Here is a 66,327-nt window from a genome sequence, read left to right as displayed (position 1 = left end):
AAACCAGAAAGGCGTGTTCCACGCTGGCACCCAGGACAGCGTGATTGTGTCTGCAAAGTGACGCTCTGGCCCCGGCAGAGCTGTGAGGTGGAAGCTTTGGGTGAGAACAGTAGAAACCAAAAATATTTAGCTGGGACTATTTTATTGTGGTGGGGACAAGATTACAGTGTCTGCTGTGAGCGGGCTCCAGACACTGCTGTAAATCCAGATGAAAATTTCACAGCGTTTGCTGTTTCATTTTGCCCTATTTTATTTTGTGCATTTCCCTCATTCCTAAATTCTGCTTCATTCCTAATTTAGATGATAAATTTAGATCATCAGACCAAAGTCTTATTTTTACCAAAAGAAAACCTCTAAGCAACACGTTGGCAAAAAAATACTTGACCAAAAATTTTTATTTTACCAATTTCCCTATAGCAGTCTATAGCAGTCACTTTAAAATGCCTGTATCTAACTAGTTTTACTTCAAACTACCCACTTGCTTTTTCTTCTCTCCCTCTTTTTTTTTCCTATTTTTTTAAAATTGTTTTGTTTTTCTTTTTGTTCTTTGTTGTTGTTTTGGTTTTGCTTTTTTTGTTGTTTTTGTTTTGTGTTTGTTTTTTTTTTTGTTGTTTCCCTTCAGAGAAACTTCAGCAGGGAAAATGTGCATTGGCACCCCGTGAAGTTTCCATGCTTGGCTTTGAATCTGTCAGATTACATGAAGGAAAAAAAACACGTGAATTCTGCAGTTTAGTGACTTTGTAGTCTGGTGTCCTTGACTTGGGCAGAATACACCGGAGAACAGGAGCTTTTCTTCCTGGTCGTTCCTCCCTCTGCCCTGTGTTTTGTCCAGCTGGCCTCAGCCCATCGCTCGATGCCCGGCAGCCAAGTGGCTTCCTCCCCTTGGAATAACCTTCTTTCTTCTTTTTTATTGTCAACAACGACATGAAACAGTCTATCTCAGTTGCAGGAGATACTGAGATTATTATGTGGTGTTGAAACATTCTTTGCCAAGGACTTGCTGGTTACTTCTGAAACCACTTGTGGGTGGTGGCTGGGACAGCAGACTCGGCCTGTGGTTGAACTTGACCCTGCTGTGATGCCAAAGTGGGCACAGGGCTGCGCTCACAGCACGACCGGTGTGGGGTCGTGTACGGTGCGCAGCCCTGGTGCGAGGCACCTCTGCGTGGTGAGAAGGGCTTTCTGGTGGGTCCACACTGAGACAGCACCAGTTCAGCTCTTTGCTGCTTTGCCTGACTTGCGTGCAGAGAAAAACCTTGGCTTAACCTGGGCGAGACCTACCTTTGAGCGTTTGTAAGGGGGAAGTGCCTGGCTGCAGGTTGGTACATGCTGCTGGGAAATAACCTTGGACCTCAGCCAGCCCGGAGCAGGGAGGCGGCAAAGCTGCCCTTGGCGCCTCGGCTCCGATGGCGGGGGCAGGTGCTGGCGGGGTGGCCCTGCGGGCAGAGCCGCGGTGAGGCTCTCCCACAAGCTGTTGCTGTTCCTGCTCACGGCAGATGCGCATCCCACCTGCTCTGTGCTGTGCTGGAATATCAGCCGGTGCTGCCGCCTTGGCTCTGTTGCTTCAATCCACAATGGGTAATTTTTAATCCCTCTATTCAGAGAGTGTTTCGAGGAACAGGAGGAGTAAACATACGGCATATGCTCACCTCGGCTCCCAGGAGGTGTGGGGAGTGTATCCCAGCAGCTGCTGGGGTAATCCTTGTCCTTCTGTCCATGACCACATCTGAAAGGTGTGCTCAGAGTGCCTGGGCATCACCCCACAAGCAGGTGGGCTCCACTGACTGGGCACGGCTCGGGGGAAAAGTCTCTTCCTCCCCTCTGTGGCCCAACAGGTCATGGGCAATGGCATGTGCAGTGCAGAGGGACCGGAGGAGGGACTCCATCCTCTCCTGGGTCTCCTTCGGGCAAACCAGCTCCACAGCAGTGCTGGGGGCACCTCAAAAGCACAAGTTATCCCACAACAGTCGCCATGGGACAACTACGGGTGCCTTAGGGGTTTGGAAGTTGGTCAGATTAAAGGCTCGCCTTTCACTAAAGAGAGTTTATGGCGAGATCCAGGCTGGACGCAGCTGTGGCCTCAAAGTTCATGAGATATGTGCAGTGGTGGTGGGTGGGGGCAGGCTGCAGTGCTCAGCCACCGGTAACCTGCCTCCTGCATCCTGTACCACCGTATGTCTCCCTTGTCATCAAACCTTCAGCAGATCATGTCTTGACGTAGTGTCATTGTCCTGGCCCACATCTTGACCCTACCGCAGTCAACAGGAACAGTGCCAATGGAGCAGCATCTCCTCCCTTTGCTTTTTCCTTCTTACATCTCCTTCTTCCTGTCTTGATGTCACTCTCACTGTATTGCCTGCTCTGGGCACCATCTGGTGAATTTTGGTCTGTCTCATCTCACCAACTGTCGTTTGTCCTCGCTGTGGTGTAAACATGCTCACATTTTGCATCAAGGAACCTCTAAACCATTCACTTTGCAGACCAGCCGGCCAGTCGGAGAGGAGCCAAGCAGTTGGCACTCAATAAGCAACAAGCATTAATAAAAGCATTACAGTGAGGTTAGTGCCTCATTAAAGTAATGCTAACGAACCGTCTGCCTTCCAGAAGTATGAAATTTTAACTAACACTTCCTCCTTCTAAATTTATGTATAATTAAATCTTCCTAGGGAGGCAATATTCAGTTCTCCAGGCTGCTGCAGCATAAGCAAAGCCCAATTCAGAGGAGTTGCTCTGGAAACACACGTGGGATCCTCCCCCATCCCTGCAGGTTTGATCGGTGCAGGATGAAGGGTCAGGACCCCCTGGCCACTCTCCAGCTCTGAGCCACGTTGCCAGCCCTGGCCACAGCCAGCACACGGGGTTAGAGTGGCCAAAAGGAAGGGGGCTGGCATGGATCTGGCCCCGAGGTGCAGGCAGTGCCATTCATTCTGGCTTTTCTCTGCTTGCCAAAAGCAGCATGCAGTGGGCAGGCTTGGGCCACCGTGAGCCTGGAGAGATGCTAAAGTGAAAGGCTTGTGGCTGCTGTGCCCTTTGCCAGGCGTTTGAGAGGGAGAGGTCCCATGGCGGGGATGTAGGAGCTGCAGTGCCCAGCGGTCCGTGGTGCTTGCTTCTTTGTGAGCAGCATCCCAGCTTTACTGGGTGTGGATCACTGGGTTTGGGAGCTGGGGACTGGTGTATCTTGGCCGAGTCTCAGATGGGAAGCGGCAGGGATTTGTACCAGAGAGGTTTTGCCCTGGGCCATCCTCCAGCCCCCTCGAGCCCCTTAGGGCTACTCCAGGTGCTGCTCCTGGTTCCCAGGCTGCAGCAGCTCTGTGCCTGCTGCGGCTGACACCCACTGAGCCCCACGGCTCCATTGTAAAGCAAATTAATTCTCCCCTGCACTGGGAAATAGCCGTGCTCTTGGGAAGGTTTGGCAGCAGCAGTGAGGAAAGCAGCTGCTCCCAGAATCACAGGCCCTCTTTATTTCTTTTGCCTGGTCTTAGCTGCATGTGACGGGCACGTGAGTGATGGCGCTGATGGACACACAGCCACCAGGGCATCTCGCTGGCCAGAGAGCTGAAGCTGCTGTGTTACCTGTTCCTCTGTGAGGACATGTCTTCGCTCTGCTGGTCCTCCTCCTCCCACCTCCGTCAGGTTTCTATACTCATGTTTTCTTTGAAGCAAACTTAGAGGTTTCATTGTCAAAGGAGTGTGTTTGATGGATGAATTCCTCTCTTTTACCTTGCCTGACGGGGAAGGTACAGAGCAAACCTGGTATTTTCAATGTGTTTTAATGATAAACACCACTTTCTTGAACAGAAACAACGAATCCAAATGTTTTCTGCTACGCTTAGCAGCCCATTTGGATGGTGTGCCCAGGGGAGAGGATGCTGTGAGGATGAACTTGGTGTTACACCTCTGTCTCACCTAAAACCTGTTGGCAGAGACTGACTCAGAGCGGGACACAGCTGCTCAGGCTGCTCCTAAAGCTTGTGGGTCGGAGGCAGCAACACGGGTGCTCACTCGGCTCCTGGTGTGTGGCCGGGGGTTGGCAGGGTCTGGGGACAGCCACAGCCTGGGGGACTTCACGTCTCACTGCAAAGTTTCCTCTTCATTTCAGGCATTATGGCACAAATTTTCTTCTTGCAAAGCTCTGAGACAATTGCTGTCCTTGCTGCAGTGATATTAATGGGATGTCCGGGGGCCAAAGGTAAAACTAAAGTACATAAGTAAATGTTTGCAGGATCAGGACCTTATTCAGGCATAAATCAGGTAGCTCTGGCCAACAATAGAACTACCTAAGTATAAAATCCCATGTAAGCCAGTAAGATCAGCTCCAACCTGCTATGAATTTGCTTTTTGTTTCCATGCCAAGAATATATCACTTTTAACTGCTGCAATCAGGTCTGGTCCTTTTTATTTTTTTTTAAGTGTTTTTTGGGCACATTTATTTCCTGTCACCAGCAGATATGCACGGAGCCTGACCCTCCTTTTCTTGGGCATGCCCCAGCCTGCTTCGCCCACAATAAGTTGTCCCTATCAGAGGATATATTTTTTTCTTTCCTTGCCTTTTTGTTACTGCATCCAGTAAACAAAGGGGCAGCAGCAGCAATCCAAAACCGTTCTTTATATTTGCCTGGGAACAGAGTCAACTATTTGTTGGTCTTTTGTTGTTGTTGCCTTTTTTTCTTTTTCTTTTTTAACTGATGACTGCTTAAACGGCTACTGATACCTGTGGCGACGCGCATACTGGTGACACAGTATTTGTTACCAGATGGCACTGGGCAGTCACAGAGGCGCTGTGGCAAGGACAGGGAATTGCATGCAGGAGGGAACAGATCAAACAAAAAAGGTCCAAGGAACCCTCCTGTCCCTCCTGGAGAATGTGAAAATAGTCTGCAGGGTTTTCCTGGTCATTGTACGTGCCTCAGTTTCCCAGTTCTCAGTGCACTGTTTCAAAATGGTGCCCCAAGACGAGAAGCTGGGTGATGTTTGCTCTCGGTTGAGCCAGGAGGAGACCGGTTCTTGCAAATGAGGTTGGGCAAAATACCTGGAGAAGGAAGGCAGGGAGAGATGGTAGAGAGAGGACGAAGCTGGAGCCTGTTTCAGCTCGAGGACAAACTTCTGTTGGCAGTGAAGGCAGGTCCCAGATCGGTCTCCTCGTGGCAGACAGCAGGAGAAGTGTCTGGGATCCTCTTCCCATCCCTATCAGTCCTCCAACTACAGTCCATGGAAGGTGCTCCGAAAGCCTGGGCAGAGCCTCCCCTGGCCCATCACACCATGGCAGCAGCTGTGAGGACCAGGTGTGTGTTTTCCAAGTGACATTTAGGCTCTTCAGTCATTTTTGAAAATGGCCTGGAAGGTCCTAGATTATGTGCTGTAGAAAAACACTGCCTGTGACCTGCTTTAACTGAACATCCCGTATAGCGGGGTATTTTTATAGGCTCTGCCTTCCGTGTCTCATGTCTTGAAGCAGAAGAAAAATCCACCAGGTAACTGTAGCTGCTGTTCCCACCATTGTGTTTCCCTTGTGGCCTCACTGCCATAATCACAGCCTGGGTATGTCTGAAATGAGAGTTCTTCTCTAACAGCACAGAGGGGATGGCTGCCTGGCAGGGAAATCATGTCACCCTGAGCTGGCATCCTTCAGAAGCCATTATTGCAAAGAAAAATGAAGAAGTGCTGGGGGAAGCCAGGTGTGACTCGCAAACGGCCACGCTGGAGCGTTTTTCAGGTGTCTGCCCTCAGGACATCATGGAAGGGTCTGCCTATCTGCCCCATGGTGACGTCCCTGGCCAGGGATCCTGTGTGTCCAGCTCAGCTGCCAGCACTCCTGTCCCCATGCTGAGGGCACTGACATGGGCTGGGACACCCCGCTTCCATCAGAGCCATTTGTCCCCCCTGGTTGCTCAGGAGCAGGGGTGAGAGCTGCTCCCCTGCCTCCGCCAGCCATAATCACCATGCTGCAAAACAGACCCCCCCACAGTGAAACGTCCTTGGGAGCCATATGGCATCTCTGAGGCTTTGATCAAGTTGAACAAAACCCAAAGCAGCCCGGCAGGTTGGACTGCAAGCCGTGGCAAGCCTGGGGGATGCCTGTCCTATGCTGCTTGGGGCGTGCAGGCTGCCAGCCTGGGCATTAGCAAACCATCTTGGTGTCTCCTTGCAGTGCCTGGTGGAGGTGCTGGTGAGATCAGGGGGTCTGCATGTGCAGGAGGATAGTTTTGTGGTCAAGTGATACAAGTGGAGGGAACAGCTTGGGGATATGAAGTGTTTTGTTGTAAACCCAGGCCATAAAATGCACAGTTCAAACCTGTTGAGATGATGGTGATGGAGAAGGAGGTGATGGAAAAGGAGCCTCCTCCTGCAGGAGCCGCAGCGGTCACCCGGGGCCGAAGAGCAGAGAGATATTCATTTGTTATGCAAATGTCTGCTTGAGCCTGGCGTAGACAGTGGAAAGCTCTTGAATTATTTTAAGCAGAGGACAAAAGTTCTTTCCCTCCCCCTATCATCTTGGATCCGTGTAACAACAAAACAAAACAGAAACCTCTGTGTGAACCATCTGACAATGATCAGGACTCGCTTTCCTGGCAAGATTGGGGCGGCCAGGAGTACACAGGCCCAGGGAAACAGAACAATTAAGATAAAAAATTGTATTAGAAGCAGCCAGGCTTTATTTTCTCTCGATGACAGTATGAACTAATAATCCTCCAGCCTTATCTCTGTGATCACGCTGGGGACAGGCGAGCTGCAGGGTTGGTCAGGGTGATGGGCAGAGACGCTGCCCCGCTGCCCACTTGAGGCTGTGGCGCAGGCCAGGCTCTCCAGGTGAGGAGGGGAACCAGGGGGGCTATTTTGGATGCATGAAGCACTTGCAGGCCAAAAGTTCAAGCTGGCAGCCTGGTTGATGCAGAAAAGCCACCCGTGCGCAGCGATGAGCTTCCTGCACCGGCTGCAGCTGGGCTCTGCCGCCAGGGCACCCGCCATGCTTTGCATCAGCAGATGTGCATTGCACAGCTGCTAAGAAAATCCCTTCAGTATTTACATAGTGCTGGGGGGTGCTGAGGGGACAAAGCGGAGCCTTCCCCATGCTGTTCCCATGGGGAAAGCGGCCAAACCCTTGGTGTGTGCTCCTGGAGCAGCAGCTGTGCTCTGCCACAGCAAAAACCTGTTTTCCAGACAGATTGCACCTCTCTGGAGTGGTTTTTTCCCCTGAGCCAAGCTCTCCTCTGGCCTCAGCATCCCGTCAGTTTACATGGCATCCCTCACAGCTCGCCTTGTCCCCAGCTCAGCGCAGGGAGAGGAGGGAGGTCTGGACAAAGCCCCTCACCATCATCTGCGCCACGGGGTGAGACCAAGAAGGGGCACGACGTGACTGGAGAGAGCTCAGCAGCTTTTACTCGTCGTATCATGAACAAAAGAATTAGTATTGTGAATGGAAGAATAAGCATGGTGTGCCACAACAGCCCATCCTCGGAGCTGAACTGTGATAGAAGGTGACACTGGCACAAGCCTCTGCTGCAAACTCTCCACTGAAACTCTTCACTGCTTAAAAGCAGTTGCTCTCATGGGCATTTTAAAAAATGTTAGAAAAATCTGTGTGGGCATTACAATGTTTGTTTTCTCTGATGACTGTTTTAAATCTTGTTTTCCATTAAAAAAAAAAAATCAAGATAGATATGCATTGAAACTGTGCCTTTAAATGCGGCATGCTAGTAGACACACAAAACTAAACACAAAATTAAGGAGAGGTGGAGTATGTGCCTAAAACCTGTGAAAAGCTAAAGCCTTTTATGACACGTGCTTTGCAGCGTTGGTGCCCAGGGACCGAGGCCAGGGCTCCACACCGGCAGCTGGTGCCGGGGGGGTTAAAGAAGTTGGATCAGCCGGTGAGGAGGGAGCTGGGGCTGGAACTGGCCTTCCCAGGAGAGGATGCTGGCACCAGCTCCCTTGGTCGTCCCATGGCACCCAGCCCCCGCCAGCTGCCCGTACGCCCTGGCAGGGCACGGCTCACAGCTCCCCGGGAGAGGCCGAGGGGGATGTTTGGCTTTAATCCCCTGTTGGTTTCCAGCTTTGGAGAGGAGTCGTGCAGCGAGCTGCACCCTCCCCCAGCTTCTCGGCCCATCGCTGGGGCTCTCTGCTTTTGTTCCCTTGCCGGGGACTTGGCCAAGTGGCGTTCAGCCCGAGCCGAGGGAGAGATGGCCAAGAGTGCGCAGAGTTTCCCCCAGCAAGCCAGGAACGGGGGGCCCTGCAGCAGGAGTGGAGGCACCCCAAAAGCAGAGGCAGAGCCCTGCTCTGCAGCAAGTGTTTCAAAACACCAATGTCGTGCATGATGCTGTGTTACCCGAAGAGCGCAATGCTCAGGGACAGGAGCAGCTCTGCATGTGTCCTGCTCTGGTTTTTAGGAACCAAGCCTTCCCCTGGGGATGGTCATGCCCAAAGCTGGGGATGGAAGATGGGGAACGGCGGCGTGCGGGAAGAGCGGTGGCACAAACCCTGACGAATGTCATGCTGAGCTATTTTAAGACTTTTTTTTATCTTGCTGCCCTCTGACAAAAATGTGCTTTGGAGTAGAACTTATCATGTGCAGTTTAGCACATGGGGGGCTGGTGAGGGGGTGACTCAATTGATCCCCATGAGCCAGGGACGGGCGACACAGAGCAGGTGGAAGTGGTGGTGGTGGAAGCAGCAGCTGTGGGTGCTGCTGGTGCTGCCATGGGTACGTGCCATGGATTTGGGCACTAACTGGCATGGTCCTGACCCAGCCAGCCTGTCTGGCATCTCTCCAAGGGAGTAGATAAAAAACAGGTATCTGAGCCAAAATCCCAGCCCAGGTCTGAATCAGGGGAGCACCAGGGTTTGCTGGGCATCACCCAGCCCACGGGGCAGCCAAGGGCAGACCTGGGCTGCGACCTTTCCTACCTCCAGTTGCTAAACTTTGGATGGATCTAAACAGAGTGATTTGTCAGATGAAAGATGCTGTCTACTGTAGCCATCGTTCCCCGTGGTTATGGCCCAAGGAGCACAGGGCATCGTATGCAGACGCAGGCCAGGGTGCGTGTCCCATGGTTGCCACCACCACCAGGTCCTGCTGGCTCCCAGCAGAAGACAAGAGGGTGCCAGGTTGGAGTGAACACTGCAGGTGAACCCCCCCCGAAGTGAGACAACTCTGCAAACACTCAGACTGGCAGCACCACCCCCTCACTGCTGCCAGCCCGGGGTTCTTGTGAGTTATCACCCTGGCCCTCTTGGCTCCTGGAGCTGGCGATTAGGGAGCTGCCTGTTATCAGTTGCCAGCCCCGCACCCGGCCCCGCACCCACAGAGCTCCTCTTTCGGTCTTACTCACTGGAGAAATGAGTAAGCCTGTTTAACCGTCGCGCTGTGATGCTCTCGGGCTTGGGCTGCACTTGGCTGGGTTGGGTTGATCGGGTTTTTTTAAAGCATCTCAGCACAGAAACCTGTAGCAACCAGGACATGTTGCAGACACCTGTGGGAGCTGGGGCTGTGCAGATGCTGTGTGCTGGAGCTCAGTGCACCGCATGTACCGAGCCCCGTGTGTCTGATGGGGTTGGGAACAGGAAGAGTGTCTGTTTGTGTGTACTTGTGTGTGCGAGATGTGGATAGGGAAATTCAGGGTTCTCACTGTGCCAACAACCTGACAGCACCTCCCTTGCACAGAGACCCCCACACCTGCCCCCAAACCTGTGCACAAAGCTCTTGGTCCAGTCTCAGAACCTGGATGCAACTCCCGTGTGTGTCCATCCCACTGTCCATCTGTCCGAGCAGGTCTCAGCCCCTCCAGCCTCCTCCCCACACCACACTGGGATGTTCTGCACAGCGACCATTTCTGGCAGTTTAAACAGCAGCTACAAGAAAATATTCATGCGCTCTTCAGCTTTAGTAGGCACATGATCCGGACAGTGCCAATGGTGTAAACATTTGGACTCAATTTATCATTTTTCCTGCAGGCTCTGTCTCAGCCGTGTGGCTGCAGAGCCGGGGCTGGAGCTGGGGCTGCCCCCCTGCCCGTGGGGAGAGGGGCTGGGGCAGGTGGCTGGCAATGCCAAGCCAGGGCAGCCTGGCAGCATTTACCCAACCCAATGGGATATTTTTTAATATATATATATATATATTTTTCCATTCAAGCCTGTGCAGAACTGCTGGCAAGACTGAATCTTTCATCCAGATTGCAGCTGCCCAAAATATCTGTATCCTGGACTGAGCAGACTGAGGCTGAAGAAATGTTTGTGATCAGCTGATTGAAGAGCACATATGAGAATGCAAAAAGACAGACAGAGGCAAAGTGTCTGAGCATGTATGGCAGCAGTGGATTAGAGGATGGGGGTCACCACCGGGCCCTGCTCAGCCCAGGGCTCCCTCCAGCGGGAGCCAAAGATGCCCCTGGATCATGTATGCCCGTCTCCCATTCACAGCTCTCACTTTAGCATGTGATTTTTTTTAAACCTTTTCCCAGCTTCCTGACATGTGAGCAAAGTCCAGGAGATGGTTTTTGACCAGCTCACACTCATCCCAGCAACACCACAGCCCAGCTTAAGGGCTGCGTCCTGCCCAGCCCCGCAGCAAACCCTTCCCACCGGCTGCATCTGCACCAGCAACGCCTGCATCTTACTGGGGCAAAGACAGCATTTCCAGCCCGAAGGAACCTGGCAACCTGGTCCCAGATTTGGCCCACAGGCTGGGGACTCGGCTGGGGTGGCAGTAAGTGGTGGGGCACCTGCAAAGCCGGGGTCAGCCCTTGGGGTGCTTTAGGGCTCCGCAAATGGGGAGCCTGGAAAAGGAAGCAGGAGCTATGATTTATATATAAACCACTATGATTTACATGTCAAAAAATACAGGAAAAAGCCACAGCACAAAGCGAGCATGGATAATACAGCCTAAAGCGTCTGATCCTACCTTCTCTACCTACTCCTACCTCCATTACATTGGTTATATTATTCTCATTTGAATCAAGGCATCCATATGTATTGTTTCTCCCCTCTCTCTCATTGATTGATAGAAAATGTGTTTGTTCACACATACATGTTTCTAAACAGATTTATATATTATATAAATAAAGTATGAATGTTTTTATACATACAAATTCGTTGGAAAAAAGGAAACAAAATTGGTTTACCTTACTAAAAGGGCATGAAATAAAGAGTAACATACGCTGCTGAAAAAGGATCGCATGCAGTTTTTGGAGGGTTTTTCTCTCCCTGAGGGCTCATTCTACTGTGTTTATGTCTAAAACCTGCTACTTTTAAAGTCAGCTCACAGAAAGCTAATGGTGTGGTTTATTTAGTTCATTTCACTTTCATTTTGCAAAGCTCCGGCTTTGCTCCGTGTGTTAGCATGTAAGCAGCGCATGGAAACACAACCAGCTGAGGCTGCTGGAGAAAGCAAAGAGCTCTGGGTATCCGCATGTGCTTTGACCCCCTCCGTGTTTATCTAGAGGTGGAGATTAAATGGGAACCACTCAAGTGTGCTTAGTCTGATTTTAAAAGATCTTTTGAGTGCTAAACATGTAATAAGATGCTTAGTGCTATTTTCAAACCAAGATGTATTCCTGGCTGATTTACAAAAGGCCACGCTCTCCAGCTTTAGGTGGGTAAATGCTTTTAAAAATCAGCTCCTGGGACTTTGGGGCTCATCGATTCACTAGGACTTAATGATGAGGCTGCCCGAGCCACTTCCCAAAGCGGGAACTGAGCTCCTCACTCACATCAGTCCTTCAGATTATTTCACCTTATGCTGCCTTATCTCATTTCTATTTAAGTCTGAGTATGGTGGCTCTTGAATGAAGACACCAAACATGCTTTAATAACGGGACACTAATACTAACAGGAATGCAGCAAACCCAGGGTTTGCTGCAGAGACTGCAGCTCAAAGTTGCCCATGAGGAGAAGGACAAAAAAACCACAAACATATAAGCACATGTATTTTTATATATAAATTATGCAGAGTGTTTCAAAAGGGTGACCCCAATTTCAGAGGTCCAGTGATTTCAAGTTGGGGCCACCTTTTTTAAATACCTTGTATATGTGTCTTTAAATATACCTGGATACAATTATATATTCAAATTATATTAAAGTTTATATATATATATATCCACAAATAAATAAATATACTTATGCGCATACATTTAGGGCTCTTTAGAGAAAAGTATGTAAGCCCAGTGCTCATGGGCAGTGCTGTCCGAGTCCCCCTGCTGACAAATGCCCCAGCCCTCCAAGCATGGGCACACAGTTAATAAATCTGAGCCTTTAATTGCTCTCTCACACAGTGCGGCCTTATCCGAGCCATTGTCCCTCTCACTGTGTCTCATCACAACAATGTGTTTCCAGGTTTGTGCTGCTGGTGTCAGCAAAAGGATAAAACTGACGTATCTGGGTTTGATTTTTTTTAGGTACAAATCCCCCCAATAACACGTTCCTATTTGTGTGGTTCCCACATGATGTGTCTGACATGGCGAGGCGACTCTGCCTGGGTGGGGGATTTACAAACCCTCTCCTTGTATCATCTCATGGAAGGTACCATTGCTTTGGTTATGTACTTAAAACTATGGAAAAATTATTGGGGGACAAAACAAACAAACAAAAAAACCAAATGCACAAAACCAAAACCGAGCAAAACCAACCAACCAACCAACCAAACCCCTAAAAAATTAAAAAAAAACAAAAACAAAAACGAAACAACCCACCAAACGACAGGAAAATCCCACATCAATCTCATTGCTAAATCCATCAATAAAGGCAGAGGGGGCTGCTGGTGCTGGGACCACTGGGGCAGGAGAAGCCCTGATCATCATCACAGCTGGTTGTTATTCAGGTCACAAGAAGAACTGGTGTCTCGGGTATCCAAGGGAGATTTATGTATTTATTCCCCCACCCTCTGCTATAATTTCTGGAAGTTTTCCGCCGCCCCGGGCAGTGCGGGGCCGCAGCCGTATCAGCAGCCGCGGGTCTATCGGGCTGAGCAGAAGCTTTTCCAGGAACTATCTAGTGAAACACATGACGGTGCCCCGGCCGAAGGGCGATACGTGACAGGCATTCACCGGGCTCCCGGCGAGTCAGTTGACTTTGTTATTCAAACTATTTTAGTGATGGGTTTTTTTTAATCCCAGGCTTAAGTTTTTCTTTCTTTCTTTTTTTTTGCTTTTTATTTTTTTTTGTCTCTCTGAACAAGGGAATCTCTACGCTGGCAGGATTCAGACAGGCACAGAGGAGGGAAAAAAACCAGTTTTCAGATGGGGGGGTGGGAAGAAAAAAAAAAAAGGATGCTGTTAGCATTCCCTGTATACAAAGGGGTTAAAAACATTTTGCTGTGAACTTTATTTTAAAGGGTAAGCGCCGACAGCAGCCCAGTTACTATGCAAATAAATCCTGCGCTCGGCATTTCCCTCTCAGCCGTAAAGTTTTGGTGCTGGGGCTCATTAGCACCGGGAGCCAGGCTGGGGGGGCTGGCAGTGTCCTGGGCCCCCCCGTGTCCCCAGCCATTCCCCCTGGGGACAGCCACTGGTTGGGGGTGCCACTGCAGAGCCCCAGATGGGCACTCGTGCGATTCCCCGGGTGTCTCGGCCAGATAATGTGGGTTGGTGGGGGTGAGCACCGCAGGGTTCAATGCCCACCCGTCCCTCGTCAGGGTTTGGGTGGCTGCTGGCAGCAGAGGCCTCGGCTGTACCTCTGTGACAGGGACACCCCAAAGAGAGTTAGTACCTGGAAAGGGCAGAAATCGCACCCCAGCCATCCCCTGGTGGGGAGGGCCAAAAGCTCACCCTGACAGCCCCGATGTGATGGTTTCCTATGGAAAAAAAAAAAGATATTTGCGATGCAAATGACTGGGCATGTGGGCACAGCTGCTGGGAGTTGGCGTGGGCTGATCATGGCCACAGTGATGTCCCCAAGACAAAGTCCAGATCCCATGGCTGCTTCCACCCTGCCAAAACCATCCAGCCCTCGCTGTTCCTCCCTGCATCCCTGTGCCTGCATGTTGCTGCACCAAAGCTCCTATAATGGCACCGCGACTCCAAAACTTGTGCCCACCCCGGGCTCCCGTCTGCCCACAGCAGAGCTGAGCTGCCTGGGGCGAGCCCAGAACAACGTGAGCCACACGGTAAAAGAGGATGCTGCATCAAGCAATGCATGCCAACAAAAATTATATATATATGTATTGCAAGGTGATTTAAGCACTTGTCCTGTGCTACCTTGAGCAGCCAGGAGCCACAGAGCCACTGCCTCTCATCCACACCCCATTCCTTGTGCCCTGTGTAACTCCTGTCCCTCTGTCACTGGGGGCTCATCCCCCTTTTGCAACCAAGCGCCGGGTTGAGGAAGCACTTGGGCTCCTTTTTGGGGGGCACAGGCTCCCCTCACCCCCTGCCATGGCAACCCCACTTCCACCTGGGAAGCTGGAAGGCAGATTTCATTATTATCCTGCCCAGCCACAATTTCACAGTTGAGTTTCCGCACACAGGAAGGCAGCAGGTTGGGCTGTTGTTTTGATGTGGTTGTTTCTCAAAATGAGCCCGGAGCCAAAGCGAGCAGGATCCAGGAACGGCATCCGACGGCGGCGGGCGAAGGCGGCGTGCTGCTGCTCAGGGCAGCCTCGATGCTGGCGGGTTTGGCCACCTTTCAGGAAATTACAGTCAGCTAAATGGGAAATCATCACTCTCTTCTCTTGAAAATGCACTGGGCACTTTTTTTTTTCCTAATGACAAATTAATCTTCAGAGGCCTTGGTCTTCCTATTGACCTGGGGAGACGCAAGCGCCCCGTGAAGACAAAAGGCGACGATCAGCAGTGCTGGAACCAAGCGGGAACAACGGGGACCGCAACACGGCTCCTGGCACCCTCACCCACCTCCGAAATCCTCTCCTCCTTCCTCCTCAGAAAGACTCATGGCAGGGAGAAAGAAGAATTGCTGAATAATCTCTGGCCCCGATAGTACTTCAAAGGCAGTTTTCTGGGGCCAGGCTGTGCTCTTCGCCAGTGCCGTGCTGGATGCGGCACTCAGCTCTTACTCCTTTGGCAGCCCCACAGCCCTATCCAGAAACTAATTACTTAAAAAGGAAATAAACATCACCCACACAGTTCTAAGCAAAACCCAGGGCAGGACAAAAAGCCCCATCAGGATCTGCATTCTCACGCAATATGAGCAAAGGAGGAATGAGCTGTTTCCATTCATTGAGATAGGCTGTTTACTCTGAGGCCTACTGATGACATTAGAATTGCCCACTGTGTGTCTTTACATCCACCAGGGCAGTTGATCAGACATGGGGCTGAACTGTCTCTGCTTCTGTCTTACAGCACCATCTTCCCCCAGGAGGGCTTTAGACATCATCACCTTGTGAACAGCAACACACGTCGGTAACAAAGATGCAGGGACTTCCTGGCATCATTTCTGCTGTAACCTTCACAGAGATGAACTAGATAACTAGGACATCCAAATAGAATAATTGTATTTACTTTTAAAAGCTGATATTCACAGCTTGTAACGGTCAAAATCTGAAAACCAGATTTCTAAAGAAAGTTGGCAAGGGAAAGCGCAACAGGGCTGAGTAACCCAAAGGAGGCTGAGGGGTGCGAGCAGCCTGGCAGAGCCTCAGCGCTCCCCACAGCCGGACCACAGAGCCCTTAGCTGGGGCAGGGCTTGGGCAGACCACACGCTTTGGGATGGATTCAATTCAGGAAAAACAAACAAACAAAGAAACACCCCTCCCCCAAAAAAACAAACACCAAACAGACACACAAACCCAACCAAACAAAAAAACAACACAAAAAAAACCAACAACAAAAACTCCAACACCAACCAAAACAAACCCACACTAAAAAAACCCCAAAACTAAAACACAAAAGACACACACAAACCCCAAACAATAACAATAATAATAAAAGACAAAACCAAACAAACCCAAACATACAAAAAAAACCCCAAAACTCAAGTAAACTTATTTTAAGCAAATAACAGAAGGAAAGCAATATCCTGAAGATTCTGGAGTAAGACCTGATCTCAGCTGTCCCAGTTTCCAGCACTTTCCCTCTGCTCTGCGTGTCAGCAAGTGCCCGGTGCTGGGCACGAGCATTGGGGATCGCACAGCTCCAACGTGACACTGAGGTGCCAAGGTGACTTGGGAACACGCAGAGCGAGCAGCTGTGCGCAGGATGGGCTGCAAGGGATGGCGATGCCCGCATGATGCCCAGCGCCGGGTCAGGATGCGCTCACCAGGCTCCCCAGACCATGAGTTCCCAACCTGCCCGAGCACACTCATAGGCAAAGATCCAGCACAGCCACTTCACTAAATTCAAAAGTACTCCCTGATGGACTCCAGCCAAGCAAACATGGTACCATACGCTATCGAATAATTTTAAAAGTTAAAATAGTTTATTGCTGTTCTTTGTAGAAATGCACTTAACTTACATCATCTGTTCTCTTCCTTTATTTGGCTGTTGGATTATAGGCATAAAAAGGTTACATTTATCCATTTGTTCAATGACGTAACACCTTTTTCTGTCTCATGGTATTCTCCTAAGCTTTGCTGGCCAACAGCCCCAAATTTCTTTTACATAAATACTGTAAATGTCTCCATAGGTTGCAGCATTGTAACAAAAGATCTACCAAAGTAGACAAAATGTTCAGTATTCTTGGTTGGTTTTTTTGCATTTAAAAATATACCTAAATTTGAGATAATCTTAACAGAGTAACAATTACAATAAGAAAATAGTACAGTGCGTTGACTAAAGGAATATTCTGCTCTCCTTCAAGCCAATATTCCCTTTTGCATGTTGAAGTGATTCAGCAATTACTTAGGAACTTTTACCTACATACAATAATTTAGTAAAATGAGAATTAAACAAGGCAGATACTTACTACTATTCTTCTGTCTGCAATTCACAGCTCATGCGAACAAAATCGCAATAAATATTAAAAAATAGTTTTTCTTTTGTTTCTTTTTTTTTTCTGTAAGGCATCTCTGAGTATTACAAAGTTTTTGTACAACCAAAAAAATAAGATTGCTTTTTTTCCACGTTCTTCGAGTACCTCTGTACCTCAACAGTAATTAAGGAGGTTGCAAGGTTTGCTGAGGAGGGGAGGACTGATGGGGTAGGACCAGAAAGACGACCAGAGGTGATGGAAGCAGACCGTAATGTGTGCAAGAATCTGTACGTTTTCCTGTGAAACATTTCAGTCACTTTTAGGACATCTTCAAGACAATACCTGTCCAGATTGGGAAAAAAAAAAAGCTAAACAAAACAAAACAAAAAACTTACCAGAAGTCCATTTTCATGAGCACAGTCAGACTGCAAAGGTTTGGGTTCGCCCTTAACACTATAAATAGCTTAGGTATTGATATGCACCTATGTAAAGGGAGTAAAGGAGCAGGGTGATTTTGTTGTTGTTGTTGTTTTGTTTCTTTTATTGTTCTGGGGTTTTTGTTGCTGTCGCTTTTGCTGTCCTAGCTGTATCCTTCCACGGTCAGAGATTGTCCTCGGTGCTGCGGGCAGGGCCCTCACTGCATGCGGTCGGGCTGCAGCTGCTGGGGCTGGTACTGCACGAAGGCGGCGGCGGGGGCCGCGGGAGTGCTGGCGGTGATGGGGGGCTGCACTGCACCCGTGTAGCCGTACCCCACAAACCCGGCGGCAGGGGAGGCAGCGTAGGGGTACTGGTCGTAGGCAGCGGTGGTGTACTGGGAATAGGCTTGGCTGGCGGCGGTGTAGTCAATGTAGGGAGAGGTGATGGACTGCACGGGGGTGGGGATCACCACGCTGGGCTGGATGATAGCTTGGGGGTAAACATAGTGAGGCGTGAGCCTGTGGAGGCAAAGGGAGAGAGTCAGCAAGGGGCTGGGCTTCCTGCAGCCTGCGTGTCCCCCTCCTTCCCCCCCAAATTCAGGTGCGCCAGCCACGGGAACGGTGCTGCCCAGTAGTGCTGCCCTCCAGGAAGGGGTGCTGCTCGGGTGGGGGGAATGGAAATCAAACCGCCTCTAGACCCCAAGGGTGGAAACAGTGCAAGGTGAAGCACGGACTGCAAGAACAGACACACACCCTGGTCTCCATGTCTTGTATCACCCACTGTCCAGGCTGCTGGTCCCCAAAATAACCTCCCTGGATGGCTGCGACACAGCTCCTGCCTGTCTGTCTCTCCACATCTCCCAAGCCTGCATGTGCCCTGTTTGTCCCTGCCCATCCCTGCTGCACCCCACATGCTCCAGGTCCATGCTGCACCCCTCCCAAACTCTGGTGGAGGCTCCTGAGGATCCACAGCCCCCACAGGGCAACCCCCAGCACCAGAGACACCATGTTGCTCCTCCGCTCATCCCACCAGGCACAACCACTGCCCTCAGGCACACACCAAGGCCTTCCAGCTTGCCAGCTGTTATCAGTTACTACACACTTAAGCTGGTGTTTCCATAACACTGGATGTTTAGGCCAATGCTACAGCTTGTTTGCTGTAAAACACAATATATTAATTCTGGTTTTCTTCCCATGAGTAACACCCCTCAGCAGTGACCATGCAGTGATGCTACTGTGCCCACAAGATTTCACACACAGGCTCTGCTGGGCCCCAGAATTTCCTCTGCCCTTTCCACGCAGGTCCTAAAGCGTCACAGGTCCTAAAGCACTGCTTTTCACCAGCCAGTTTGCCCCTGCCCTGGGGTAGCCATGTGCCCAGAGGAATTTAACACCACCACAGTCAATTGAAGTCCATAGGCTGAAAGATTCTGGAGATTATTAATGCAGGATTGTCCATTCATTTGCTAGAAACTGCTCGTGAGAAGGAAAAAAAAGCAGCAAAATGAAAGGGCTGTACTTTCCAAAGGGCACACAACAAAAACTGTGCAAACCTGAAGGTTTAGATGCATCCACACAAGCCACCACGGGCACTTGCACATGCAACTGCAGAGTACAAACGGTATCTGCTTCCACAGCCCTCGGCAGCAGAGAGCTCCATTGTGCACAGGCTTGACAGATCTGGGGCTTGTTTAAGAAATATGGGTGTGCAGATGTCACCAGCAAACAGGACGTGACCACTGAAAGATCAGAGCCACGTGCACCAAAAAGCACACACCGTGGCAAAGGTCCCTTTGGCTGGCTGCTCGCTGAATCACGTAAGGCAATGGCACAAACCAAAAGCCACCCTCCAGAGATCTCGTTCCACCCTGCCTCTAAACCCAGCTCATCCTGGCAAGCAAAAAATCCAAGGTAAAACTCTGTGAAGAGCTTATGCAGATTCACATATTTTGGGGATTTTTGTGTGGATGTGTGTGACAGCACATTTTCAAACACGACCACTTTTAAAAGCCTCCCACAGGCTTTCCACAAGACACAGGCTTGTACATGCCTGAACTGCTCTCTAAAGCCAAGCTCAGCTGCTTGGGCAGAGGATATCTTGCCCACTTGCCTGTCTGATCCCAGGGTTGGAAACCCCAGCAGACCCGGCTCCCCAGCAGCAAGACCCAGTGCTCTCGTACTTCATGGGGACTCGCACCCAGGGACTGGAAACTTCTGCTGGATGGGTTACTCGATGTCCTCTTTTCACCTGAGTGTCTGTCCCAGGTCTCAGCCACAACCTACAACATCCTGGGGTCCATGTGGGGCTGTTTCCCCCTATCCAGCAGTTATGGGGCTGTTCCCATTTGCTTTCCAACAAGCACTGCATGGTTTAACCCACACTTCAGGCAGAAGAAAGGCTTCCCACAAACAAGCACTCATCTGAACAGAGTTTTCTCTGGTTTTCCCACTCTGGTTTTGCTTGAGACAATGTGCATGATGAGAGAATGACCTCTCTGCTCCCCACGCACAGCAACGCTGCCTCTCTACAATCAGGGTCCTCAGATATAGTGAGGCTGTCTCAGAAGAGCAGCACTGGGGAGAAGGATGGATGGTGAAGAGCAGCATCTCAGCCTTTGATTAAGTTCAAGACCATCTCCAGAGGCCAGGGCCATCCCCAGCATAGTGCAGAGAGAGAGACCTCACAGCCCTTTGGTCCATAAATGCTCCCTTATCCAATGTCACCCCACGACTAACAAGAATGAGATGAGGCAGCAGAAATTCACTGAATCACTTTTAGTTTAGCTCTGATCAAAACTGAGGCCAGCAGGGCTGAATCAGAGCTGGAGCTTATGTGCCAGTTCAGACCAAGAGCACTTAATGTCGCACAGTCACTTCAGCCGCCTCTTCCAAGGAGCTGGGCCCAATCCCGACCCGGAGGTTCCTCACACTTGATCACTGGGGTTTGTTTTCTTTTAAATAATGCAGAGGTGCGATACGGCTCTCTTGGCCTGCCAGGGGCTGGGGGAAGGCTCTGCAGAGTCACCCCTCAGCATTGGCCCATGCAACCCTTGGGGGTGAGATGAACAGACCCCACACACACCTCTTGCTCTATCACCCCATAAATCGGCAGCTGGGACAGCAGCCTGCATCCCAGACTGGTGATGGATGCTCCGGCTGCCTGTTGCTTCTCCCTACATGTCTCACACTTCTGGGCTTCCTCCTACTCCAGGGCTTGATAAAGTTAAAACCACCCCAGAAACACACACACATAAAAAGCACAATCCTTACACTCAAGACTCACTAAAAAACACCCACCAGCAGGATGGTCCTAGAGCCTCTGAGCAATCCAGCCTGAGCAGCTCCGCAGGTCACCCCCGGTGTCCCCTGCTGCCACCCAACTGCTTGTTGGAGCCGGCACACCCCATGCAGGGGATGTGGCCGCGTGTGGGGACACACAAGCAAGTACACGCTCCCAACTTGTCCCTGAGAAACTCCACACATCAGCTTTGCTGTCCTGTACATGGCTTCTCCATCGCGGCTCCCTTGGCATGCTCCAGAGAGACAGCATCTGCGACAACCAGCACTACCTTTGGGGTTTTGTGTGTGTGTGGTGTTTTTTTGGTTTTGTTTTCTTTTTTTCTCTCCTCAGCAAGGAAAAATTCTGGCTTTTCAATGCTACTGTTTGAATAAAAAGCACTGTTAGCTGGGAAGACAAAAAGTGCTCCTGTACTTTGTTTCCAGAAATGCATCCCAGCTCAATGCATACACAAGCACACATCGCACACCAGAGTTTACTGCACTGGAAAAAAAATCACACTCAGCAACTCCAGAATCTGCTTCTATGTAGAATGGAAGGTTCTTTTGATCTGCAGGTTTTTAACAATTTAGCTAGAAATTTCAATCAAGATATTATGCAGTTTGGACTTCTGAATTAGGTGTACCAGCTGCAAACAAAACACAAAACCAGTGCAGTATGATGAAGTTCTCTGCTGGCTATGTTCAGCATCTACAGGTCTTAAAATACTTCCCTCTCTGGTTTTTTCCCCTCTTTTGGAGCTCTTTTTCTAGAAATTAGCAAACTCTCATCTGAATTTCTACAGAATGAGTCACATCTGTGTTTTAAGATGCTTCTCCCTTCCTCCCTGCAGTTTTCTTACATTCCACATGATGGGCCCTGCCAGCCAGAAGAGAACTTCATCTAGAATACACAACGTGATTATAAAACGTCAACCAAGTGATCAGCCATCGCCACCACACATCAAACTCATCCCGTGAACAGCAGACATACGAGATGCTTATGGCATTATGATTAATCGCGGGCAAAGGCCACAAAACGCAATGAGCACGGCCAAACCTAAGTCTAGAGCCGTCAGGAGGGACTCGGGAGGGCCGTTGGTGCAGGAGGGCAGCCAGGACCGCCACACTAGCCCACAGTCCTAACTACGTGGCGCGCTGCCACACTGCTCCGGCAGCCAAAATGGAAAGACACAGAACAAAAGAGATGGTTACAGAGCCACCAGCAGAGGAGCCGCAGGCTCCGCTTCTGCTTTTGCCGTATAAAACATGAAGGACAGAACAAAAGCAGCTCCTTTTCCGTGCAGTCCTGGGTGGAGATGTTCAAATGCATCGGGTGAGGCTTGTGGTCACCAGGAGGTGTTGCCTGCTGAAAGAGCGGACTTTTTAAAACCTGCCATCACCTGTTTCTCCCCATCGCATCAGCAGGGTTGTGGGCAGCCGGGAAGATGGGACAGTCAGATGTCCATGTGTCTCGTATCCCCTCCCAAACAGCAAGGGAGAGGAGCAGGCTGAGGGGGCCCTTTCCTTCATCAGTGGCTCTATCTGCAGACCTCATCTCAGAGGCATTTTAAATATTTCATTATTTTAGGTCAGGTTTACAGCTGTAATGTGTTTTAGCTGCACTTTCTCAGCTGTCCCCCACCCTGCAGGACTTCCTACACATGAGCAGCTCCTGCAAGCTGCACAGGTCCAGGAGAGCAGAAGGGCAGCAGCTCCCAACCTCCTTGAGCTCTGCCAGCCATGCCGGTAGCTGCTTTTGCTGCTTCTGGAGAGGTGGGAGACAACTGCAACCCTCTGTCAAGAGGGACACGGCATCACACAAACACTTGGGAAACAAGGAGGGGCACAGGGCTCTTGGCAGCCTTGCAGAGATCAGCACACAAATGCCACTGCCACGACCAGCCTTTTATTCCTTGGAGAATAAAAGAAACAGAGCCCTTTGTGTCTGCCAGCGAAGGCACAAATTCTGGCATTTGACCCCAGGAATTTGGCCTCCATTTCCACTAGAGTTGACCCATTAGCTGCTACAGAGACACTCACGGTGCCACAACACGTGATGGCCCATGGCACTGGGCTTCAGTTGGTAGGAGGTACTGCAGAACGAGGTAGGTATAGCCACAACAAGATAAAAACCACCGCTGGTGAAATAACACCTCGGGTGACAGATTTGGAGATGTGTTCTAAGTGGGTTCATTGAGGACAAGGATTCTTGCTCCCGGAGGAGATCACCAGCCATTTGGTGCAGCTCAGGACATCCACTGTGCCCTGACCACTCCACCGTCCACCAGCAGTTACTGACACGGGCTGGGCTTCAATCACTGACATGACAAACCGCTCAGTCCTGAAACATCCCTGCTAAAGCTGATTTAAGTGTGCATTGAAATGTCAATGGCTTCTGCCTCACCAGCCAGCTCCAAGTAAAATAAGGATGAACTCTGCAGCTCCATGATCTGGTATTTATCCCCACTGACACAAACACAAAATAGCAAGCCAGTCAACCCAATTTCTGCTCATTTTGTAACTAACTTGCCTTGGCCCTCTGGGAAGATCTACAGAGCAGCCTGTGCAAACAGGTACAAGACTGCGTTTCCTGCACCCCTGTTGGGACCAGACATCACCACATTGGTGGCAATCACCAAGGAACAACCTGCTGCAACACTGTCCCAGCCTGGAATTGGTACCCGAGAAAAAAGCGAGTATATTAAAGAATTCAGTGATAACATCTGCTGGTTGCTGAGCCTATCAAAACCATTGTTTGAGAAATACAAATGCCAACGTAGAGTATGAGATGAATTTCTGATTTCAATCTACTTTCATTTTGGTAGGAGAGAGAAAATTTAAGGAACAGGGGGTGCAGCAGTAGCTGAGAACCTACCACAGCCCAGCAATGTCCTCATTTTACAGTGTTAGTTCATCTTGATTTCATGATGCAACAAACTAATGGCCCATAGCAGAAAGTGGTGAATCCCACAAATACAAGTAAAAAGAAATGCCATCTATATCTTCCCCCATTGCTGGTGCAGAGATGTGGGGAAAAAAAAACTAAAAGAAATTTAAAAAAATACGTTGCAGACAAAAGATCTTCTTACAAAGATCTAATGATTTTCCTCAGCTTGACCAGAAATCGGAGATCAACATGCTGAGCTCACCAGGAGATTGCCAGGCTCAACAACTCACAGCTTTATTCTCTGCATCTTGCTTCCCCCACACCCAAGGGAAAGAGAAATAAAAAATCCCAAATAAAGGCATGTTGGACCAGACCAAAAATAGTTTTGGAGAAGCAGGCTGAAAAACACTCAGGTAGCAGGAGATAACATCTGCCTGAAATGAGAGCCATCTGGCACCAAGGAAAAAGCCACATGGAAGTTTATCCGCAACTAGTCAGCTACCCAGAGAGGGAAAAATCCTTCCACTTTCCAGTTATCAGCACAGCCAAACCAGATACGAACTGACAGAAGAACCAGAAAATAATTCCAAGTCCTTCAGCATCAGTGTGAGAAGCCCAGCAGGACGCTGGATTCATCCTGCCCACAGGAGGGAAAACAGAGGCTCTGCAAACCAACCCAGGCAGCCCCAGGCATTCTGCCTTTAACTGAGCTTTCCAACTCTCTTCTACAATTTGGAGAAAACCAAAGGTTCCAGAAACATCTCTGAAGTCTTCTCAAGTACCTGAGAAGCTTTGGCATAATATATATTAAATGAACTACTTTCAACTGGTTCCCTCTTTAACAGACTTTATTTCTCTACACATGATCCCTTTTGCTGACTTTTCATTAAAACCATCCACATATCTGATTTATTAAAAACTCTTTCTTGGATAGTTGAAGCGCTTTGGAGTAGAATGCTTTAGCTATGGAAGAAGCAATGAAACATCTACTTTTGATAAAAGAAAACCTACACTGATAAAACAATTTCTCAGCCAAGAAACAAATTCCGTTTTAAGACTTCCAGTGGCGTCTGCTGCCAGCTGTGCCTTTGTTGTTCCAGAGCATCCAAGACCTCTCTCCACACCTTCCAACAAGCCAGGATCCCACTTTGGGGATGGGATCCTGCCCCGGCACAGCTTTCCCAACCTCGGACGCTTTGTTTGGAGCAGAGCTCTGACACGGGAGAGCTGACATACTCAGAGCTGCTGATACGGAAATTGCAGGAGACAGCATGAACCTGTTTACAGGATTTAGAGAACAAGAAACAGGAGACTCAGCTTCAACTCTGAGGTCTACAACTTTTCATCTTTTGTGATCATAGCGTATATTTAGCCCTGGTATGTAGCTTGCTCCCATCTGTGGGGAACAGGCTCTTCACGTAAGTCATATTTAGAAGTGACCCCGTGTCCTTGCTACCAAATTATCAGCACAACTGTCTAGTTCCCTCGCTGGTGCCCTCTGCTCAGGCAGGCACGTCAGAGCTACATTTATCATTCAAATTACTGGGCATGTGTTTAATACTACAGAGCTAAGGACCAGTATGCCAACAGCTGCGCCAAGGAAAGATGAGATCAAGTACAAGCTGAACTGCTCTGAAAATTCAGACACGTGCATGAATCTGCCCCGTTGGGACTAAGTGGCACTGGTCAGATCAGGATAATTTCATGTCTGCCGCCCCCCAGCTCTTATGACAAGGGGAAAGGACTCAGGTCTCTGCCGCTAAGGCGGTTGCTCTTGTGCTGGTGAGGATGAAGAGCAAATCCAGTGAAGGCAATGGAATCATGCAGGGAAATCAACACAAGACATGTGTGGTAACAACAAAGCTGGAATGAGCCCAGCCTGGCTCCCCATCACACCCAGCCTGTGCCGGACAGCACCGGGACGGCACGTGGCACCTTTCACCGAACCCTGCAAAAGATCTAGAAGCGCCTCGAGCTTAGCACAACATTTATGTAGCCACATATAAGGTCAGTACATCAGACCATGCTCTCCTTTCGCATTGTTCTGCAGACCTATACTGGATGCAGGACATGAGCAAATTGTGCCTAAAACAGAAACAAATTGTATACCAAACCCTTGGGTCTGATACCAGCATTTGCCACCTTGAAGTAGATGTCTATGACAATTCACAAAGCTATCTGATCTGCTTATAAATATATGTCTAGTCTTAAAAAAAGGAGAAAAAGGAGCTCTTTCTGACTGGCCTCAGCAGCAGTAACCATGCCCAAGAACTAGCAGCTGAAGCCATTTGGAAAATGGATTTGAATGTTTCTTAGGAAATCCTCCCTGCAAAAGCTTTCATGTTACTGGCACATGGCAGACAACAGGTGCCGGGTCCATCCTCCCCACGGGAGCCGCCTGTGACCAGCAGAGCAGCCCGGAGTCCCCAGCGGGGACAGCTTTCTGTAAGTGGTGCAATAGGAACTCGGAGCATTGGGGATGCAGCAGCTGAGCAGAACAAGGCCAGTGTGTGCTGTTCTATAAGCACAACCACAGAAAAGAAAGTTTGTTTCCCTTTCTTTTTAACCCAATAGAGAAGTTTTAAGGATAAATAGCTGCGCAGGAGGGTGGGCTGATGCAAAGAGGGACTCTCTTCACTTCCTAACTGCAGCAGCATCAATACATGAAGTTGCAAACTCAAACAGATTTAACTCTTTACAGTGCTGCCCAAGACCAAATGTGGACCAGAGTCACCAAAATAAGCAACTACCCAGCGATAGGCAACAAAGTCTCCGGAGCAACGACATCCAATGTGCAGATATGGAAGAGAGCTGAATTCTGCTGCGAGAGACAGCTGTGTTTCCAAGAGCTCAGTCACTTACTCAGTCGCTGGTAGATCTCCCACACAGATAGCTCCTTCGCTGAGGCACAGCCTCAGGAATGCATCTGCCATCCGCTGCTCGTGTCCAGAGCAGCAAGCGCGGCCACGAAGGGGAGAAGCAGGGAATCCCCGTTCCCTGCACAGGCTCAAGCCTGCCTCGAGCTCTGGATCCCCAGAGGAGAGGACAGGACCACGAGAGGGGCACTAAGCAGCTCTGCCACATCACCATGTTCTCCTCGTCAAGTGCTCTACACCATGGCTTCCAAGGAGTTTCCTATGTTTCTCTGCAGTAAGAGGCAGCTCCATTTGTAAAGAGAGGGTCTCCCTACTTCTCTGATCGCGTAAGACAGCTCTGTGCTGGCTGGTGGTCGCAGGGACACGCTGTGGCATTGCCAGCTACCTCCAAGCAAAGCACAGTAAGCTCTGGGCTAAGCCCCCACCCAGGCCTAATGCTGCTTTCCTAAACTCAGAAGCCAGATCTCCGAGTCACCCTGACAAAGACACATCCTTTGCCTTGAAATACTGTTAGGAACTCCAGTTACGACAATCTAGAGACTACTTTTCCAAAGAGGATTTACTGCCGACTCCGTGCTGTCTGCTGCGCGAGTGTCTCCCCTGCCAGGGCAGCAGGAGGAAGGAGAGAGGCTCTTCATGGTTTCTCTTTCTGTTCCGCATACCCCAGGCAATATTTACAGCTGCATTTCAGCGCCTAGAGCTGGGGGGGAAGCCTTCAGTTTATAAATAATCCTCCCTGATGTTTGGGTAATTTTCATAGTTTCCATTCATTTCATGTTTCACCAAAACCTGCATTTTGCGGCTTGATAGCTGGAACGTGACTGGCTGGTTTTCTCTTATTGAACTGCCAAGCAGTCAATGGGTGGTTCATTCATTTCTTCCTTGCCCAGTCCAGCTTGCAAACCTAGTACCCCATGTCCCATAATCACCTATTGGAAACCACACACCAGCTCCTAGGCACGAACACTTCTCAGAGTCAGGAGCTGCAGGAGGGAGAACCAGGCGATGTCTTACACCATCGGAAAAGCAGATGAGCCACTGAGCTTCATTTGGGGAAGGTCAGGATCCACAGGACACAGTGCAAATGGACAACAGCAATTTGATGAAGCTTCCAAAGATCGACAGATCCCGATAAACTCCTCACCCATCTTCAAATCCCACAGAGGGTGAAGGAAATTGTGGGTTCAAGAGAATGCAAGAGTGGAGCCTGGCAGACTCTTAATTTTGCTGGTCTACTGACAAGACAAAGAGAGAACCGGCAGCCAAGCTCCGTTGCTTGACTGAGCACCTGATGCTTTGCTCAGAAGTCACAAAGCGGCTCCAATCGTGGTGCTAAGGTAACGGCTCCACATTTTGACAAACCCACATCTTCAGTGATTCTGCTCCAGCAATGACTGAACGCAACTAAATTCTTGTTTACTGATGCTTGCAAATAATGATATATAATCCCTCTCCTCCATCCCTCCAGTCTCCTGGTTCATGTCTCTTGGCAACTGATAATTTATCGTGCTCTCTGCTGCATGTGCTAACTGCAGCTCTGCTGGCTTAATGATGAAACCAACGCCTAAAAACTGGAACAGTGGCTGTCACAAGGAAGACGTAGTCAGTCGATCCCACACTCCTCTGTAAATGAAACTAAAAGCAAACTGTTTAAAAACTACGTTTTCCAGGGCTGCAGCTGCTGGCTAGAAACGGCACCCACAGGAGCAGCAGATGATCTGCAAGAGGAACAGGTGTGAGCTGCACCCCTGCCAACACGAGGCGTTTAACATCCTTCACCGTGTTGCTCTTTTCTGTTAGCACGCGTGGAAAAACTCCTAACAGGCTGGTTGGATCATCAACTTCTCTTGCGCACTCCTGTGCAATTTGGAAAGCCTCTGGGAAAGCTGCTGATGTCTTCTTGGGGGACTAAGAAAGCTATTGTAGCTCCCGTGCACAAGAGGTATTAAAAAGCAGCATCTTTACGTAGACTATCATGGCTCTTGCACCAAAAACCAAAAAGAGACTCTTCATTTCGTGACAGATGTTCTTTGAGTCTTCTCAACAGAGCCGGAACCTCTTACGAAAACTGGCGTGTTTGAACCGTACACAGCACACGTGTGCTGGGTGTGCACTATTGTGGCAACACAGCCTCTTACATCCATAAACTCACTGGAATGAGATTACCCAGGCAGTTGGCAACTGCAGCCATGAGGGCAGAGGAGGGAAAGTTTCTGTTTTGTTCTTAGCAGATTTTTTTTTTTATTCAAAATAAAAAAAATTCCCGAACACCCCCAAAAAAAATGGGCAGAGAGGAGGAGGGGGATGAAGTATTTCTGTTGACAAAGGCCAAAATCCCATCTATTTAGAGTCACACAAAACCCACAACACAGCAGTGCAAAGAAGCTTTAAAAAATGAACCTACTTTCTTAACGCTCTTAGAAAATAATAATAATAAAAACCCCCTATCAATATTCGCTTTCTGAAATGGTGTAAAAAAAGAACTGCATCAATCATTAAACAGTTAAATGAAGGCAGTATGACAGTCACTATTGTTCTCATGAAGCACACTTGTCTTTCGCCGAGCAGCTGCCAGATCCTATTAGATGTATAAAAAGAGGACTTTTCTAAGCGAGTAGGGATGGTATAAGCTATTGAAAACAGCAGACAAAAGCCCACTTTTGCAGACTATTCAAGCCTTGTATAACATCTGTCCAAAATCAATTTTTGACCTAATGTTACTTTCAATAAGTAACAGACTTTGTTTCCAATGCAATTTGTTTTCTAGGATAAAACTGTATCCTAAGCATTATTATGTGGGAAACGGCGCAGAGGAAGCAGATCGTATTTGAGAAACATGAGAACACAATTTGCTTAATTGTTTTGACACCTTAAGTACTATAATAGAGAAACTATTTTCCATTTATTTGAATGTTTGTGAATTCCTGATGCTGGCAAAGCAGCGAGAAATGCATTGCATTTATTATGACTCAGACTTACTGAGGATAAAGGAGAATCTTTGGGAATTACATGAAAGCTGACAAATGCACAAAACTTCTGAAATCTTCACCAGAAAGAAAGTATTCTGAGCATTAACAACAGCTGGTGAAACCGTCCACTCTTGACAGCTAAGGCTTTTTTCACACATTTTAAATGATGAGGGAGTTGATTCATGAATTTGATTTCAAACAGATTGTTAAGAAACGTTTTGACTTACCCAAAGGGTCTCTGAATGAAGGCTGGATGTAGCTGCTGCACACCTATGGTAAAACCTAAAAAAGCATTCAGAAAAAAAAGAAATATTAATGAATAGCATCCATTGTACCATTCAACTCATAATATACACACATAATTACCCCTCAGACCACACATACATGCATTTCATCTGCTATGCACGTGAATAAATTCAGTACCCCAGTTAGAAGCAATTTAATTTTAATATGCATATGTGACATGCACTAGGACCAGATGGGAATTCAGATTAAAGAACATTGTGAAAGTGCTGTTATTGAATAGACAATGCAGTACAATGCCTTATTATACACACTAGGTACTGTGGTCATTAAATGAAAAGGCAGATGATGAAATGGACGTTACCGTTAATACCGATGTAACAAACAGGATAACAAGAAAACAAATTAGTCATGGAAGAAAAGAGCTTTAACTCAGTTATTTGAACTTAGGTGCATAACACTAGTGTAACAGATACGAGTAAGAAGATACAGAAGAGAGGTAACTGGACTACAAGGTCCTCAGTCAACAATCAGAACTACGAGGGATAAGCACACATGGTCAGATCGGATGAATCCAGCCTGAGTAACCTGCTTCCTTGTCTTACAGTTTATTCTAATAGAGACAGGATCTCCTAGATGTCTCACCAGTTTGAATACTCCTTGGTTTTGCTCCCAAATATGCCAGGTTCACATTTGCTTTCCTGCCATCGATGATGGGGTTTGGGTCTTTGCATGCTCTTTCAGCTGCAGCTCTGTCTGCCATGGTCACCTGGAATTAAGCACAGCCTTGTTTGTAGCAACAGCACTTTGTAAACACTCCAGCAACAGGCACTAAGTGGAGTTTATTTATTCTTCTATTTTGAATCAGGAGCTAAACTCTGCTTCACGCAGTCTCACTTGCACAGCGAGATGGGAAGAGCTCCCGGGGACTTGATAGAAAAGAGGGCTCCCCCCTCGCCATGTCCCTCCGCTGGGCTTACGCCAGCTGTTCTCTCTTGCCTTTCCACCTCCTCCCCCGTGCTTTTTTAAGAAGTCGGTGGAGCCAGTCCCAGCTCGGGGCAGCGGCGATGCGGGGACCGCGGGCAGCACCGCGCCTCGCTGGAGCCCGCAAAGAAACGAGGCGGCAGGACTCGGGGAAGGAGCTGCTGAAATAAACGGCACAACCTCGGCCGGCACGGGGGATTTTCCTGCCGGTGCCCCGCACCCCGCCTTTGTCCTGGCAAACCCTCCCCGGCGGGACGGGCAGCAGCACCGAGCCGCTCCGCAGCGAGCACAGCCCCGTCACCGGGGGTTCACCGGCCCGGGGGCACCGCTGCCCCGGGGCAGCCCCACCGCCCGTCGGGAAGCGAAGTGAGGCTGGGGGGGCACACACACGGAGCGGCACTTACAAAGCCGTATCCCCGGGATTTGCCGGTCTGCCGGTCGGTGATCACCACCGCCTCCTCGATGTCCCCGAAGACCTCGAAGTACTTCCTGAGGGAGGAGTCGGTGGTGTGGTAGGGCAGCCCCCCGACGAAGATCTTGGTGAAGGTGGTGTCCTTCTGCACGGTGTGCATGGTGCCGGCATCCACCCCGCGCCGCGCAGGAGGGCGGCGGACCCGCGGGCGACGAGAAGAAAACGCTCCCCCGCTCCGAGCCGCCGAAGGGAGCGGAGCGGCGGCTGTGTCCCGGGGGCCTACAGCCGGCTCATGGCCGCGCTTTGTCCCGGGAGCGCGGGCGGCGCGGCGCCGCGCCCTCCCGCCGGTGCCGGTGAGTAGCGGCCGCCCGCCGCCGCCACCGCCTTTGTAGGGCCGCGCCCGCCCCGCCCCGCCCCACCGCCGCGCAGGGGCGCTCGGGGCGCGTAGTCCCGCACCCGGCGCGGCCCAGTCCGGGGGGGTCGGTGGTCGGTCCTCCTGCGGCGGCGGGCGCTGCCCTCGGCCCAGCAGCGGAGCCGCCTCCAGCCGTGGGCACCGGGACCCCCGCTGCGCCCTGCGGAGCTCCGCGGACCCCACGGACAGCCCCGCGGGATGAGCCCGGCCCCGGCTACAAGTCCCGGCGGCTCCCGGGGAGCAGCTACAAACTCCGCGGGCACGGGGGGAGCGAGTGTGGGAAGGCGAGGGGACGGTCCCGCAGGAGCCCGCCACAGAAAACCGCCTCGAAAGAGGGTTTTTTCAGCCCCTCCTTCCTTCTTCTCAATTGCACAATAATCTCAACTGCAAGTGTTTAATCCCTGGCAGGTTGGGACTTGGGGACAAAGCCGTGGAGCAGTTTGCTGGCCTTTGTGGCACGGTGGGTGGCAAAGGCACGTTAGGAAGCCAAGGCAAGAAGAAGGGATGGCCCTGAACCAAGTCAACAAGGAGGAAGAACCAGGGGTTTAAACGCTAAAGAGAGGTTTAGAGGTATCTTTCTTAAATAGATTCCCAAGCTTCCTGCATCCCCACTGCGCATGTGGACAATACCTATCTGTGTAGCCCGCTTCTGTGGTACACGGATGCGTTATTCCCATTTCCACTGGTGGTCAGCAACAGGATTCCTCTCCACAGTTCTCCTTTTGCATTTTGTTCCCTCTCAGGATGGGCAGCTCATACAAGGGAAACTGTGAAATGCCACTGTCTTTGGTGTCCTACAGTTTTCAGCTCTGACCTGGGAAAGCTGGGATTTAAAGCTGGGAGGATAGTTACGGTGTCTCAGCCCCATATTCAATTCACATAACCCTCCGTTCATAACTGTAGGAGAACAAAAGCTGAAAAGCTACTTGGTGCCTCAAAATCCACCCTTGCAGAACACTCCATCAGTGGAGTGCTTGCAGTGCTTTTATTCCACTCCCCAACATGGGTTGGAGCTTCATATGTGGGAGGGGGGGTCCTAGAAAACATTTTTCATTCAGTTTCCATCACCCAGAAATTCATCAGCCAGAACCACAAGAGCTGCCCCTGTGCCTTATGTTTATCTTGCCTCTACAGGGTTATCGTTTGGCAGAGCAACAAAGAAGATTTTTTTGCCACATGATAAATGCAGAGGTAACATTTTAGCAAAAAGAAGCCAGTGAAGTTCTAAATCACCATCTAACTTTGGCTTCTATACAGCAGGTTCAAACTCTATGGGCATTTTTCTTTTACAGAGCCCACAGAGAAAAGCCAGTTATTTCAAGAGAAAGGAATGCGTTAATGTCTGCACCGCATAGTTATTCATTAATATTTTTCTTGCACTGCTTCCATAGTTCTAAACACCCTATGCTTCATAAACAAAAGAGAAAGAAAATGTAAAAAAAATAAAGACAAGGAAAACCATTAAGCTTTTCATTCTGAAAGCACCAGACTTCAAGACTAGGACATATTTCCACTGATTACTGTGGTAGAAAGATGGAGCTGGGCCAGCAGCACCCAACACCACTGCAACATTAACAGCAAAAGGGAGAATACTCGGAGCCTTTGTGTTCCACATAGTGATGTGTGTACATGCAGCCACCAGCTGTCCCTGGTCCATCCCTACAGGAAGCCCAGAACACACCTTTGAGGTAAAAATACAGCCAGAGGCCAGGGCCTCTCCACCACCGAGTCATCCCCCTCCTGTCTGCACGGCTTCCACCACAAACTGCGCAGCAGCCGCTTCCCCGGCCGCCCGAGCTAATGACAACCCAGTTGGCATCCAGTCACTGTCGTTTTACAGAGCTTCATTCTGCTCCAAACGATGGCAAAGATTCAAATCATGCAAATAGACTCGCGCTTCTCTGTGAGGAAGGCAAAGCTCCCAGAGTTCTCAAAAGCTACCAGAAGTATCTCCGTTCTCTATGCTTACGCTGGTCAGGGGGATGAAAAACATCACATACTTGTTTCCCCTCCAAACATGAGCCCCACACCTCTCAGAAGAGGAATCCCGGCTCCTCTTCTTGCCTAGAGGCAGGAACGTGAGTTCTTTCACAGGCAGAATAGAAGAGGAAAGAAACTGGGGCTAAACCTCTCACACTGCCGGCATGGACGGGGGGAACGGGCATTTGTTTTGTCGCACCCTGGAAAGCAGGAGGGGAAATGAAATCTCCTGTCTCATGGTACAACCCTTACTGTTGTACCTTGCTGTTACTTGCTGTTACTTGCTGTTCCCACAAACACAGCGGGAAAGAGAAGAGAGTAAGGGTAACGTTATGTGACTCTATCATTTTTTGGTTTTCGTTTTTCCCCTCTTTCTTGGGATGAGCAGTCATCCTCCCTGAAACACCAGCCATTAGATCAAAACTGCAGGAGCTTGGCAGAGCGAGTTTGCTGACACCTTCCTGTGCTTTTACTACAAGAAGAGTACCTGAGAAGTGTATGTTTCGAGTTTCTCTGGTCAAAGAGAGCTCCTGCAGTGACAGGCATATCTCTAAGTATGGTGCTGCCTTGGGGAGTGCTGCACAATGCTTTGCACACATCTGAGAACAGACTGCCAGCAAAAAGGGGGACACAGATCTGATACCCACCATTGTAGGACTGCATTTAGTTTCTTTGTATTTCTTAAGAAATAAAACTACCCTGGTCAGTCAACGAGGATGGGAGAAAAGTCATCTTTAGCTGCAGTGTACAACCATCTACACTCTTAATGTATTGGATTTGTATTGCAAATCCAGAGCATCCTATTCTCATATAGACTGGGAAAATTAATTTTATGGTAATTCAACATAGTTAAGAGAACTCACATATTGATTTGTTCCTTGATGCTTATGAAAAACGGATACCCAGAGGCTCCTTCTGGTGGACTTCAGCAAAATTATCCAAGCTGTGAAACGGAGCAGCTGCAGATCACCAAACCAAGTGTCCTGAGCTCCATCCTGGGCTCCACTGCAAATCTTAGAGAAGGTGTCACAGCAAGACCAGCCAGGTACAGAACCGTGTCAAAATGGTCCCTCTCTAAAGGAAGCAAAACAAATTATGGCAGAGGGAGTTGTACCTCTGGGGGCACAAGAGCAGGACAGAGAGAAAAGGAAAGGGTATCAGATTCCTTGCAGGGAGAAGCTAGCCCTGTTCCCTGCCCTCTGCAAAGCCACCAAGTCTTTTCTGTTCTTGTCCCTCCCTGTCAGTGAAGCTCTGTGGTGCTGTCCTTATGCACATGCCTGAACATTTACCTTTCTTCCCCTGGTGTCTTTGGGAGAATTATCCTCAAGACATCACCAGTCTGATCTGAAAGCCATTGAAGAACCTCCCTCACTTGTTATGAAACTGATGGGCTTTATTTTTAAAATGGAGCAGGGCTACTGTGGAGCTCTGACCTTTTTCTGTTTCTGCTGCTGCTTAGCCAAGACTTCATCGCTGCAGGGCAGTGCCCTTGGGCCTGTCATGTACCCGCTTGCTGGTTACTGCAACAACAGGAGATGAAACGTCCCTCTTAGAAGCTCAGCAGTTAAATAAGTTAGCTGGAGAGCAAGGGACTCACTGTGGGAACTGTTTGGTTTGTTAGTTTTACTAATGCTCAGTCTGGATGCTGGCCACCGGCGAGGCTGTGAGCAGTAGTGGAGCTGGGAGATCTTGAGGGAAGCTGCACTTGGTGGCATTTGTTTCAGGTTATAGCAGGAAATTCTGCATCTGAGCCCTCTGTCTGAGATTTTCTGCTTTGATGCCCTGAACACACCGCAACCAATGCTTAACTCAGAGCTGCTCGTGCAACTAGAGTCAAAAAATAAAAATTCTTCCTCTTTGGGCAACTTTTAACAAAATATTTGAGTAGAAGACATTCCTAATCAGGACTGCTTTTTGAATAGGCTTTTGCTTCAACGGGAATCTTCCAGTAGGACTATGTCCTCTTCTGAAATATTTCAGAACTTGGGATGCTCAGTGCGCTCTGTTTCCTTTGACGGCTACATGAGTTACACAGAAGCAGAACTTCAGCTGTAGTGGTCACAGAATGACCTGCTTTAATGACGCAAGTAACCTGCAATAAAAGAACTTAGTAAGATGCCACATGGATATGGACATTGGTAACTCTGGGACTGAGAGAAGCAACAAATGTGACACCTGACTCTACTCTGCTGGACCACAAACGCGTTTTAGAGGGAGTGTGGTAAAAAGGAAGGTCATTAAAAGACCAGGTGTGTTTCTCCAAAACTTCCTGCCCTCCCACTCGATATCCCTTAGCAAAGTGAACATTGTGTGTCTGTGCCAAGACTGAGAAGGACAAACTGAGTCATGATAACAGCTAACAAGATTCCCTAAAAATAAAACAGAGGCTGGGGAGAGAAATTGCAGAGCTCATAACTGCTTGGAGGGTCTTGCCAAGGGAAGGCAGCTTTCCTGGCTTGGGGGGGCTAAGGCCGGTGCTGCCTCGAAGGACATTTTCATCAGCCTACAAGAAGAAAAAACATCTCTTCTGTTTCCTTACCAGAAGAGCAGCTTTGACAGCACTGTCCATGGAGATAAGGAGGCCCAGTGGGAGCAAGACAATAGCAAGTAGGTTCTCAGATGACTCTGTGACAGGAAAGTTACTACTGGGAAACTTCCCCTGGGCCAAGGCATGTTCGGAATAGTTTGGAGAGTTCAGCCACCTTCTCTTTCATTTCCTCCCTGCTGCTGGTAGAACCACCAAAAAAAAGTGCTCAGATGCTGAACAGGGTGACCTAACCCACTGTGAAAGACACAGGTCAGCGTTACAGAACAACTCGAACCGCATCACACAGCCCGTGGATGAACAAAAGCTTGTTGTAGAGAAAGGTTCAATGAAAAAGGTTTTGCTAAGCTGTTCTCTTTTCACAAACATTTTCCATCTTTCTGTGTTTTTGTGAAAAGCTCTTTCAGTCCAGTGAGCGTGTTTCTGAAATGCTACATATTAACGTTTGAAGTCTGACAACCTCCAACAGATGTAAAAGTTGTTCTTTACAAACATATAGGTTCTGTTCCATAAATTAAACATTAATGCATAAACAATTACTGTCTGCAACCTGCTGCTTTAGGGCATGAATGAACATTATGTAGAAAAAGGAGACCTCCGAGGAAAAGAGTCAGGTGTCTGCAGAAAGCGATCACCTGTCACTAAGTGATATCTGTCCTTTTGAGTCTGTATAAATCCCACTCCATCTTACAGCAGGAGCATGGCAAACAGCTGCCCTTCCAAAGAGAAATGTATTGTAGTTTAACTCTGGTTTTAGTAATTTGAGAATAGTTTGAGCTACTGCATTACTTCTGCACCCGACAGAGTACCATAATCATGGCATATTGTAAGCAAAAATGGATCTCCCTTTGTTGTAGATTAGTTGTTGTGTTGTACGCTAGCAGAGAAAGATGATTGAATCAGTTGACAGTGGCCCAAGAAAAGGACATTTTAACTTATGCCTTTCTGGGAGACAGCACAACTGTGATTAAACACCTCAGGAGGGTTTGAAGAAAATCCTTACTTGAGTCTTGCTTCATAGTGTTCCCAGGAACTGAACATTATCATTCTCCTTATCTGCTTTAGCAAACTGAAGAATGCAGCGCTACGAATAATTTGCATTGCAGAAACATCAATGACAGAAAGCATTCAGTATCAAAGTACAAAACATTTGTTAATACACCATAAAGTAAGGAAGAGAGACTTAGCTGAACTGAGTATTTACCATGCAGCTTCCAGCATTTTTCAATTACTACAACAAACTCACTATTGTATCTCAGCATATACAGACTTCACATGTATAAAGCAGTTACTGCCTGCAGAAGATATACTGGACAGTAAAGGGTAAACTGTCCCTATTCACAGTTAAGAGCAATACCTTAATCTCGTATCTAGGCCTGCTTTTCAGTGCCACTTGATACAGGAGCTATACGAAACACTTCCTTGAATACATAAAGCGAGAGATTGAGTTACACATGATTGAAGATCTATGCAGCTAGTAAGACAAAAGCTCCTACATTACCTGGCACATGCCTGCTAAATTATTGAAGTGTCTCTTCAAACTGGATATATTCACTGGGTAATTAGTCAGCAGAAGCAAACAGTCTCTCTTTACAAAGTTAACGTTGGCAGGTATTGTATCTTTTATGCGCTATAACAAAAAGTATTTGCAGAACTGATGCAACACAAACATTTGGAATTGCTCTGTCAATGCACGAGTGTTCCTGGGGCACATGGCCCCCTTTGTGATATCGCCTCAGTCTCGTATTACCTTACAGGCAAGTCCTAAACACTGTGAATTCCTTTTACCATCCCTATTTCAGAAGCATGTAAATGGTACAAACACATCCAGGTTTGCTTTTCATTTGAGGAACAAGCCTGATCAAACTGAGGTGGGTAACTGTAAGCCTGAGCTGCACCAAGCCGGACCAGACAGACAGATCTTTTAATTCATAACGCTTGTAGCTGTGACATCCCCGTGTGCCACTCCAGGGCTGGATTCCCATGAGCTTCTTTCCTGCTGCAGATTCCTGGGAACACAGGCTGCTCCGTGTGTACACAGAACATACCGCACAATGAAAGTACCAGCATCGCGTCTGCCGAAACCATCGCAGCCAGCCAGCTGATGTTGCTTCGTTTATTCTGAGCTGGCAAGGGAAGAACAGCAGCGCTTTCCACACTTGAAATGGCTGCAGTACCGCTGAGAGCAGCAGGATGGTCTCTCTACTGCCTGGATATAAAACCAAGCCTACCTGGAGATAAGAACAGATGGCTTTCACCTGTTTGAACATGAGCTGTAGGATGAAACTGAATCACCATCCCTGAAGGTGTTTTAAAGATGTCTAGATGAGGTTCTTAGGGACACGGTTTAGTGCTAGACTTAGGTTATGGCTGGACTCAATGATCCCGAGGGTCTCTTCCAGCCTAAATGATTCTATGAACTAAGGACTGCGCCTGTCTAAGGGGACAGACAGGTTCTTTTAAGAGATCCTTGGCAGAGTGATGATGGTACTAAACTGTAGTTACAGTTAAAGCTTTGTTTTCTTTACAGGATATTATGATTAGTATAGCAGAGAATTTACTATTAAAACAGCAGGGGATTTCTACAAAAAGAAACAATGTCATACAATTTGTAAGTAGTGTAATACAAAATCTGTAATACATCTTAACTTACAATATCTAATCACCTGGACCTTCTGCAGATCTTAATACGTGGTTTGCTGTATCAATATAACAATCATAATCTAGACTTAAACGTCATATAAAAGAATATGAGTCACTCAGTCCTCGGAGGAAGCAGATGGGATGGAGGTGTCCCCGGCCACCGGGATGTCACAGGTCTCACCCTCCAGCAGGTCCAAGTTCCCCACCTTGGGTGTCTAACAGCTTGATTTTACAAATGGTGCTGCGGGTGCTGTCACACTTCCCTGCTCGGTGCCGGGGTCACCACCACCCCCGAGCTGGCTGGGGACCTGCAAGGTGACCAGCCTGGTGCGCAGGAACCTTGAGTCCGGTGGGGAGGAGGAGAAGAAATCTGGTTTGTCTGCTTGGTTCATGAGACCTTCAGGGCCTGATAATGAGGGAAAGGGGCTGAACACATGAACTGCTCGGTCACAGGGAATGGCCACTTGCCTTATAAAATGACATTAGTTGTGCCCACTGCATTACCAGGGCTCAGGAGCTGGGGCTACCGGCCACATTCACCCCAGAGACTAAACAGCTACACTAGGTAAAGAAGCAATTTTAAAACATATTCAAATATTATAACTCGAGGCTATTTATCCTTTTCATTATCTTGTGCATTCCCCAAGCTTTGAAAATAAAAGACATTGCATTTCACTTTTTTTTTTGAAAAAAGCACCCTTGTTTCGAAGTAGCTGACCACTGAGCTTGCCTGCTTGGTTTTCAGTCATTTTTTTCTTTCGAGAAAAACCATTTAGAAAACAAACAAGCAGGATTTGCTTTCCAGTTTTAAATTTGCAATCTGATATGATAGCAGTGTGGAAACCGGTCTTAAGACTAGTCTTAAAAAGTGAATTAGAATGTTAGTCGCCAACAGCCCAGCTCATATTCTCACTCAACTCCACCCTCACTGAATTCTAAACTGCTTAAATATCTGGTCCCCAAACATGCTACCAAGACGTTTAATACTACCCAGGTCCCCAAAACTCAGCAGCTGTGGAGTTGTCTCTGAGCAGCCAGAAGAGCATCACCGAGTTTGTTCTAAAAAGGTCTTGGTTTACATATATGGATAGATGCCATGTACGCTCCTGCAAAACTCAAATTTAAAAGTATTTACATCTTGTATACGTCTTCTTCTATTCTCTGGGTGTTCTGGGATAGCTCCATATTACAAGTAACTGTGCCTTGTATACGGAGAAGTTCAGAGGAGCCAAACTTGCGGGTGCAGCGACAGCTTCCTACAGCCACCAATGCTGCCACCTCCTGGCACTGCGGGACACCCACAGCAACAGCTTCACACACCTACAGCGTTCCGTGCACACTGAAACTGCTGCTGTGGAACGCGTTATTAGGGAATTGTTTTATTTGGAATCGGTTTCATTCATTATTTTGTGTGGCAGCACTAGATGATGCTTCTCCGCTGGCTGGTGGCTGAACAACCCAGTGGAAACGTTACACATGGTGAATCTCCATCAAAAACCTTCGGAGGAAGGTAAGTTAGTCTTACCCCAGATGGCAAATGACACGTAGTGAGCAAATCCAGAGATGTAAACACCTAACAGCACAAACATTAACGTTTCATTTTGCCCTGGTTCCTCTCCACGAACAGAAACAGCAGAAAAGTAATTGAGAAATAAGTGGTGTCCATCATTTCAAAGGCTGGATAGTGTAAACCTTTCAAGATGGGTTCAACACAATTCCTTATAGCGGACAGTTCCCCAAACACCTTACCTGCAAACAGCACTTAATCACAATTACATTGAACCAGGTGTGAGCAATAGTTTTGTGGACATTTCCCACATACACCTCACCCCACATCTATCCCAGATCCACAGTTCTCTGGAGAATGACCCTGCTCTCAGCGCCGGAGCACCCACCGATTCAGCTGTTGTGCTTCATCCCACAGACAGTAAAAATGAAGATCCTCCGCCTGACCTCTTGCATTGTGCAGACATCTCTTGCTTTCATTTGTGAAAGGCTTTAGCAGACAAATTTCTGTCAATTGCTTCATTTTCCAAAATCCACGTTATTAAGCTGACATGTGAGACCAGAAGGAGGAAGGTTAAGATCACTTATCTGAAAATGTTCATAAAATGTCCCTATTTTGTGAGGCTTAACTGAGTCGCTCTTTATGCCCAAGATATTTTTTTTCCATAAAACACATTGACAGCAAACTTTCAAGAAATTTATGAAAGTATTTTATAAATCTACCATTCTTATAGTTAGCTTCGGGTACACAGATTACCTTCTACTCAATTCAGGGTGTTTTGGACAGGTAACTGCCATAGAGTAGCAAGTTAGTGGATTTCCAGAATGGGCACTAACACTTAGTGTGTGAACAAGCTCTCACTACATGTTTGGTGCTTCAAGGGATAGAGCTGCCTGTTCTTTACAGGAGAACCTTGCAGTGATTCCACAGAGGAGTAAATTGCCAGTGCACTCTCTTAACTTGGGTAATAGAAAACACATCAGTTTGACTCTGTCCTCCCAACTGAGTATATCCAATATGCACAGCAACGTAATGGAAAAGTAGGCCCTTCTCAAATGAGTCTGCACAATTAACGTGATGACTAAATTCTGAAATCTCACTCACAAAGAAACGAATTTCAACAGCAGAAAAAGTACTCAACGTACTAAACCAGCACCGCATTATCAAACAAGAGAGAGCTACGTTATAATGAAAATATATTTTGGCCAGACTTCGTATGCACTTGAGTAGGTGCACCTCCATTCGATCCAGTAGAAGTGTACCTGAACTACAGTGAATCTACTTTTTCACCACTCATTCACATTGTTAAGTATTTAAACAAAGAAACAGGTTTTATTAAACACCAATCAGCTGATACATTCCATTCTTCCCTGTTCACACCCGTGGGAGAGCTGGGTTTTTTGCCATCCATGGTCACAGGCGCTGACCCTGCAGTTGCTCGGTACCATCCATTTGACTGGGAAGTCTGGAAAAACGTGTTAACAACCCAAGAGTACAGCGTAACAATCACAACCTTTAAAAATTTAAAACCAAAAGAAATGTTTGGGCAAATCACCAGCTATTGATATAACTGCTGGGAACTCCTTCCTGTCTTAAATAGTCCATGAATGTGAAATGTAAAACCATGCAAAACATAAGTAGTAGGGAAAAAAAACCCCTGAGAAATAAAACCCAGAAACAGCAACTCTAAAGAACAGCAGAATGTACTCTGTGGACTTTCCTCAACTATAGAATTAACCCAAAAAAGAAATAGACGCCAAGCAAAAACTGCTGAAGAGCATAGAGAAGAGCGTGGAAGTAAAAGGCTGGTTGGCCATGGGGGGTTTGAAGACAGTGTGAATCATTTACGCTAAAGACAAGTCATCAGCTGTTTGGCTGCTGAGATAGCAAGGAACACGACTCGTTCTCCTGAAACAAAAGGCCTTTCACACTAGTCCTTTAATTCTTTGATGCAAAACCACAAGAATCACTCCTAATGAAAAAGCAACTGGAAAAATAATGAGATTTGCAGCTCAAGCAGCTGGAGGAAAAGTACTTTACTTTCAGCAAAATGTGTCTGAATTCCAGTGGAAGGACAAGAAGCTGCTTTCAGAAGCAAAGCAAACCCCCTTGCCCATGTTATTATAATAAAAATTCTGAATATAAAAAAGCATTTAGTACAAATTTTATTTGAAACGTAGCATGAATCCATAACCATAAGTGTTACAACGTACAGCTTTACAGATCATTTGTACAATGTGACAGGTATTTCTATACATGCGCCCTCCCACCTTTATTTAGTCGTTATCAAACAAACAAGAGTTAAACAGGAATAGTAAGCATTCACTTTTAAGAAACTTTGGCATGTATACAACTAGGTAGTTAAGAGTAAACAGCGGTAGATCCATGTCAGCAATAGCCCACTGTTTGTTTTTTCACAGCATTTTTGATCAGGATGAAACTCACCAGCACTATTTTCTAGTTAATACAAAAATGAGTACTTTTTTCAGTCCAGAAACCCCTGTTCAGAGGCAAAAACATATTAAGAGAGATGTAAAAGAACCAACTTTTAACTCTTAAAAGGTATCACTTTTAAAGCAGTTTAGGTCACAAATATGTTGCACACATTGGTTTGGTCATGAACAAAACGCTAAAAATAAAAGGTTTGCTCGTATTACTGAGCTATACATCACTTGGCACAACTGACAATTTCTCCTTTGGATCAGAATAAGTGCGAGGATCGTTGGCTCAAAGTCCCATCTGTTGGTGGAGCGCAAGAAAAAGCTCAATTGCAACTTGCACTGTGCTCGTCATTTGTCTCGAGTTCCTGTCACTGCTCTGGGCCACTTACATACCTACCAAATTCACCTAAAAAATGAGGAAAAACAATTTGCAGGGCATTTCTTCCTGGTATACAGTAGACAATACTCACATTTTAAAAATCAGAAAGCAATGAAAGAACCCCTGAATAATAAGTAATAACAAGCCTCCTTTGACAAGAATTACTTGCAATTCTTCAAGTACTTACAAAAAATACAGTATTTATACAACTTCTCCAGAACTATTATAATTAACGTATTTTAATGTAGCACTACTAAAATAAATCCAGAGATACAAATGGTCGTACTTCTAAGCAGGAACATGTAACCTCAATTTTGACTTTGCTGCAATTTCATTATTGCTGTGGAACGGTCGGTTGTGTGAACACCAGTCCCTCTTCCTCATACACATCGGAATATCTAATTTGAAACGATGTTCTCCAGCAAGCCAGATTGCATTTAATGTAATTTTTACAGTTCCTGCTAAATGTGAGCGATCCAAAGTTGGCTGAACCGTGGTGCAACAGGGCACAGATGGCAGAAGAGCAGTGGAGCAGAGGCAGGAATGGCAGAATAACAGCAGAGTAACACAAGTCAGACTCATACTCACTATTTCTTATTCCTGGGCTTTAACTCTTCCGCTGCATTTCGCAGGAAAATGTAGTTTTTCTTTTGTGGATTATAGAATTCATGACCCTAAAAAGAAAATAAGCACCTCTGTTTACTCTTGTCAAAGATGAAATATCAGCATTACCTTGAAATGCAAGAATAAGAATATTCCATTAGTTTAGTTTATTAAGATTTAATTGTCAAGTCTTTAAGACCAGATATTGGACAACATCGGTGGATTAGAAAAAACTTGCCATAGGGAGGTTTATCCATTTTAAGTTATAAAAAGCTTTTCATTAAAAAAACAATCCTGTATCTCCAAGCTCTACTTTACAGATACCACTAAGAGCTCAATAGGACTTTTTTTAAATGCCATTCTAGACAGAGAAGAAACTAGAGCTTTAACAGCCATCCAGTTTCACTTTATATTTTCCATCTTTTAAATTAGATAAGGTCATTTTTTTTTTCAAAGGGAAGCCCAAAATTTTCCTCACCCACATTTGCAAACCAGCATTGTTCAGCCATCTGATCCAACTGAAGCTAAAAACCAAAGAATGCACTACTTCAGCGTTACATTTCATCAGAAGTCTAAACCAAGCATCCTGAGTTCTCTCGCACGCTTGTGGAATTAGAAAGACTCGGCTACTGTTGATGAAGAACAGCAAAAGCCTCGCGTGGAAAGGACAGTCTTAGTTGTCAACTGCGAGTAGGAGTCTAAACCTTTCTTACCTTTGACCAATCGTAACTGGAAGCGTATGCAAATATATTGCCATTATGGTTGAAACAACAAGCAGATATCGGCTGGTCAAGTTGTTCCGATGTTTTTAGCTTCGTTCGCGCATCTTTATCCCAAAAGCTGAATCTACCATCAGATCCTACTGTTGCAAGAGTACCATGGACAGGGTGAAATGCTATCCCATTTACCTGCAGAATCATCAAGAATACTATGTAAACCACCACACAAGAACACTCAACACGTGCTGAATCCCAAAACAGCAGGTACACAGGAAAGACTTTTTTTTTTTTGAACTAGATACAGTTCTTATTTTTCTAAAAATTTTCAGATATGTTCTCTGGAAAAACAAACCAACCAACCACAAAAACCCCATCAAAGCAACACGGAAAGCATAATCTTTTTTTGTGGTACCTAAGAATTTAATGCATAATCCCATTACATAAATATATTAATTATTGCTTCAGTGTCAGCAAAATTAAGTGTCATCTCCACCAAGACGATTTTATGAATGGTTGATCTGGTGCATGTTTTAAGGGGAGTACAAAAATTTGTCCTTTTTAACCTATGTGTGAAGAAACAGAATGCCTTAGCTTACTGAATTATTTGGTATACTGCTTCTTAGAGAACTTGGCTACAAACTGCTCATACAGAATTCGCTTAACATAATTATGTTTGCATCACATAACTTCTGCAAGCTGTGAACCTCTGAACTTTCTGCTTTGTTAAGTAAAAAAGGCCTCAGAGTCTTCAAGGAGAATGTTTGGCTATTGCCAGCTACTTTTGTGCAGGTGCAGAATAGCAGCTGAAGGTCAGAACTTGAACTGACAGCCCGCCTGACAAAAATGAAGAGATCCAAGGAAGAACAGGGGGACCCCAGCCCCTGATTTTGCAATTGGCTGGGAATGACACAATGGGGGTGGGATTGGGGGGTATAATTGGACAAGTTTTTTCCTGCTGAGGACTCCCCTTCAGGAGGCACCAGCTCGAGCTGCTCTGTACCTTGTCAACCAATTATTTATTTTAACAGAATTTCTAGAATGCACACCCAAAGTCTCTGCTGCAGGAAACCTGCAGAAAAGGACCTTCCTTAATAGTGTAACTATGACTGAACTTTAAACATAGGTCTAAGAAAACTTTAGGCAAGATAAAAGGTCAAAGAGAATAAAAACTTCATAGCCAATTTTACATTAAGAGTGCATATTGCCCTGTGTAAATGATCTAGTGGTATATGCTGAAGACTTACAGCATAGATATCCTGAGGTGCTGATGTGTTTGTTCCATTGGAGCGATGGCATTTAAAAGTGAAATTATCTTTTGCACTGAGGGAAGAAAAAAAAAACAAAGGTATTTTTACTTCCCTTATTGTAAACTGAGCAAGCAGGAAAGGGTGTTTTATTAAATGATACTTACGGATTTGGGGGGTTGATGTAATGAATAGCTACTCTTCCTTCAATACTTCCAAGGGCAAATCCAGTAGGTTTGTTCACTTTGTCTTTAAAAATAGCAACACAGCGATGCTAAATTTGAGAAAGATACAGAGGATTTTAGAGAGAGGCCTGAGGGCCAGATTTTCTGTTTTCCATAGGGACACATAACATTATATACATCAATGCAAAGTAAAGCAAAAACAAGCAAGGACAAGAGATACATCAAACTCTGTTGAAAATCCGAGCCACAGTATTTACATTTCTAAATCCTTATGAAGATTAACAACAAATCAATGGCAAAGCAGGACAAGCACCATGTAAAGATAACGTACTTCGGTTTTGAAATGTTGTTTGTTTTTACCAAAAATGGTGAGCCCAGAATTTCAACAGTCTGTATAAATACACTTGTAATAATATAACAATTCACCTGGTGTTTAAGAGGAGATTCTATTCTTCGAAATTCGGAAGGCTGATTCTCTAACTGATAAACTATCAAACCCCTTTCTGCAGTGGCCACAGCAGCCATGGGATGAACCTGGGTTTTAAAATAGGTTGGGAGACATTTGTGTTAATAGCATGGCAGAGAATTCTGTTTGTTATTTCACAGAAATCCCTGAAGAAGTTACAGGAATTGCTCTCTTTTCTGGGGTGGAGAGAGGGAGGGAAAGGGGGAGAAGAGAAATGACAATGTCAGTTTGTAGACAAATCTTCAAATAAACCAACCAACCCCAAACAAACAAACAAAATCAGCTCTTCCCTGCTATTAAAAAATTAAACATACCAAAAATCTTTTATTAGCTGACTCTTTCAATGCAAATCACAATAGTGGTAACTCAAACTCATCCAGAAAGGATCCTAGTGCTCATATGGTTTTGTGATGTTGAAAGGATACTAAACATGTTTTGTATGCTGCAAATACTATTTTCCAGAGCCAGATCAAGAAGATCAATTGATGTTTTATTGCCAAAATCATACAAAAAGCAAATGCTATTCTATTATTCTATATTAACAGTTGTTACTTAGTGCTGACCTACAGAAGCCTCAAAGACCACTGGTTTATTCATTCCCCAGCTATCTACCTGACACCAGTTTACTGTATACCACGGCTTACCACATCCGCACAGTAACATCGCTCGGGGAGCTGCAATGTCATCATAGGTGTTGGTGAACGGGTATCCCAGAACTGATGGAAACACAGAAATGAACAAACTTACGCTTGGAGTTGAGGATACACCATTTAATCTACTTTAGCCAAGAGAAAGCAGTAGGTACCAAGTTGTTTCATTCTTGTCTGTAGTGTGAAAAGTGCAACTCTCTGGGAAATGAGGCTATTCCATTAATCTGTTTTTTTATATTGGTGTTTAATAAAATATGTTCATTTCATATAAGTATTTTCATATACATTACAAGCACATGTTGTGCCCATTGGTTCAGGTAAAAATCATACCTTCAAAGTTTTATCCCAGCTTCCTGTCATCACACAGCTATAATTCGGTGCTTTAATCCAATGGATGGTCTTTACAGGAGCATCATGCTGAAGGAAAAAAAAAGGACAAACACGTATACATTTACTAAGATAACACTCCATATTCTTTGCTTATGCTCCTCATAGTTTTGTATGTATTTACACTTTTTATCCATTCAAGAAAAGTGATTATTTTAGTCACAGCAGTTAGGATAAAGGCTGGTCATGACCTTACTGTGTTGTTTAGTGCTGTAAAAATCACCCACATAAGAAAAAAGTTCCTGACACAAAGCACTACAATCAAGTCACCCTATATAAGAAGATGGTCACAGCAGAAATACAGATTATGAACAGCGGGACTTTCTATTTATTTATAAAGGATATTACTCATCATGCTAGAAATCAACACTTTAATACAGTACATTATTTATTACAAATTAATAAAAAACCAGCTTCTTCTGCCAAGGTCTACAGAAGAAAGGCCTATATTAATTACACCAACAAAAATCTTAAAAATCAAGGCTAGGAATCTGAATTTTATCACCTCAAATAAGATACAAGACGCAATCATTAAAATGACTAACTCTCCTCTTACATTACACAGCTGGTAACTTAATCACTATAAGTACATGTTCTATGAACAGACATTCACTTCTAAATGGAGAATGTAAATTCTAATCCCTGATACTGCTGCAGCAGAAACCTGGTACTTGTAAAAGTGAATTCAATGACTTCTTAAAATGTCTTTTCCCCCTATAATGCAGTGGGGTTACTTAGTGAGATCACAGCAGCAATGGAAAGAGCTCTCTCCAGTGAAACAGAGACAACGGCTGCACAGGTTATTCAAATCACTTTGATTGCAGGTCTCCCTATACATGCACACTTCATTATCTCAAAAATATAAAAGGCACCCTACAACCTCTTTGTCAAGTAGCAGTATCTACTTCAGAAGCACTACACGTTACCTTAATTGGCTAGTAAATGTAGCTTTTAATAAAAATAAAAAAAAAAAACCACAAAACCAAACACACAGCCCATAACAACTAATAAACTAATAGCTTGGGCCTTGCTTACTTACTTGTGCAATCTGAATAGCCTGATTACTGTTGAGATCCCACATTTTGGCAGTTTTATCACAGGAAGCAGTAAATACTTTACTCCCATCCTAAAAACCAAGAGTAAGGAGATTAAATAGCTCTATCACACAGTATCTATTAGAAAACTGCCACATCTTATTCACTTCTAATAATGGCATAACATTCATGAAACATACAGAAGAATTTCAAGAGAAAGAACACAAAAATAGAAATTTATTTACAACTGTACATCATAAATGAGAAAACTGTGCTAGTTATTATCTGGCTTTAAATACATTCTTACTTTCAAACTTTCTTTTACCCTTCTTATGCCTATATTAGTGGACTCTATTCAGATACGCTTAGCACATATTTACAGTAACATAAGTCTATACAATAATCACAGGCTGCAGCTACATGTGGCTCTTGCATCTGCCTGGAAACAACACGCCAACTTATGTAGGGCTTTGGTAAAAACTATTTATTTTTAAGTAGGAACATACATCACTCCAGCAGCCATCTAGTACAGGCCCTGTGTGCATCTGCTGAGCCTTTGGGATTGTCTGTCCATTATCTTGAACTTCCCAGCAGCGAACCTGTAACAGAAGCACATACAGACATATTAACACCAAGAACTTAAGAGACTTCTCTTCTTGAAGATCTCAGCCCCAGTTTATCCAATGTAAAGTGTGATTATAAACACCAAGCTGTTTTTCAGGACTAATGAAACCTTATTTTCTCCAATTATGTTTCTTTTATCTGTACCACCACAACTCAGCCCCACCTCAAAGGTACCTTACAATCACTTAACACCTCCCAGTTCTCGCCTGGAGAACCCTGAACCACCAGCTGGGAATAAGCTGCCCACTGCAGACTGCGGCCAACAGACTGAACAGAACAGTTAAAGACCACGTTCACGTTTGGTTTCCCATCCCTCTTTGGGCCAGTTGGGATCTCACCCTTCAACACAAACAAACTTCTATAAGGTTGGAGGAGCTTAATCTTTTTGAGACTACACTGTCAAACTGGATGATTTACCACTGTGTTCATGGTTCTTTCACTAAGCAAAGCATAACTGTGTTAGGCTAATAAGAAAATGGAGCTAAAAAACAAACAAGTGGGAAAAAGTAATAAAAATCTATCAAGGAAAACACTGGTTACATATTGTGAGCTGAAGCTTAAAACACAGAGGCAGAAAAATGACTTATCTGAAAACTACAACTGAATTTCTTAGTCGAAGGAGCTCAACTATGTCAAACTTAGTGCTCTGTCACCACAGTATCACAGTATGTTTGGGATTGGAAGGGATCTCAAAAGATCATCTAGTCCAGTCCCCCTGCTGGAGCAGGAACGCCCAGGTGAGGTCACACAGGAACATGTCCAGGTGGGTCTTGAATGTCTCCAGAGAAGGAGACTCCACAACCCCCCTGGGCAGCCTGGGCCAGTGTCTGTCACCCTTACTGAGAAGTTGTTTTTTCTCAAATTTAAGTGGAACCTCTTGTGTTCCAGCTTGATCCCATTACCCCTTGTCCTATCATTGTTTGACACCGAAAAGAGCCTGGCTCCATCCTCATGGCACTCACCCTTTATATATTTATAAACATTAATAAAGTCACCTCTCAGTCTCCTCCAAACTAAAGAGACCCAGCTCCCTCAGCCTTTCCTCATAAGGGAGGTGCTCCACTCCCTTAATCATCTTTGTTGCCCTATGCTGGACCCTCTCCAACAGTTCCCTGTCCTGCTGGAACTGAGGGGCCCAGAACTGGACACAATATTCCAGGTGTGGTCTCACCAGGGACCAGAGATAACTTTTGCAGTTCTGCAAAGAGGAAGATTTTCAGGTGCCCCGGCACAAGTTTTATGATCACATTTTGTAGTTTATGCACCAATGCTCACACTTTAATGACCTGCAGGTCTGACTGTGGGTACTTACATCATTTGCCCATGATCCTGCAATGAGGAAATTACCCGGCAATGTTGGTGGACTAAACGCTAAACATGATATGCTGTCATCAGGTGGAGATGTTACTTCAATATCCTGTAAGGGACACAAGAAAAACAAAACGAGTCACAGTTTAAAACTATCACTTCTATTGGGTAAATTAGTAAGTCTGCTGTGACTAATTAGAACACAGCAGCAGAAGAGAGGCTCCCACAGGGGGCAATGCACGTACCTTCATGGGGTTATGGTTATCCGCAGTCGTACTGCCGAACATGCTGGTACCTCCCGTACCGAACCCCGATGTTGATCCAAACAGACTCATCCTTGCCCTGCAAACGAGGAAAAGGCTTTCGGAGCATCCCCAGGGTGTCCCCGCCGCAGCCCCTACACGGGCACAGCCCCCGCCCCGCCCAGCAGCCACCTAGGGCTGCAAAAATATAAAAGGCTTAAAATAATTGAATAAATAAAACCACGCGTCTTGTTGCAGTCGGATCCCTGACGTTCCCGGGCCGGCCACCCCGCCCCGCCGGCACGGACCAGCTCCGCTTTCACCCGCCGTTCCCCTCACTCCTCCCCGCAGCTGCTCCCCTGGGCACAGGGCCCAGCCCCGCTGCCTACAGATCTCGCTGCGGGGCGAAGGGGCCGCCCGGCAGCAGCGGACGCGCCATGGCCCAGGATCCCGCTGCCCCGCCGGATGAACCGGCCGGCGCGGGAAGCGGCCGTTCGGCGGGACATGCCGAGTGCGCCCGCAGACGAGGCGGAAGCGCCCAGGAGCGCGGGGCGGGCCCGGTATCGACCCTCGCTCACTCACCCGTGCGGCGGGCCCGCTCCGCCCGCTGCCTCCCGCGGTGCAGCCCAGCGCGAACGCGGCGGCGCCGGGACAGGCCGCGACTATCTGCGCAGGCGCCGCGACCGGGGGGGCGGGGGCCACGCCTGCGCTCTGGTCAGGCGGGACGGGGCCGGGAACCGAGGGCGTGGCCGGGGGCGGGGGCGTGGCCGAGGGGCGGGGGCGTGGCCGGGGAGTGGGAGCCGGGCCGAGCGGTGCCGAAGTTTCGGGCGGGGGGTGGTTTCCCGCTATTTTCGTGGCGGGAGGAGCCCAGCCCGCGCCGTGGGGCCGCTGCGGATCTCCGCGGCGCTGCCGCTGAAGAAGGAGAAAGAGTCTTCTTCCTTCCTTCCTTCTTCCTACTCAGCCGAGCGGCGGTGACCGAGCGCTGGACAGTGCGAGTCCCGTGGTGGTTCCTGACCTCGGGGGAGTCGGGGTGATCAGACGGGCCCGAGCACGTTCAGCTGCCCTCGGGCGTTACCGTGACACTAATGCAGCTACTTCACCTGTTTGAATTAAAATAGTGTCGACTGCTTCAAGTATTTCAGGACTCACTCCTGAAAACAAAGGCTCCCTTGGCCAGGTGTAGGGAAGTTCTCTGCCCAGGCCTGTTGCTGTGTGCTGGTGTGACCGGGCTGCAGCAGGTGACACCTGTCCTGGTGCTGTCACAGCTGCTGAGAGAACAGCCTCGCGTTCCTCTGGATCTAGACTGATTGTTACCTGAGCGTTAGAAATTACCAGCAGATGGTAACACTGCTACTGTGCAGTAAAGAAAACAGGAATTTGAATTCCTTTTCAATTTCATACTGGCAGAACAGTAATGAAAACAAACAAACCCAAACTAGATAAGTGTACTGCAAATATTATCTGTAGGATCCATGCTGACGACTGCATAGATAAATTTTGGAAGTAGTTTCTATGCAGTCAGTTTGGTTTCCTCACATAAAATTCGTTGTACGCTTTAATCACCACGGTTTCCTGCTCCTGTTTTACAGCCAACTAAATAAAGAAAATGAACAAGGGATTCTGTTATGATGTGCATCATTAACAGGATCGTTTATTAAATTCTTAATCAGTAACATCTGCTTGCTTACTTGTTCATGGAAGACAAATAGTAATTTGGTTTCTGGGACATTTCTAGCAGTAACAAGAACTCTCTTTGGCTTTTCAATCTGGATTCACAGCGAACACAAAATGTCACAATGCTGTACTTACAATAATTTCCAACAGGAGGCATGTGCGATAAATTATTAACAAAATCTTTTGCTCTCTTCAAAAATAAACAGGTTGGTACAGCATCACCTTGTGCTTTAAGAAAAAAAGCAAAGCAATTCCCTGATATGTTTTTCCACTTAATATTTTCTGGCCAGAAAGAACATATCACATTATCTTTTTATATATGTACCATTGCATCTGGCATTGTTACAGTGCAGAAGCCACAGAACGGAAGTAAAAAATAATTGTAATTACTCCTATGGTTTGAAAACAAACAAACAAACAAAAGATAATGATAGTCTAGATAAAGTGATAAAGAAACCTGACCTGCGTGAAGCATACTGCTCTGCCTCTCTGCATTTTTTCTAAGAGCAGTTAACAAAATAAATCAATATCAAGAAAAACATTTTGTTTGCAAACAAGCATTCATATCCATCCACCAAATTTCAGTTTGTTTGGTAAATAGACTCTAGAAAGGTAATCTGATGAAAGAGAAGTTAAAGCTTGAATTTCAGCCTTCAGTTTAGATGCTGCCATAATATCCAGCTTAAAAAAAAAAAGGAATAAAATAAAAATTAATGTGTGATGATGCAACAGCCTGATAGAGGGTTAGGTAATTATTGAAATAAGATTTACACTTGTTGGATATGCATGTAGAACTGTAAAGTTAGTATTTCTGGAAATGGTGCTGCAAAATCCCTCTGAGATGAGATTCATTTTACCATATGTTCATGTGTTCTGTAGTGTGCACCTCAGAGTAACACAAATAATTTCTGAGGTGAGTATAAACAGGAAGGAGGAGGTACACAAAACCTTTTCCTTTCTAATCATTTCACACAACATATGCCTGAATTGAGATACATGGTTTAAAAGCTACAGGTGGGATAAGAGGTCTGGGACAGAGTAACTGCTGTCAGCATTCGCCTGCTTGTAAAGATGCAATATATGCTGTAATATTTAGGAAAGCAGTAAAATCCCATGTAGAGCATATGATCATCAGGTGGCTAATGGCAGGAAAGCTTGAAAGGCTGCCAGGTCTGGCGTGTGAGCTGTTGAGGCCCAATGACTCAGGGGGACAGTGGGCATGGGCTTCCTCAATCTTGCCTTCTTATGGGGCTACAAAACATTTCTGGTTCTGCTCTACTAAGAGTTTGTCTTCATAAAGGGGAACAGGGTTGCAGATGGTAGGGTTTGTCCTGTGGGGAGTAAGAAAAAGGAAACAATAGGTTTATACATACTTCTCTTTTCCACAGTGGCTGACAAGCAATGTAAGGTCTCTTTTGTATACTGGCTAACTTATTTTGATCTTGCTTTGTAAATGGAATCAGGACATCTTTGTGTATATTTAATCTGAAAAGAAAATAAAGTTGTTAAATTTTCTCATATACTTAAAAAAAAAAAAAAAATCATTCTTACTTATTTCTTTATGTTAAGCCAAAATGCCATTTGAAAAAGAATAATTGATTTAAATGTTAGTTGTCTTTTTGTGAATTAAGTCAGATTGCATTTCCTGTCTATGAAACAGAACACTTCTGTTTCTTTCAGGGAAATAACTAACCTCTCAAGATCAGATGGAAGGAGACCAAGCCACTTTATAGATGGAACGGTGAGATGATGGGCCTCAAATGACATTGACTAAAATAAGAAAGGTCAACTATAACATTCAGTGACTTTTAGTTTAAATTATTTGAGATACATGCCTTCGAAGGTCATGGTCAGATTTTATTATAAAGACAGGTATTTTCACTATCAAGATGGTACAGGAAAAAATAGTGCAGCTGGAGCTTATCATATCCCCTTGATGGAAACTATTCCTTCGCTAAGACAAATTCTAGACTAGTTCAGTTTAGGCTCGTCTAGTATGAATAGTTTTGGGTTTTTTTTTTTTTTCAGTCAATATGAGTCTGAACACATTAAAAAAAAAAAAAAAGGCACCAGGAGGAGCAATGACAATCAGATCTGCAAATTTCAGATCATTTCTGCTGGAAAGATCCACATCATCTAAAACTAGCCCAAAGGTTCATCTGGTCTGGTATCATGGCTACAGTAAATATCTTAGGGAAAAGTACTAAAACAAATAAGCAATTAATGATACTTCTCAGAATATTCCCCCTGCTCCCCATGGTTTGTGACTCCAACTTTCTGAACCAGAAGTGGTGGTGCTGCAATACTTGATTTTGGCAGGTTGCTTTTAGAATCCATGAACATTTTTGCAATCTGTAGCAAAGTATCACAGGTAAATTACATGTTGTGTAAAGGAAACTTCCATTGCGTGTCATGAGCTTGACATATTCTAGTTTCATTTGATCCACCTGTTGCTCTGTTATGGAACAAAATAGACTTTCAAAATAATCTGACAATTTAATTTAATCCTGGAAGATGGCATTCCATCCGTTTACACACCTTTGTAGGAGAGCTGAAAGTGTGACAGCTTACCTGAAAACCTGGGAGTTCTGTCTCCCTGGATATCCTCGAGATATATGCTATGACATATATTCAAACTCTGACATCTTTGGTGTGTGACAGTTTTCTGAAGTCAGTTTGTTTCTTTGTTCTGACAGTTTTCTGAAGTCAGTTTGTTTCTTTGTTTTTTGCTTTAGATATTCTTTCTCCATGGCTCTACTGAACAGTTCACTCACCTGCTCCTGCCCTCTGCCTTCACCTTAATCTGCCTTCACGTTGTCTTCCTATAACTCAACTTTTAGCAGTGCACTATAACATCTTTTTGTTCCCCCTGCCTCTTCTTCCATAATGTTCCACACTACCACATGTATCCGTAAGTGAATTCTCACCCCAAAATAAAATCTTTACCAACATAATATGATTTTGTGGAGTCACCCATCTCACAAGTTACGTCCTCCTCCTCCCAAGGTCCCTGCAGCCTTCACTTCTCTTCTAAGGCAGAAACAAAGCAAAATGGAGAACACTTTTCTATTTGGATTTCCTGAAAACTGCCTGTGCAGCAGGGAAAAACTGAAATATAGTTAAATGAAACACCTGGCGTTGTTATTGACTTTCTTTTTGTTGCAGGAAGAAACCATTTCTGCAGATACATAAGGCTGAAAAATTGTGGTTTTGTGTTGAAACAAAATTATAAAGGCAGTAACCATTCTAACAAAGGCTGCAACATTTCATACATGCCAGCTTCAAGGCTGGGCTACGAAACAATTTGAAGTGGAAAAATGATACTCACCACAGATCCATATTTGTAGATGCACATTATTTCCACACCTAGGTTGCAAAATACCAAATGTCAAGTGTCTGTTTATCTGCACACTGGACATGTTGAAGAAGACTGCACTAATAACTCAATTTCATGGCATAACAGTCACAGCTTTATCCTTAGTGAGGTTCTTTATGGTTTACAAGTATTTTTAGAGTATGTCAAAATAAATAGAATTTGAACATAATATGTCACCATTATATAGTTAAATGTTTCATGCTGTCTCTGCATAGTCATTCCAAAACCAAGGATAATCAGTCCAACATCACAAAAATTGTCTTTATGCTATGTAATCTTTATCTCTTGATACTATTGCTCTGAGCACCTGCTGCTCATTTTGCAGTCATCTCCCTAATTTCAGGTGGTATCCGTGTAGATACATAAGAGATTTTCTATATTTTGTGTATGCAAATTCTGTATTCAAACAAAGGCATGCACACTCACATACACAGAATCCCTCATGAAATGAGGGAAATTTCAGGCCTGCCACTGATGTAACAGAGTAGCACATCCAGAATGTCATGGACTTATTTTAGGAATACCTTTATTCTTGCTGACATCAGACTTGTAGTTTCTAGCTGTCAGTACTGTAAACTATTGACTAGAGTGCTGAATTATTAGTGTAAGTATATGTGAACACCTTTGAAATCAATAAAAGACTCATTTTGCTCCAAGAATATTTTCTTCATGTCTATCTAGCCTAAGGTTCATAAATTTGCTTTCCATATATGTTGCTGAACCATATTTACCATGTGGATCTGCATCCATAAGGGTGAAAATAGGAATTTGAAAAGCATCCCGCAGCTTTCTGACCAAAAGCCGTGTATTGAGATCTGGTACACCTCTTCCCTAAGGAAAGAAAATAAAAGCAGTTACAAATTAATTAAAATGTCTGGCTATATACGTGTTTACGTCTTTCTTTTAAATGGGGCAAACAAACAAAATGCTATTTTGCAGGAGAAATTGTATGCTGGAATGGGCTCGGGAGCTGCATGGCTGATGTCCTGGATTACAGGCACTGCAGATGTATCACCCATTCCTTTATTTAAGGAGTTAATTTCTAAGGTCTGTGAGTTGGTGTATAGATGTACCCTGGCATCTGTATAAACTGGTGTAAAAAAGCCACCTTTTCTTCTCAAAAATATTTATGGCACTAATGAAGCAATATAAAACAAGTTCTTGCTTTGACTGACTACAACTGGACAGCATGCTGCACAGAATAAACATTTCTTTCTTAGGTAAGGGGATAAGTTTTTTCCTCATTGTGGACCAAAGTAGCCCCAGAAGGAGTAGGTATGCATATTCCGTTTATGCTTTCCTATTAATTCTCCACACTCCATAGCTCTTTCAGTACAATCCAAAATCAACCGATTTTGTTTCATTTGGGTTTGCAGCACATTAAGTTGATAAGCTATCAAGCTATAAAGATATATTTGGAAGAAATAAGTCTTTAGAATGTCTATTTTTTATTTCTACCAGGATAGCAAAATGGAAAAAGAAGTTGTTAGACAAGTTTCATATTAATTTTATGATGATCTTTTGACCAAGTTTGAATACCACTACAATGCTAAAGTATAATTTAAATTCTTACATCTAGCTAGATGATATGAAGTATAAGATGCATACCGTAATCATTATACATGGGGACAATTTAGTGCAGAAATCATCATCCAAGAGTCTCTGAAAAGTTGCATCCTTTTCTACAATTAAAATGAATTTGGCATGTGAGATTAAATCTTTTCCGTTAAGGCTAGCTGCATGTAAAATGATCCATCACACCAATCAATTAAAACTAAATGCTCTAAAATACCTGTTCTGGAGCCAAAAGCAGTGTTCATGACTCAATTTCAGAGTGAACAAGCAAAGAAAAGATTACCAGAACATTGTTTAACTTGGAATATTCTTTGCTTTTACTTTATTTTTTCAGTCTACAATGAGAGTTCTTGCTCAAAGGATACTTTTAATTCCTTGAACATTAGATGGCACAGTGACTGCCTAAAATAACAGAAATGAGATTAATCATTTTAAATAGAGAAAATGATATATTTTAAAATAACAACATTAGGTAATGAAGGACACAATTACATCCTGAAACAACCATTCATCTTCTATAGACAAGATCAATCTTGACATTTTCACCTCTTTGTAAGTGTATTCAACCATTCATACCCTGCTCTATTGTATGGTTGTGCAGGATTCCTCCTGTTACAACAAGATGCTTTCCAAAAGTATTTGTGCCACTGTCATAGACAACTGTTCATTGTATGGACATTACAGACATAACAATTTCCTGATAATTTCTTTTTCTGCTTTAGTCAGAAAAGAAAGTCAGCTTGGTGTAAATTTAATACAGGCTTAAAATATTTAAGTATTCGTTTTTGAAATCCATTAAATCCTTTCTTTTATTAACCTATAACATGATTTTGTAACTATTTTGCAGCAACAATTTTAAGACATAGTAATGTTTACTTTAGATCTCATATTAGGATTGGCTCAATCTGGCAAGCATATGGATGAGAAAACAGGAACCGGAGGAAGAATTTGGCAAAAGAATATGTATATACTGAAGTGTGTGGTCTGTTTTTACTTGTGACTGCTAAATCACCTCTAGTGCCAGGGTGGAACAGCTCAACAAATAAAAATACAAAGAGCTGTAGAAGAGCATTAATAACAAGGGTCTTTATACTCTGCTGAAGAACAGAGCGTAGGCATCTAAGGTTATCTTTCCATTTTGAAATTGCCAATTTGGGTTACAATGAATGCATTTTCCATGAAATCATGGCAACAGCCAGCAAGTCTGAATTCTGTTCCTGCTTCTATATTCTGCACCACTATAGGAAATCTTTTAGGACTAGATTAGTTGAATCTCATCTCCTCAAACCACTTTTGGTTCTTGATTCTTATGAAACCATAGTTATAAACTTCTCTTTAGCTCAATGCCACTTTTGATAAAATCAGTTGAGAAAACAAGTAATTTTAATGTTGGTAATTCCAAAATAACTGATAATCCTGAGACCAAACAGCCTGATATTATATAGCTTTGGTTGTACAGTGCTGGGCATAGGAAGACAAGCACAGGTCTATGTAACAAGTGTATACAGTAACCTGAGCTACAAGAAGTGCAGCAGATCATGTGAAGGTAGGTGCTGTGAATTACTGTTTTATAATACATACTGTTGCACTGTAGGTACAATTCACTTTTGTACCATCTTCCTCAGTGTAACTTAAATTACCAGCAACAAAACCTTTAGTTGTAGACAGCTGAAAAAAATAGTAAGTTGTATACGATAAATTGGAAGTCAGATGCTTTTATGTTACTGTATTGCACAAGCTAAACAAGAAACGTCTGAAAATAATTCCAGTAATAAGAAATTATTGACTGCCATCAGCCTTTTAAACACTAAGCAATGTTGTTGTCATCATGGATATAAAGACATACTTAAAATAAATTATGTTAACTGCATGTCTAGATATGAAGTATTATTGTAAGGCATGAGAAACAAGTAAATTTGAAAGTTTGTTATATCTCTGACTTACTTTATATTTTTATTTAAGCCCCAAGTTTGCAAATCCTATGAGTACAACTTGCTTAACAGGTGCCTTGCACTCTGGAGTTTAAGCATTGCCTTCACTTGACAAAAGCCCTCGTGATTTTAATTGACAGTTTGTCTGAAGCTCTTTGGAGCAAACAAACTCTATGAATTTTCTCTGAAGAAGGAAAACTTCCGAGGGCTATGATAAACCCAAATTAGGTTTCATTTGCACAAAGGACACTTCTTATTTTAACTATATATTTCCACCTGAGAGCTTTTTTTTTCCTCCTTCAGCTTTCTGTTCAATCTATATGATTTAGAAAACATTCATAATAAAGCACTTACTATATGTAGACTTCTCCGAGGTATCTGAAGCATGCAAGAAATGTCGTTGATTATATTGTCCACAATACTCTGGCTACCGAACAGTACTGTGTCTGAATAATATATATCTCTATCAAGACAAAACATATTTGTAATTATAATACTGAAACAGCTGCAGGTTTGTGAGAATTTTATAGAGGGCATGGATAATCAGATCAACCTAAAGCATTTTACATAGAGGAATCCATTATCCTACAGGTTTGCATCCTACAGGCTGTTTTTCACAACTTTATCTGAAATTACAGAAATGTAGCATTTTACCTTTTAGTTGCATAAGTATTACTCTGCACCATCTTATAGATCATGGATAATATTTTGAGCATCAGAGCTGAAAAGAGACATTTAAAAATATTTTATCCATATTCATAATGCATGTACAATAATTTGTCTTTATATTGACTCATATTCATGTCTCATAAAACAAAACTTTGAAACATATTTTAAGGTGCTGTGAAAATAGAGAGACTGTACTAATCAATAGACTCAATAATTTCTAGCATAATTAGAAAGAAAAATGATGGAGTTAAGTGAGGGAATGTGTGCTCTGCTGTCCAGGCCAAGAAATTGAATGACTGAGTTAGAAAATGTAATTAGCATATTGTCCTGATTCCAAGATTCCTTTTCTAGCCAGCTTTTTGAAGAAGAGTGATGTTTTTACATTAAGAACTTTTGAGGTCAGTCAGAGAGGGCAGAAACTGTAAGAATGCTGCATTAATTTCACTGTCACTCACTATAATTTAATAGAGAAGAGAAAAGCTAAAGGGCTGGTCATAATATCCGGTTATATTAGCAATACACTTCTAAATCACGGTGCATAATATTTTTTTAAATAAAGTTTTGAACTAAAATACAAGAAAAAACAGTACTTTCCAATCTTACCAAATCTTGGTGCTGAGCTAGGGCAGTCACTTCTTATTTGTCTTGTAGTAGAACGTGGTATCATCTGTAGACCTACAGAATCTTTAAATCTGATACATTGCAAACAAATACAATCGAACTGTAAAATGATTGATTATATCTAAATTGTTGTCTGTAAGTTAATTTAGTCTCAGACTCCTTACCTATATACTTCAAAGCATTAAAGTTTCTCAAGAAGGTACTTCAAGACTGAATTTAAGCCTAAGATATGTATTTCTAGACAGAAGTAGAGACAAGAACAGTGTTTTATACGTGTTTCTAACTGTTAATATATCAGTGATTATTATTTAGTGTGAAAACAATGGAATAACCAACACAAGAAAAAAATATGAATCATTATCGGAATACAAATCAGATCTGAAACAGTGACTTTCTGATGTAGAGTGTATGAAAAAGTGTTATTATTTCATATTACAACAATATTATTTGATTTATGCCCTTAAATTGTTATCAGAATAACTCAATTATATTCCATTAGTAACTTTTGGAAACAAAAATGTGCTCCATCGTATTCTCTAAACAATTGTTTAATCTATATGAGCTCCACTACTTCGTGTTTCACCATTTCATGTCTGAAGGTGCACATTTCACCAAAATAATCAGTTGTTTTCTTAATGACACTTCATTATGTTACTTAAAATTACTTTAGTGCCTTATGATATGACAGTGCTGCCTTTAAAGCATTCTTTTTCATTTCAGGGTTTTGTAAAGTATTAGTGATAAAATGGCCATAAGTTTATCTAAAACCACATAACATTTCTAAATTTCTTTGTCAAAGCTTTTGCTCCATGAATCCTTTGGGTGGCAGAACACACCAGGGTGCACGTACGTGAAGTGACAGTGAGAACAAGCAGCACAGTGTAGCATCTGCCTGCCAGCTTTGAAGGAACTGTCCTGCCTTTGTGCTGCAACATTTAAAAGGTATTTGTGCGTTTTGCTTGCAGGCTCCCTACACTGGAACTGCACAGGAGGAAAATAGTGATCAAAACTTTGCTGCATTGCTCCCCCAGGTTAAATACAGCAGAGCAGTTTTGTATAAAAACTTCTTCCTCTTTTGCAGCTGGACAATGGAAACTGATGGGAGTGCTTTAGGCCTGGAATTCTCACCGATTGACATCATGCTCAAGTAAATACCTCTCTAGGCATCTACAAATGTTTACAAGGAACATTTCAAACATGAAATCATTCTCTCATTCTGCTAGTTCCTGCCCAGCAGATTCCAGCTGTGTAGATTAAGTATGAAAAAGCTGCCTAAAGAAGAAAAAAATACTCCACTGACTATATTTTCTTCCATTCATACTATATTTTGGCATTCTTTTTTTATCTATTTATTTTTGTTTTCCTCTTCTTAAAATGCTATATTAAAGTGGGATACAGATCACTATTCAACAGACATGCATATCTGAGATTACATTTCTCCACCATAAATTATAGTTCAGCTTTTTAAAATGTGATTGATGAGTCTTATTTTTAACATACTGTGATGTTAACTTATTTTAATTTGAACATTTTCCCCCTATGTGCTTTGATGGCAAATAAGATCTCGCATTTGTTTTTTTAGCCTGGAAAGCCATTTCCCCAAAGATTGCCAAAAATTGCAAATCATTGTTATAGTATTTTAATTTTACAGACACATGAGTGAAACATTTTTGTCAGACTATCAAGCCATTAAAATCCCTGGAACATACAAGCCTTTCAGTTAACTGATTACCTGCAGGCCCCTCAGGTTTTTTGATTGACAGAAATTTATTGTTCTCATTAAATGAGTATTCCCCCAAAGTGTTAGGCATGGAAGGTTTGCTATGCTTTCTCAGCCTCAAATGGTTGTCCACACACAGGCACTTCTGCAACCTGATCAATCTAAATATCCTTTAATGCACTGACGTCCAGAGCTTCTACAGGGCAAGAAATAGATTGGTAGCTTCCATTATCCTTTTGCTTCTGCATTATAGAAAGCAATTAATCTCCCATTTCCAGGTATTTTCAGTTTAAATGAGCTCCTTGGAATAATATTGTTGCACAAGCAACTTCTACAAATTACAAATTGTGCTACAAAGGCAGACAGGTTGCTTTTTCTCTGATCCTGTCTAGATAAGCTGGCATAAGATCTGAAATTTAGATAACATCTTAGAAACTTGGTTTGCTTTATTTGGCTGGTAATGAACTTTGAACACAACATGGTGGCAAGAAATACAACAGTAAGAAGTGAGGTGCATCTTCTCTGAAGATCAAAAGGATGTTTATCTATCATTTTAAAAAATAAGATACCATGGGGAAAAGCAGAGAAAAAGAAAAGAGGAAGCAGAGAAAAGGCATTGGAGGATGAAATTGCTATTAATTGTTTCCAGCCTAAACCAGATATTTTCACTCTAACACAACTTATCATTTCTGGTTTCTACTGCTTCCAGAAAATGATTATTTATAGGAACTTTCCTTTCTAACCCTTATTACAGCAGTGTTACATTAGTCCCCTTTATGTTATGATCTGCTGTTAATTAATACATGATGCCTGTTCATGCAGAGTGGTTACCAAGCATTACTTTTTATTTGCCCATTACTATATTAGAAGTCAAATTATTTATTGTTTCTAACACAGAATTATGTAACATTAACTTTTCTGGAAGTTACATAATCAAATTTATATTCATGGCATTTATATATTACTGAAAGGAAGGACTTCAAAATATATAATACTTACTCTATATTCCTCCAATCTGATCTGTTAGCTAGTGTGAGAACAGGTGCTTTTTTTTGGGCCAAGCTTTTAAGTACATCTTCGATAACATTTTCTATTGCTTCAAGAACTTCAGAACTGAAACAAACAAACAAAAAGTGGTACAGTTCATATGATAAAATCTAGTTCTACTTTGAGTTTTGAATATCTATCTCCACTCCTACAAAAATCGTGTAATCCAAAACTGCTTCGAGGACATATTTGTTTAAAAAATGTGGAGGAACTCTTTTGTTTTTTAATTTTGTTTTGTTCAGTTTCCCTAAAATCTTCGAGTTCTCATTCCAGATGCATGACTGAGGACACAATTAAAACTACATTTCTATTCAGTCCTGAAACCATCAAATTTTTCACCAGCTGAACTTTTAGACCAACTGGCTGGTTTGTGACTGATTAATGTTTTGCTATAAATGATGTAATATTGGCTTTGGCTATGATCTGGGCTAAGTTGTTTTTAAATGCTGTAAATTTAAAAAATGTCCGAGAGTACAAATACTTCCTGTTGTACTATTGTATGTTAACCTTATGATCTGCTGCCCTGAAAAAACTGGTAAGAGTTTTAATTATATGAAGGCTTAGTCACAGCAGATGCACTGTGAAAAGAATAAAATGTGTATCTTTCACCTAAAAAGACAAATTAACCTTGCAGCAGATCCCTTACAGCAAAACTGTGGGCTGGCTTGAGTGTTATGACAGATGCGTTCTATTTTCATAAGCAATCTGATTCCAACAATTCAGCTGTCCTTAAACTTACAAGTGTGCTATATACCATTATAAGTTTAGGTAGGAATTAAAAGAATAGACAAAGCTTATTCTACCTCAAAGTCTTATCAGCACAGTCCAATTTTGTCATTAAGTAATATACTAAGAAAAAATAAGAGAATACCAGTGCACACCACACAAAATTGATTACCCGACTGTTACAAAATCAGCAAGTATGATTTTTAAAGACAAAATATGAGTCTCCTTAAACAATAATGAAGGATCACTAAAGCTCTCTTCTATCTGTTGAATATCTTTCTTCCATTTTGTAGCTCAGCTCCTCATTCTGCTGAAACTAGATTATCATTTTTTGAAAGCAATTTCTGGAAAGTATTAATCTTTTACTTTAAAACATTACTCATAATAGTACCTGTATAAAAAACCCTACTAGCATCACCAGCATTTTTGTCCAATAATATCAGATCATTCAACAAACACAATGCAAGAATTTCTTTTCTGTTTTTCAGGTGAATGAACTTGGGCATGGAGAGGCCAATGGCTTTCCAAAGGTGAAACAGTAAAGCATTTGCAACGCTGATAATACAGGAAGGCCTGGTCATGCAGCCAATACGTACATTCATTTTCTACTGCGTAGTAGTTTCATAAATAAATCCAAGATTCCCTAAATTTCAGACTCCTTGTTTCTTCCTCCTAATTAAAATCCTACATCTCACTGCCATATCCAAAATAGAGATTCTGTTAAGCACAGAGGAAGTGGTTGGCCAGTGAGCTAAATGTGTAATGCCGTAAATGGTGAAAGAGGTAAGCAAAGCTGACTATGGTGCATACCTCCAGTACAACAAAATTTAGAATGTTGAAGGCAATAAAAATATGTATTGGTAGATCGAGGAAAGAATAGACAGACAGGAAATCTAAACCATGTCATTACTTTGATACTCATGAATATTTTACTCATTCATTTGGTTCTGTCCACTGTAACTGTCTTATTTCAGATGTACTTCAAAGTTTGCTGCAGAGTTTGAAAGTCTGGATTTCTGTTCCAATCCCAATTTCCTGATTTATTCGCCAACAGAAGTTGTAAATTTGGCAAAATAAGAGGAAGAGGAGAGCAATTCCCTGTGTACCCCCTGCTGATATTCTGCCTCCTTTTGCAGAGATCAACTGAATTTTAATAAGCAAACATGTAATACTGGCCAAGTGTGCCTACTTAAAATTCACTCTGGTTTAATTTAACAGTGAAATCTGAGCAGAGAAGGGGTCAGCATTGTGTATCTCACAGGCTTTGCCTGATCATTTCTAACATGTTGCAGCATGAGCAGATACTTTTTTCTGTATGGCACAAAAGATAATCTTCAACATTAATAGCATAAAAGGTTAATATTGTAGCACCTTTAGCAAGCAAACAATATTAACAGACAAGAGAAACAGTTACAAATAAAAATCTGCAATGTAATAAACCAACACTAAAGCTAAAGCCATGCGGTTCTCTACCCTGCCTCAAACACTAAAAACTCTTCTTTTAAAATACTTTAAAGATGTTCTCACTCTATTCTAGCCTGAGGCTGATACGCTGTGTGCAGAAAGAGTCTTTAAAAAATGATGGGGTTTTTTGTTAGTGAAACTGTTTGTTTTGTCACGGTTTTCTGTATTTCCATCTGTACCTACAGACTTTTGGAGAGATCTGAGGGAACAGAGATGCCGGTTGCAGTGTGAGAGCCCCTTCTCCCCTGCATTTTTGTAGGGGAGTATGTTTTTCACCTTCGTGCGAGCCCATTAGGTGAAATGGTGCACTACCTACTTTAGTATTACCACAAGAATAGACTATGGGTGCTGTTTTTCACATCTTTTACCTAGGGACATGGCTCTCATGACCAGAAGGGCTTGTTTCCCTGAAGCCGGTCTTGCTCCCAGCTGGCACTGAACACACGCTGTGCTCCTCCATGAAGGCTGGTGCAGAACAATGCAGCTTCTCCGGAAGGGACGAAGGCGTTAAAAAGAGATTACCAAATAAATTAGTAAAGGCTATTCCATGTGCTGGACTTAAAACTCATTATCTGAGGTCAAACCATAAAGTCAGAGAGAAAAAGCAGAAAATTTCTGTGGAAACCAAAGTCAAGATTTTCCTCCCCTTACTGACTGACTGACCGAAGGCTTTTCCCGCTCTTCCTGACTGACCAATGGGCTTTTCCCGCTCTTCCTGACTGACCAATGGGCTTTCCTGCTCCTGCTAACAGACAGGAGATGGTCCCGCCCACCCCGCCTCACAGGGACCTTCTCCCGCCCTTCCTCACTGAGCCTCAAAACTTGCTCTGGAGCTGCTGTGAGTGAGCAGATGTTTAAGCACAAACTTAGCAGCACCCACAACTCGAGGTCACTGGAATAAATCCAGCCAAAGTGGCCAAAATGGCTCACCCTTTCTGAACGACCAGCGGTTATTTTCTTCCTTCAATATCAAATGTCTTTTCCTGGCTGTTCTCAGCAGCTGGATGAAACAAAAAAAAGCTGAAAGCTCCAGTGCAACTCCAAGTGTTGAAAAATCAGCTTCCTTTCCCCAAATGGCATTTGAATTTTATGGAGATTAAACATTTAAGACTATTTTAAGTATTTGCCTTCAGCATTGAGATGTTCTAGAATAAACTTCACATATGCTTTCAAATCTTTCTCAGTACAGTGTTAAAAACCTGTGTTCTGAATGAACAATAAACCCCCAGGTCTAAGAA

At 44.7% G+C, this 66,327-nt stretch overlaps 3 protein-coding genes across 4 annotated transcripts; all 3 read right to left on the bottom strand.

Annotated features, from left to right (window-relative positions):
- Positions 1-16,337: 16,337 nt before the first annotated feature.
- On the bottom strand, positions 16,338-31,296 carry RBM38 (RNA binding motif protein 38). Its single transcript, XM_080354465.1, has 4 exons — positions 30,910-31,296; positions 30,167-30,290; positions 29,506-29,560; positions 16,338-17,786 (listed from the first exon to the last, which is right to left on the bottom strand). The coding sequence occupies exons 1-4, from the start codon at positions 31,075-31,077 to the stop codon at positions 17,486-17,488; spliced, it is 648 nt and encodes a 215-aa protein (XP_080210591.1). The 5' UTR covers positions 31,078-31,296; the 3' UTR covers positions 16,338-17,485.
- A 10,850-nt stretch (positions 31,297-42,146) lies between these two features.
- RAE1 (ribonucleic acid export 1) lies at positions 42,147-50,933 on the bottom strand (the record flags this gene model as incomplete). Of its 2 annotated transcripts, XM_080354823.1 has the most annotated exons (13): positions 50,869-50,933; positions 50,290-50,386; positions 50,049-50,153; positions 48,619-48,711; positions 48,118-48,204; positions 47,022-47,108; positions 46,686-46,757; positions 46,002-46,109; positions 45,558-45,664; positions 45,391-45,466; positions 44,141-44,335; positions 43,413-43,498; positions 42,147-42,851 (listed from the first exon to the last, which is right to left on the bottom strand). In XM_080354823.1, coding segments are annotated over exons 2-13 (1,107 nt in total). In that variant the 5' UTR covers positions 50,380-50,386; positions 50,869-50,933. The 2 variants fall into 2 exon arrangements, with proteins under 2 accessions (XP_080210949.1, XP_080210950.1); XM_080354824.1 differs by lacking the exon at positions 42,147-42,851 and having other exon boundaries at positions 43,412-43,498.
- A 1,433-nt stretch (positions 50,934-52,366) lies between these two features.
- Positions 52,367-65,549, bottom strand: SPO11 (SPO11 initiator of meiotic double strand breaks; the record flags this gene model as incomplete). Its single annotated transcript, XM_080354433.1, has 14 exons — positions 52,367-52,641; positions 53,334-53,445; positions 53,654-53,730; positions 55,289-55,326; positions 56,068-56,167; positions 56,945-57,054; positions 57,277-57,313; positions 58,493-58,579; positions 59,197-59,305; positions 59,497-59,563; positions 60,115-60,203; positions 62,852-63,009; positions 63,798-63,801; positions 65,458-65,549. 14 exons carry the CDS (start codon positions 65,547-65,549, stop codon positions 52,522-52,524), a joined length of 1,200 nt encoding a protein of 399 aa, XP_080210559.1. The 3' UTR covers positions 52,367-52,521.
- Positions 65,550-66,327: the final 778 nt, after the last annotated feature.

The sequence above is a fragment of the Nesoenas mayeri genome, assembly GCF_963082525.1.
Source record: "Nesoenas mayeri genome assembly, chromosome: 16".
Taxonomy (NCBI): domain Eukaryota; kingdom Metazoa; phylum Chordata; class Aves; order Columbiformes; family Columbidae; genus Nesoenas; species Nesoenas mayeri.
The sequence above is the reverse complement of the archived record's forward strand: the minus strand, read 5'-3'. Positions and strand labels throughout refer to the sequence as shown.

What these genes read in the sequence shown, in the direction of transcription:
- RBM38 (XM_080354465.1), bottom strand. Translation starts at nt 31,077, where the DNA reads ATGCACACCGTGCAGAAGGACACCACCTTCACCAAGATCTTCGTCGGG. An exon ending in AATCCCGGGGATACGGCTTT is followed by an intron (nt 30,291 to 30,909) that starts GTAAGTGCCGCT and finishes GCTTAATTCCAG; the next exon opens with GTGACCATGGCAGACAGAGC. An exon ending in ACCAAGGAGTATTCAAACTG is followed by an intron (nt 29,561 to 30,166) that starts GTGAGACATCTA and finishes ATGCTTTTTTAG; the next exon opens with GTTTTACCATAGGTGTGCAG.